The 72,089-nt window shown below is 37.0% G+C and overlaps 1 protein-coding gene and 1 pseudogene across 2 annotated transcripts; one reads left to right on the forward strand and one right to left on the reverse strand.

Moving 5' to 3' along the window:
* Window positions 1–1,423: 1,423 nt before the first annotated feature.
* On the forward strand, window positions 1,424–2,859 carry LOC149580331 (7-deoxyloganetin glucosyltransferase-like; the record flags this gene model as incomplete). The annotated part of the gene is given in 2 exon segments (XM_089790327.1): window positions 1,424–1,719; window positions 1,807–2,859. Coding segments are annotated over 2 exon segments (1,255 nt in total), but the record flags the coding sequence as incomplete, so codon positions are not given.
* Window positions 2,860–19,416: 16,557 nt separating this feature from the next.
* LOC149580332 (uncharacterized) lies at window positions 19,417–30,990 on the reverse strand (annotated as a pseudogene). Its single transcript, XR_016353491.1, has 4 exons — window positions 30,542–30,990; window positions 21,010–22,092; window positions 20,574–20,621; window positions 19,417–20,069 (listed from the first exon to the last, which is right to left on the reverse strand). The product of XR_016353491.1 is annotated as an uncharacterized LOC149580332 (transcript).
* Between the last annotated feature and the right edge of the window lie 41,099 nt (window positions 30,991–72,089).

Genomic DNA, 72,089 nt, shown 5'->3' on the forward strand with positions numbered 1-72,089 from the left:
AGTGAAATCCTATTTTTATTTTATTGTTATAAATTTAATTAGAAACTTTTGTTTATTATTCTCTCATCCAAATTACAAAGTATGATGCGAAACATTGATGAAAAGATAACAATCAGAACAACAACACTAAGAATTATAAACTTTTTATTTTATTTTTGAATGATTTAATTAAAATTATTTTAATCACTTTTAACTATAATATAATATAATTATATTTATTTTATATAATATTATTATCTACATATTTTTAAATTTCATAAATACAATATATAAAAATAGAAAATAAATTATACATATTCATAATTGAAGAACACCAATAAAAATATATATACGAAATTTATTCCAAAAAAAAAAGAAAAAAGCATAGAACTTTGTAAATTGGCTGGCGTCAACAAATCAAATTAAGTGGGTCCAGCTGTCACACACCTATTTTGTATGGGGTCATACATACCATCCAATCGTTTTTTTGTACGGGCATTTTTTTTTTTTTTTTTGGCGCCTTAGAAAAGAGCTTCATATGTACAATATAGCCTTATAAATTCTGAAGAGACAACTTAAAATATTTGGACTTTTGATTCTTCGAATTGCCTTTCCCCGAATCTAATCCAATTCATATTAGAGTACTAAGTCCGTTTGGTTCGTGGAATTAAAAAAACCCGGATTTCTACAAACCTTGATTTAGTCAAATCAAAGTTTTGCATATCTTCATTCCGATTTTTGGAATTTTACTGAAATTGTTTGTTTCACTCAGAAGATGCGTACGCTTGGAGTTGAAGGCAAATTTAAAAAAGTAATCCAATCTATTTTTTTTACACTCCTTAAAAAACAAAACCAGAGTTTGATTTTCAATTTCTGATTACTAGTAGAAATTTGGAAAACCTGATTTTGAGGTAAAATTGGAAGTTGCCTATGCTAATTCCATTTTACAAATTTCGAAACAAACGCACAAATTTTCAAATCCGAATTTCGAAAAAGCCAATTCCTGTCATCTTCCACGAACCAAAAGAATTGACCACAGTTTAGCAGCGTGTAGTTTGTCTGGAATCTTTAAAAGGGTCGGCAGATTATTTAATTAAATATGAAGCCGCCTACCTGATCACCCATTTTGAACGATCCAATAAGAGGAGATTTTCGTGATTGTTTTCGTGTTCTTGACGGTACCATTTCAACCCAACATTCTACATAATCATGGAGGCTGGAGTACTCCATTCAATATTCCAAGCAATTAGAAAGGCAGCATGAAGATGAATGGGCTGCACGCAGTGGTGGTACCTTACCCCGCGCAAGGCACCATCAATCCTCTTTGTAATTTCGCTCACCTCCTCTCTTCACGAGGGGTTTTCATCACTTTCGTCCACACCGAGCGGAGTCACAACCGCATCTTCAGAGGAGCTGCTATAGATAATGATGATCAAAATTTCAGGTTTCTCACCATTCCAGATGGGTTGCCGCCAGATCACGGCGGTCTCTCCAATCCTGCCGACATAATCGCAATAGAAAACCTTGGCCCAGCCTTGGAACATCATCTGCGGTGCGGCTTAGCTGAAGAAGCTCCACCCATCACTTGCATTATAGCGGAATCTTTCATGTCTTGCACTTATCAAGTCGCCATCAACATGGGATTGCCTCGAGTGATCTTCTGGCCAATGTGCGCCGCCTCCTCTATTGCTCAGTGCTACTCCAACCTCCTCCTCTCCCACGGCCACATTCCTGTCAAAGGTACGAAATCTATGGCAGTAAGTGTTCTTCAAGGTTTGCTTTGATTGCACGAATATGCTTGTAATAACAGAGGATTTATAATTGCAGTGGAGCATATAAGGAGGGAGGATAAAGTGATCACTTGCTTGCCCGCTAATCTACCGCCTCTGTTGCCGAGTGATCTCTGTTCCTTCTTTCGCACTACTCATACATCAGACTTTTACTTCCAGTGGTTTCTTCGCGAGTCCCAATTTCAAAGTAAGGCAGACTATGTGCTCATCAACACCTTCGATGAGCTCGAACCTCCCGACACAGTAAACGCTCTGTCGTGTAATGGCTGCCCTGCTTTGGCAGTGGGGCCTGTGTTTCTTCCCAATTTCTTGGAAGGAAAAGATTTGAGCAAGCAATCGAGTCTTTTGGAGCAGGACGAGAGCTGTCTCAAATGGCTTGACTCCCAATTGCCCAATACCGTCATTTATGTGTCCTTCGGAAGCATCGCAGTCCCATCAAACGAGCAGCTGGAAGAGTTGGCACTCGGGCTGGAGAAGAGCGAGCACCCTTTTTTGTGGGTGTTGCGGATGGATATGCCTTCAATTCTCACGGAGGGTTTTGAAAAGAGGACGAAAGATCGGGGGCTGATTGTGAAATGGGCGCCCCAATTGAAGGTTTTGTCCCACCCTTCCGTAGGAGGGTTTGTTACACACAGCGGGTGGAACTCGTGTTTGGAGAGCATCAGTATGGGAATTCCCATGCTCGGATGGCCCAATTTCTCTGACCAGTTTCTCAACTGCCGCTTTTGCAAGGATGTGTGGAAGATTGGCATGGATTTTGAGAGCGTGGATGTTGATGAAAATCCGGTGGTCACAAGGGAGGAGATTGAGAAAGGGGTGAGGGGACTAATGGAGGGTCCAAAAGCAGAGGAGCTAAGAAAAATAGGCATGGAATTGAAAGAGGCAGCTTTCAAAGCGGTTGGGGAAGGAGGTTCTTCGTTTCTCAATCTGAATAGGTTTGTTCGTGACATGGGGGAACTTTCCAAAGTGACATCTATTAAAGTGGTCGAGCTGTAATACCATGCTTTAAAGAGATTATATCAAGTGAAATGATAACTAGAGAGTTATACCTACCATGAATTTTATTTTTCATATTTTTTATTAGGTTTTATCTTTTGTGTGCACTACTTTGTGTGCTTTATCACAATTTTGTTGAAAAGCTGCAAAACTCTTGTCTTAATTATATAGCCATGAAACACTATACATAGTCCAAGTGCCCCACTCCAAAATTGCTTTGTTGATTCAATATCGTACGCGAGCATGCACAAAACTTCTACACTAAATGTGTGTCACTAGCTAAACAAAATGCAAAAATTAGAAAGAATCTATAACAAGACACCAGTGGTAACGACATGGTTCTCGTGGAAGGAATAAATGGGGGAATCACAGAAGCACCTGTAGGGTTTCAAATTGATGAGAAGATACTTGCACAAATCTCATTGATCGATCAACCAAAGGTAAGGGAGGCACAATCAGAACTAGATGGGATCATCGGGCACAACACAAGATCTGATAGTAACAATGTGGCAGGGAATTAGATGGTCAATGCACCCGTAACAACAAAACAACAAGCAAGTTTGGGGGAGGCTGCTGAACACAACGACATCTCTGGTAACAAAGGCATGATTCTGACACACAAGGATAGTTTAATACAAAACAACATCATCAAGTGGAATCAAGGGAGCTTCCTCATTCTTCAAGGACTCCCAACCGGACACACGAGTCCGTTCAGTTTTGGAGGAACAAATGGCAATCTAGCCACAAACATTTTGAGCTTTTCACAAGTCAGCGGACCACCTACAGGAGGAAACCACATTTACGTGAATGCTAAACAGTATAAAAGAATGATCAGATGAAGAAAGATACGAAATATTAAATATGCAAAAAGAGGGAAGCTCGCAGGTATACTTCTGAAATCGATACAACATGTCCCAGACAGTACAAAGGCGGGGGAATAGAGTTTGAGGTTGACTGAAATCTTTGAAACAGTTAAGCGGTTTAATGATATTAAAGGTAAAGGGAAGATAGATAATTCTTAGGCAATGGACATAGTGGAGGATGGGCTGTCAAATACTTACAGCCCCACGAGGACACCCATGACGTGGTACTTGGACATCTTTGTGAACGACTTGGTAGCTATGAAGGAGAGGGTGTGGGCACTTGAAGAGAGGAGCCAAATAGAAAGTATCACAATGAAAAGGGTCACCGAAGATAATTGGAAACTAGCAATGGAGGTCAAGTCACTTAGAGAACAATTTCAAAAATTGCAATTTAATATGGAAAAAAGAGAGTATGAATTGATATTGTTAAGGAAAGAAGTAGGGGAAAAGAGGACAGTAGCTAGTATCGCGGGAGGAGGGGCTAAAGAAGGAGACAAAAACTTGCGAATGAAAAATATACAAGATGCCATGGCCAATATGGCAATAAAAGAGAACCAACTCAGAGAGCAAATCGAAGAAGTTAGATCATGGGCTAACATAGTAAAGGGGCCAGCAAACACTTCTATTGACAGCATAGAAAAAAAGTTCGGAGGCAGATAAGAGAGGAAAAAGAAAGAAGTGAGAAAGTAGCAAATATCGTCATCAAAGGGCTACGAGATTATGGAGAATAGGAAAACACAACAGCTCCAGTTAAAGACTTCTTTAAAGACCAATTAGACTGGCATGGAACAACCATACAAGCACAAATAATCGCAAAATGGATAAGAGGAGGCAAGGACATGCATGTTAGAGTGACAGTGAGGAATACAGAGGACAAAAACAACATCTTAAGTAATAGGAAATTTCTTAGAGGCACACACATATATCTTGATGGTGACTTCACCTTAACTCTGCAGGAAGAAAGAATGAAGGAATGGGAAAAAGTAAAAACAGCAAGAGAAAATGGCAAATGGGCGTGGCTACAAAATGGCAGAGCCCAAATCAGCGACAAAATCACACACAATAAATAGGAACTTGGGCCTACCCAGGAACATATTACTATAGTCAGTTGGAACTGTAGAGGTTATCCTTGGAGAAGAGGACTTGGGTTAGGGCCGATAGCTAAAGATAATGACATCATTTTGCTTATTGAGACCCATGAACGTGATGGATGTAGGGTTCTAGATTTTGAGGGGTATAAGAAGATATCACTGTGGAATGAGAAGATAGAAAATGGTAAGGGGCATGGAGGCATCACTGTTCTAATTAAAGAAACTTGGAGCAGATTTATAAACTTGGAGAAAGATGTAAACAAGCAGTATATATGGATAAAAATAACAGAGAATCAAATTTTTACAATGGTGGCTGTTTGCTACTTCGTTCCAAAAGGCTCAAAAATGTATACAAAACATAGATTGGATCAGAAAGACCCGTTCGCTGCACTCAAAAAAGACATAGCAGCCTTTAGCTCTCTAGGGGAAATAATGATAATAGGTGGTTTTAATGCTAGAACAATAAACAACCAAATTCTCAATCTTAAGGAGAGTTACAAAGAAAGTAGAGACCTAGTTTGGCTAGAAGAAAGGATACAAAAATGGGAAAGATCATCGCAGGATAGCATGGGAAAGGTTAATCACTTTGGGGTTGAATTACTAGGCTTATGCTGCCTATATAACATGGTCATATGCAATGGTATGGAAAAGTGGCCTAAATTGGGTGGAATCACATGCAAAAAGGCACAATGGACAAAGTGTTGTAGATTATGTCATATACTCACAAGACTATTTCACAAAGATAATTAACTTTGAGATAGAGGATTGCCCCATGGAGCTAAAATCTGACCATAACCCCATCTTGATAAGGGTAGCCAGCCATTTTAAAGACCAACAAATTGTCTCAAAACTTTTATAGAAAAGGAAGATGATTCCGATCGGCAAAGTTTTAATGACACAAGAAAACTATAATATTTTTCAACTCTCTTTTGTGGTTGTCTAGGGTTCAAGGAAAGCATCTCAAGTCTGATAAACAACATTCCATGGACAAGAATAATCTTGTTCTTACTATCATTAAAGTCCTGGAGGAGTGTAAAAGATCTAAGGCCACAAGAGAAGCCAAGAACACTTTTCCAGCCAATCCGTGGTTTGATGAGGAGTGCAAAATGGCAAAAAGGAATTGGAAAAAGAACATGAATGGAGAAAGTAGAAAGGAATATGATCAGCTGATAAAAAAGAAGAAAGAGGAGTATGTGAACATGAGGAGAATTGAGTTGATTAATCTTGGTAAAAGCAGCCCTAGAAAGTTTTAGAAAGAGTTTCAGCAGAGAAAAACACAGATAGAGAACAACATTAGAGGAACCAAATGGCTGGAATATGCCAAGACCCTCTACGAGTGTGATTTAGGAGAATATAGAACCATGGCAACTGGGACTACATGTGAGTTATTCAGCTAGAAGGATATTATTCAAGGCACAAGGAGGTTAGCTACTGGTAAAGCGCAAGATATAAATGGGCTACAAGCTGAATACTTAAAATTGGGTGTTGAAACGATGGCACCACACATTGCTAAGATTTTCAACAGTGTCAATAGAGAAGGCTTCCCTATAAATTGGACAACAAGTGTGGTGATCCCACTCCACAAAAGTGGAGATATAAACAACCCTTCTAATTACCAAACCATCATGATCAATTCACTCTTCGGAAAGTTATTTGGCAGCATGGTAGAACAAAAAATTAGTAAATGGACTGAAATAGAAGGCAAAAGAGCAAAAGAGAAAAAGGGCAAGCGGGCCTTAGAACAAAACACTCTACTATAGATCACGACATCACTCTTAGGTATTTGATAGAGAAAGTTTGGGACACTCAGGGGGCTGAGGCTTGTTGATGTTAGTTTTGTACCACTACATAACATATAGCAATTGAATATCTGATATGGAGTATCAAACACACAATTCCTCTCTTGAAAAGTTAACACTTATGCGGATATAAGAAAAAACTCCAATGTTCCTTACACCTGTGGATACTAACTCAATATATCGATGTGATTTGTTGGTAATCACGTAGGCGGGCTTACGTTATTCATTCGAAGATAACTTGGTGGTATTTCGCTTGCTCAGACTTGTTCTTTTCTCCTTGATCACTTTCACTTTCAACTACTCCTACCACTAAATGCTTATTGCTCTACTACTACTCCTATGGATGGAGAAATTAGGAAATGGACGGGGATCTAACCAAATGAAAGCTTGCCAGCGGCGCTACCTCTATTGGTGCGATGATTCTAAGGGATACTCAAGATTTTCACACTGACACCTATCTTCCAACTCAACTCGAAGTACAAGCGGAAAGATGATATGCAAGTAGAACTTAGGAGCGATTGAACTAGATTACGACACAAGGCTTCCTAACAAGCCACTAGGATGCTAGTGGCCTAGTCTATAGGTCCCTATCAAACATTCACTAACATCACCATACAGTTAGCCATCTACTTCTACTCTAACAACATGAAATGAAATCCTACTTTAATTTGAGAGATGAGAAGAACCATGCAATACACCAAAATGATCATGTATATCCACCATGCAAGCCACAACAATGAATAGACAACAATTTTGATAGTATTTTGGCAACAATTCTCCAACATAACTCTCTCACAAATGAGAGCAAAATGGCCTTATATAGAGGCCTTAAATTACAATGAATGGCCAAGATTAAGAGGCAAAATCAAGGGCTAAGATTATATCTTACAAACCCTAATTAGGGTTACCATTATTCAACCAATTACATGAGGGCACCAACTTTGTGGGCCAATGAGAAAATTACAATAATTTGTCAACCAATGAGAACATAGGACACTTGGCATGATTTGATTGCATGCACATGAAAGTGCCACCTCATCAACCTTATCTTATAAATTTATTCAATCCTTGAGATAGGGTGAAGCCTTGGATGCTTGAGCTTGTCCTTAGAAACTTTCTCATTAGCACTTGGACTTGCTTGTACTTGATATCCTGACCTTGAAAGGATGAGGTCTTCATGCACTTGGGGTAATCTTGCCTTGGCCTTGATGGCTTCCCTAGATGTGAACTTCTTTGCAACTTGAGAGCCTTGTTCTTTGCCACTACCTTGAAATTGAACTTAACCTTCCCCATTATCCTTGCCTTCCTTAACCTTCCTAGTCTTCCAATCTTCCCATTCAAATCCAACCAAGCTAGCTTGCACGAATAGCCAAGCCTTGCCTAGCCTCAAACATTTTCAAATTTCTTCTACTAATCCGCTCTTTCTTGAAATTGTAGGGCTTCTTGAATCTCAATCTTCAATCAAATTTGCTCTTCACCCGATTTCATTCTTTACCAAAGCTTGCACTTCAACCTTTGTCAACTTGCAATCAAATAGAAGGGCTAGGAACCCATGTGGAATTGCTTCTAATTTTGCACTGCCCTAAGTTGCAATTTTAGATTTTCACTTATAATTCTAGCCCAATCAAATTTGCCCTTTCCATTTGCAATTTCATCAATAAAGTAATACATCCAATTCTCGAATTGCATACCTTGTGAGACGCCCATGACTCAGTTGAGTAGCACAATGAGGTCGCCATACCTTGATTTGAAGTCTGATCGGGTGAACCTTGATGCCTTCGTGACTCCCTTCTTGCCTTTATGTACCCAATTCTGTTTTAGGAGAGTGAAGTAGGCATCTTGATTATCCTGGTGGAACTTGGCAACTTGATCCATCGTTTGTCTCTCAACTGTATCATGTTTACTGCACCGATATTGGTATCAGTATTTTGCCTCATTTTTTAGAAGGTGGTGGTTTTGGGCATCATATCCTCTGTCTTTTTTAGTATTTGTTCCTGTAGGGTTTTTGCTTGCACTAATATCTACCATCCTAAACACTTATTTCTGTCCCTTCGTTCTAAGTGATATGGACTACTCTTATCAATCTCCAACCTTCTTTCTATCGATGGATTCTAACTTATTTCTGCCTCGCCAAGTCCTATCACTACACTTATCAATCTCCAATCTTCACTCTAGGGGGTGGGACTACCACTTGTTTTTGCCCCTTTATTACCTTAGGATGGACTACACTTATATCTCCCAACTTCATTTCTAGGGTGGTCTAGCTTATTTCTGCCTCGCCAAATGTCCTATCATAGATTCTACACTTATCTCTCCAATCTTCAACCTATAGATGGGATGATGAAGTGGTGGATGATGAATGCAAGAACCAAGAGAAACAAAACCAAACTAGAACAAGGAGCGAAATCCACTTAAGGACCACCTTTCAACTCTAGAGCGAAGTGAATCCACCTTTACCAATAGCCGGGTCTTCTTTGAAGTTCGGATCAGACCTAAGAATTTCAAGCCTTTTGCAAATAATGATGACCTAGCTGGAAAAAATTAGAATTCTATCCTCTTGAGATTGCCCATGCATGTGCCAAAAATCAGGTCCTTGATCATATACTTCATCAAAAAAAATCGTCCAACCTAGGAAAATCAGACCTCCACAACTTCGGCTCCACAAAGTTCGGCTCCACAAACTTTGGCTAGGGCAAAAATTGCAGCTCTCTATGGAAGAAAAAAATCAGACCTCAAATATGAAAATCTGCCCCTTGCAAAAATCGCTAAGTTTGATAATGTTCTCCCTTTGCAAAGAAAAATCACCAAAATGGAAGAAGGCTGCCTCAAAATCGCCAAGGAAAGGAAGATATTTGCTTGTGGAATGAGAAATGAAAGAAGGGGGAGGCCTTCTTATACCCAACTCTACACACTCCTCCTAGTTAGCCGACTTGCACCTATAGGAGAGAAAAATTTAATTAGTGCACAATTCTGGCCCAGATTTAAATGCCAAGCTAAAAATTAATTTTGGCATAGTGATTTTGCATTTTTTAATTGCCGGTTAAGACCAAAATTGCAAGAATAAAATTAATAAAGCCTTGGAGATGCTAAACATTTTCATTTAATAACGTTTTAGTAATTAAAATATCATTTAAAATCGGATTTGACAAAGCCAAAATTGATTGTTCAATTTTAATTTACTAATTTCTTTAAATATTTTAAAATCTTCAAGGCAAACTTAACCTATTTAATGCCAATTTTTGCAATTTAATCCAAAATCGATTTTGCAATACAATTTTAAATTTTTAACAAAAATAATTCATTTCTCTAGAATCTAAAATCGATTTTCCAATTTGTTTTCACCATCACAAAATTAATTTTTCACCACAAATTAAAATTTTCCGAAACAATTAAAACTAAAAAATTTGTTTTGAAAATGCTAAAGACTATATAATTACATCTAATTTTCAAAATAAAAACCGTCTAAATCCAAAATTTTGTAAATTTATCCTGCCAAGTATAGTCCAAATTATCGAGAAAATGTTGTCTTGAATTTGTTTGGCCTAAGGATAAAATTACTAGTTCCAAAAAAATCAAGTTAAGGCTGGGTGAAAAACAAATCTAACCTCCTCCCTCTTGGCTTAAAGGCGTCCAAGGTGTAAGATTTTCTAAAATCAAAATTTTTGGACAACTTCAAAAAATTATTGCCAAGGCGATAAAAAAAAATGGGGGTCCCCAAAATTTTGGGGCAATGATGTGAAAACTTCACAACAAGGCTTTCTGTTGTTTTGTGGATTTTAAAAAAGCATTTGAAACAAACTTTGGGACAGAGGGGAAGAGTTGGAAGTTCTTAAAGAAATTAGGTCTGCTGTTCACAAATTGTATGAGCAGGTCAAAGCTAAAATCAGAACGATGGAAGGGCTATCAGAAGATTTTACCAGCAACATCGGAAGTTAGCAAGGGTGTCCGCTATCTCCAACATTATTTGAGCTCTATATTGACAAGTTAGAAGAATGGATAAACAAGACCAATGGTGAGGGGGTACAGCTGGCCCACTTTGTGATAAGATTGCTCTTGTATACAGACGATCTCATAATTCTTGCTAGAACGGCTAAAGGTTTGAAAGAAACTTGAAAGCACTAGAAAGTTTTTGCCATGAGGTGGGAATGCAAGTGAACACTAGCAAAACCAAAGTTATGATCTTCTCGCTGAAGAAGAATAAGGGTATATAGGATGAGTTCCTATTTGAGGGTAACCCTCTTGAGATTGTGGAGGAGTACAAATACTTGAGCATAGATTTTCATAACAAACTCAATTGAGATACATGCAGATCAAAAAGGATCCAAGGGGGCTGAAAGGCGTTATATTCTTTACAAAACAGGTGTAGGAACGCAGAATTATGGGATTGGACAACCATAAAACTCTTTGTGGTTTGCTGGTCACTCTGGTTATTCTATACGGATGTGAAGTGTGGGGTGGTAGTATGTCCGAATAGAAATGGAGACAGGTAGAAAGAATTCAAAAACACTTCATCACATGCAATCTTAAAGTCGAGACCATAGTGCCGTAGAGGTGGGTTTCTTTCCGTTAGAAGTTGTCGCATTGGTCCGGATGCTAAGCTATTTAAAGAAAACCCAAGGTCTAGAAACACATTGCTGGCCCAAGCTAGTCGTAGAGGAAAAACTTGTTAGGCAGAAGAGCGCATGGATGAAGCAAAATGACAAATGGATGCGAAAATGGGATATCAACATCCATACTTGCTCGGATAACATTAAAGAAATAAAAAAGTTTGTCATAGAAAAATTTCGCAATATTTTATGGACAAGGCACATAGGGCGGAAAAAATCTTATTACATTAAAGAATTTAACCCCACTTCTAGTCATGATGAAAAGGCCCATATAAGAGCACTTATTAATTGGAAAAACAAAAATGTCGATGGCACAACTCAAAACTAGTTCACACCGGTTGTGATGTGAAATTGGTAGATGGCAAGTTTCAAAGGAAGAGTGGGTAGACAGAACATATTTACTTTGTAATATGGGAGCAGTAGAGACGAAGCAGCACTTTGTCAAGGATTGCCTGGCATATAGTGACATCAGATCTGGTTATACAGAGATATTGCAGAACAAGGACTTCAACTACTTATTCGAGGAAGATCAAGTGAAGAGAACAACGACTCCGATTATCAAACTTCAAAGAATGAGAGACAAGTTGACCAAAACTTTGCAGCTATATTAGTTCTACTCCTGCCTTGGGGGGGGGTGATTGTGTAGGTCCCATAGGCTACTTTAGCCTCGTGGACGTCATTAAAATCTTCCATATCATATCATATCATAGATTGTCTCACACTAATGTTCCATTGAGAGTATTTAAAGTTGTATAGGTGTCTAACCCATTTGCATCGTTTTAAATTGATAGTTCATTACGTGTGATCCACCATAGACTTCACTGGCAGAATAAACATGCAGCGGTCGTAGTTTCAATGCATGTTAATTTGCATAAAATAAGGAGAAGAATCTGATCTCCAAGTTCATCACTCCATAGACTCTTAGTGGATTACTGTGACTTGTCTAGAAATTAAGTGCATCAAATAAAAGCCACATAATTCCTCAGTTACGGAATGAGTAGAAATTTATAGTAAAAGATTCCTGTTTGCATGTAATAATCTCCCATCACTCATTGTGAGAAGACTGTTATAAATAAATGCAATATAATTCATTTGGCTGTGAGCTGATCAATAAAATTCAGAGGTTTGTGTTGTGTATTCTGTTGTAGCAGCTCTATCGTGTATTGTTTCTCATTCTACAGATCCAAACAAGGATTGCTCACCAAGGACAATCAACTCGACAAAAATAAAGGGCCTCAAAGTCCTTATTCCTCTTAACCTTATCATAAGTCAGGTGGAAGATGTTAAGATGTTTGTTGCAGAGGCTTGATTGGTATATTTTGGAATCTTTCTTCATCAAAAGATTCATTTAGAAGATGGATTCACAAACATTAGGCGAAAGTAGTTGAAGCTTTCATTATAAATTAGGGAGGGGGCTTTTTAACTTCAATATATTTGAGCATAGAGGCTAGAGGAATGGTCGGGAAACAAAGATATTGGCTAATGGATGTGCACAAGCTTTTCATTGAGCTAATCGCTCCACCCGCTTTGATGAGCTCAGTTCCTTTCTATTTTGGATCTCTCTTCCACCTTTGCCTCTGGAACTCAGAGATCTAGATGTGTTAGAAATAACAGGGAACGAGATTGGAATCTTCATGAAACATGATCTTGTCTCCTTTGATAACTGTAAAAACATGGTTACAAATTTCTATTTATTAGATTCTTATAAGCCATGGGAAGGGCCTATTCTGATATAGACTTCATTTGGATCTTGCAACCAGAGAATTTTCAGGGACGACACTCTAATGGTGGAGTCATGCCAAGATCTCTTAAGCCACTTCAGATCTAAGTGCCTAAGTTGGGAAGATGAGCTTGACCATGTTTGTGAAGACCAATGTTTGAAAAAAGATCTATGTTCCTTGAAGATTAAAAGGACACCAGTAGATCTAGTTATCAATATGCAGGGGGGTTTGAAAATAGAGCTAGGTTAGACACACGAAACCAGAGAATATTTTTGAGCTTTGCAGATCTCACCGGGTCAAATGGGAAAACTCAAATATCACCTGTTATCCCAAATGTCTTCACGCCAATGAGTGCAGGTTTGACAGTTTGCCCAAAATTTGAGGAAGAAGGGTATGTTCACCTTTCTTAAACATGGAGAAAAAAATAAGTTAGTTTTCATTATTTTATACTTTTAGTTTAAAAATCAAGTTTTGGAGTCCGATGTTAAAGCAATCTACAAGACTAGAAAGATGGAGGTCTGAATTTCAGAAAAAACAACATAATGGGGAGATGCCCTCTCATGATGAATTGAAAAACTTAGTTCATGACATACTTTTAGTATTTACAAGTAGCCGAAGAGAGCAAAAATAAAATTGTAGAGGAAATGGCACAAGAGGGTTCGGTTCCCTAAGGTTGGGAGCTGGCAGATGGGGTGTTCATGCCAGCAAAACCTCATAATCCTTCTGCACTTTTTTAAATTGGACATTTTTTGGTTCACCGCTGCATTCTAGTAAGAAAAAGGGTAGAAGTCAACCCGTTAGAATCAAGAACACAAAATTGGGGATTAGAAGGAATCCAAAATGCATGCACAGAGTTCAACTTTTCTTCAAGGAAATAAAAGGAATCCACCTCAGCTATAATCCTCCAGAAAATATGAAGTTGTAGGAGAGCTGGTAGCTCTTTAAGGCCCAACTGAAAATAATTTCTTGTCATGTTAGAAGCATTAATGCCTTCAACAAATCTTGTCCCATAAAGTGTCAAATTGACTCTTCTGAGACATGATTATTATGCCAAGAAACCACAATTATTAGAAGATCACTTGGTGTGATACGTTCAAAAAAATGAATGGCGTGGTATGCATTTCAATCACCTACAATCGGTGCCTTTAGTGGACTAGCAATTATTTAAGAAACTCACAAAAGCCTATTTTCTTTTTATTGGTATGGCTGCTAAGTAGATAGTGGTTGAGATTCCAAGGTTTGATCTAACCTTTATTTTTTTAAATGTTTATGCACCTACATCTACTACTGGGGAAAAACTTGTTTGGGATTCCATAAAATTGATTTTTAGTTGATGCTGAATTGTGAATACTCGTGCATCAAAGACATATTTAGTAGCTAAGATATCTTAAACACAATTTTTTTTTAATCATCTAGAAATTTCAACTTTAAGATGGCTATCTTATTTTTCTCACCATGATTAAATATTAATGTTATTGTGTATTTAATGTAGATGCAAATGCCATTTGAAATTAGTTTCTTATTGATTTAATGTGGTCATTTCCTTTAGTGTGCAAATATGGTTAAAACCCCACATTTTAGGGAGGGGGAAACACATTTTTGGAAGGGGACAAGGAGCCATTTTGCAGGGATAGCATTATTAGGCAATCATCGCATACATCATAAAAACTTGCAAATAAAACGATTTTTCATCTCATAGAAATAATGAGAGCAATTTGGCATATAAATTTCAGTGGTCTTGTTGGTTGACTTTAACAAAGACTGTGCATCTATTTTTTGGAAAAAGGGGTAAAAATTTATTAAAACAAAAGGATTACAACAAGGAGCTCTATCTTGAGCAACAAGTTCATCAAATTCTTGTAACAGGTCAAAGGGAAGCTGCCCCTTATCCATAATATTCTAGCCTGGAGCATGACCAGAAGCCCATTTGGCCAAACAATTAGCAGCTCCGTTCCATTCATGAGGAATGTAAGTAAACCTAATGAACTCAAGAGAGGTACAAAAGAGAAGAGTTTGATTAACAATAGTGGTTAGTTGCCAACTAACATCCTCAAGCTCTTGCGAGGAAAGCAAGTTCACCACCACTTGGGAGACAGACTCACTAATAATCTTGCGTCATTCCAGCAAACAACACTGTTCCACAGCATATAAAATGTCTTGAGCCTCCATGAGATTGTTAGTATGGTCACCCTTATGCACTGAAAAAAAGAATTTAACTTCACTAGAACTGCAATGAGCCACTCCCCTAATACTAGCAGGGCTTGGATTTCCTCAGGAAGAACCATTAGTGTTAATTTTTAGAACTCCATAAGGAGAAGTCCAATGCCCCTCCCAATTTACCTGTCCTTTCCCTTGTTGCCGAGGATGTGTGGGCACTCTTTGATACCATTGAGCTACAACCCCATCTTGAAGATGAAAATTGAGGCGATTGCATATAGCAAGATCAATCAGATCCATAACCCCATCTAGCCCACACTTGAATAGTTTACCAATCCGAACATCTTAGAAGGTTTGACGATTCCTCTCCAATCAAATATGCCAAAGAATGAAAGATGAGCCAGCAATCCAAGCAGCATGTAGAGAAGACTTAGAGGGAGCACTACCCAAGCGGGCCCAAAACTTAGGCAAAGAGGAAGCATGCCTACAAGAGCAACCCCAAACACTCCACCAAAAGTGCCATAACTGAATAGAAAAGGAGCAATGGAAGAACAGATGGGAGACAGACTCCTCCCCATTACCACACAATACACAATAAAAGGGGCCTTGAAATCCACGTTTACAAAGATTATCACATGTAAGACAACGGTTGTGAGCCACTAGCCACATAAAAAAATTGCACTTGGACCAAGAAAATTTACTCCAAACTTGCTTCTACCAAGGGACCTCAGCATCCCTGAATAATTGTCTAGTTATCTCTTGATACCCAACAGAGACATGATATTTACCAAACAAGGTACCTCCCCAAGCCAAAATAATTGGTCCTAGCAGAGAGGAACACTCCTTAGAGGCCAAAATCTGAGAAAGCTCCTGATGATTCACCTCTGTGCCTCTAGGAGGCCAATCAGAAGAGTGCTTCCATCTATAACCAACAATAGGTCCCAATTGATAAGGAGTCTTGTAATGAGCCACTTTATCCCATCCAGCAGCATGAAAAGAATCACAGAGTTTGAAGATGAGGGTACATGGATAATATGGATGGGAATTTATCCCAAGCATTAGACCAAAACAAAGCCACAGAGCCTCTCCTACAAATCCAGAAAAGACCTCTCTTGACTAACAGAGCACTAGCCTTCAGAGTATGCCAGACCATAGAGCCACGACCTTCAAGAGGAAGTGCAGAAATAGAGCAAGGATCAGCACCTCTAAAATATTTATGGGTAATAATACGAGCCCAAAGTTGATGTTGTCCAGAGCACCATCGCCAATAAAGATTAGCAGCCAATGCTTGACTACTCAAGAGAGCTGATCGAAGACCAAGATCACCCTCCTTTTTAGGCTTGCAAACAGTCTCCTAGCGAATCAAACTCCATTTAGTGCTACGCAAATTACCACTCCAAGGAATTGCCGAGAAAGAGCATCAAACTCCTTGAGAAAGTAAACAGGAGCAGCCTGAACCATGCTTCTATAAGTAGGAAGAGCTTGAATAACAGATTGAAGAAGAGTAACCCGAGCAGCAGTAGAAAGCCATCTATGAGTCCAATGATTTACCTTTTCCTGAAGCTTGATAATCAAATTTTGCCAGAAAATCGTGGCTGCCTAGAAACAACAATAGGGATGCCAAGATAAGTCAAAGGAAGTGACCCAATCTAAAACCGTAGGATATTAACAATCCTTTGCTGAATAGAATTGGGAGTGTTAAAAAAGTAAATGGAAGATTTATGCTCACTAACTTTTTAGCCTGAAGCTGCCAAATAAATATCCAAAGTATGTTGAAAGGCTTCAGCTTCTTTGATCCTAGCAACAACCGCAAGAGCAGAATCATGGATAAATTGAAGGTGAGAAAGAGTAGGCAAACCATTACCCCATCGCCACCCTTGAATAGAATTTTGGGTCACTTGATACTTAGTGAATTTGCCCAAGCCCTCAGCCATGATGATGAAAAGATAGGGGGAGAGTGGATCACCCTAGCAGAGACCTCTAGAGACATCAAATAGTTGGGAAGATTGACCATTAAGAAGAACTGAAAAAGAGGCAAAGTAACACAACTCATAGTCCAACTCACCCAATCAGAGCTAAAGCCAAAGCTAAGAGGAATATTCCCTAGGAAACTCCATTTAACTCTGTCGTAGGCCTTAGCCATATCCAGCTTAACAAACATAGATGGCTCCCTTGAATTAGCCATAGAGTGAATAGCCTCAGTAGCAATAACCACCCCATGCAAAAGTTTTCTTCTAGTAGCAAAACCACCTTGTTCCTCTGAGATAATAATGGGGAGCTGCTTTTTAATTCTCTCAGCAATCAACTTAGTAATGACTTTGTAAACCATATTACATAAGGTAATTGGTCTAAAAAACTCCAGTTGATTATCCCGCTCTTTTTGGAATAAGAGTCAAGAAAGTAGAATTCAATGCTTGAAGCATTTTCTTGCTAGAATAGGATTCCTTAACCACCTCCAACAAATCATGATTAATGATGTCCCAGAATTCCTAAAAGAATTCGACTGGATAGCCATAAGGACTAGGAGCCTTTCCCTTAGGCATGCCAAAGACCATCTCCTCCAGCTCTGCCAAAGAGATCGGTTGCATGAGATAATCATTCATTTCTTGGGTAATAAAGGAAGGAATACAATACAAAATAATATTTTCTTCATTATCAGCTAGAGAAGAGTCCTCATAGAAGAGGGTAGAAAAGTACCGAGTAGCCTCTTGGAACAAAGCTGGCAAGGAAGTCAGCTTAATACCTTGAGAATTAACCAATGAAGAGATATTGCTTTGATTCTGACGAGATTGCACAATTTTATGAAAAAAAGTAGTGTTTCTATCACCTTCCTGGAGCCAATCAACTCTAGCCTTTTGCTTTCAAAAAATTTCCTCTCGAAGTTCCCATTCTTCTAGAACTCTAGAAGCTAGGGATTTAGCCCTTCCAAGATCCTCCAAGAAACCTCGATCTCTAATCTACCTAGTTATGACATCAAGATCTTCCAGAGCAAGCCTCTTCATACAGTGAAGGTTTCCAAAACATTGCCTATTCCATATCCTGAGCTGCCTTTTAACATACTGAAGCCTTTTAGAAAATGAAAACATAGCAGTACCATATGCAGGAGCACCATCTCTCCACCAACATAATACATGATCATGAAGAGAGGAGTCATGAAGCCACATCAATTGGAACTTAAAAGGTGGACGCTTCGGAATAAAAGCCCTAGTAGTAGAAAATTTGATTGGCCAATGATCATAACCCCTCCAATCCAGAATTTTCGAAGAGAGAGAAAGGGTGCCACTAACCCAAAAACAAGAAACAAGAAATCTGTCCAGACATTCTGAGACAGCATCAGCCCTAGTCCTTCGATTATTCCAAGTATAGAGACCATTAGAAGGCTTAACATCAAAGTTTCTCCTTTCCCACAAAATCAAGAAGCGCATACACATTAGTAATCATGATTACCTCTCCTGAGTCCAAAGTGGAAACCGCCATAGAGAGAGCTGAGCGAGAAGATATCCAGCCAAGGGGAGAAATTTTCCACGGATCCCAAAAGATAGCCAAACCACCAGCACTTCCCATAGCCCCAGCACACTAGCATTGCCCATGATTTGATGTTTCGTTATGTTCAATTATTTATTTGAATCCCTTTGATTTAATTTTCTCTACAGTTTTGGCGAAATAAGAAACACCCTTTTCAAAATCTATACAATAAACATTACAAAATCAGGTATAATTATTGTGGAGTCGAACAGAGAAGCATGCTGTGTTGTTCAAAAATTCTAGACAAGAGTAACTGAAATTAATAGAGCAAAGATCAATTTCAGAAACATCACCTAATCATGGAATTGCAGCATTAATAATGGATCCTTTATTTTTGGAATTGTTATAAAGAATAGCCTTTAAGTAAACAATAAACTTTAGTAATTTGTTACTTAGGTGAGCTGAAAATAGGGTAATTAAACAGTAATATTCAATTATGAAGGAAAATGACTTAATTAATTGGGTGGGGGACATAAATGAAGTGGATTATCTAACCGATGTAATAATTTGATTAATTTTTGAGAAAAGTACAATGACAAACTCAGGTGTTTGCATGTGCAATGTAAACAATGATGGAAGCAACCCATCATTACTTCATAGAATGTTCCTTTTTTGAGAGATTGTACCTTGAACACTTGGTTTCACAAGGAGCCAACCTTCTTGTTGGTCGAAATATAAGAACATCTATCTATAAGTGTAATCATCTTCTATCCTTTTACTTAATTTATTTTGTCAGTAGTTCTCCCACTGATGAAAAGGCTCATGAATAAAGATTTAGTTATAAGATTTCAGTTGTTCACATTAGTTCTATTGACTGTTTCTTCTCATAGATATTATTAAAAATATTTGTTCATTTATTCATTCATTTGTTCCATTCATTCATCCATATTACCAAAATGTAAACTACTATTATAAATTTTTTAATTTTACATTGCCATCTTTATTGTATCCATCTTTATTTGATTAGAATTGTTTGGTTTTCTTGTTCACATTACATTGTAGCCATCTTTATTTGATTGGAATTGTTTGGTATTCTTGTTCAAAACTGCTTCATTGGTCAGCTGGTTCCCTCTTGGTTTGCACCTAATGGTGCCACTGTTGCCCTCTTCTTTCAGTTGGATAGGTATTCCTCAAATGTTTTCTTTCCATGGCAACAATATTATTTTATCTCCACTGCCTTTTGAGACTGAATTCTCTGCGTTCTGTATATCTTTGCCTCTTGTCATTCTATTTCCAGTTTTATGCTGGTGCTTAGTCAATACTTGTTGAACAGTCCTTGCTCGATCAACATGGCTGTTACTCTTCTGTGAAGAGACACCATTTAACCATGGATGCTGAAGCCATTGAGCTGCAGTTGGCCGATCCTCTGGTGTGAAGTTCAATAGTGGTACAAGAAAATCAGCAAATTCATTAGCTTCTTGTTCGGTAAAATTATATTGCCACCTAAGAACACTCCTCAGGGGCCGAAAGCAAGGCCTAACATTTCTCAATTCGCCATTTCTGTTAAACAACTCGCGAGAACGAGATCCACCCAAGGCAACCTGAAACAGAGGACAATTATATACCAATCCAAATTCTTCCCCTCACATTTTAAATATATGACATATCAAAGAAATGGAAAACTTTGGACTGGAATAGAGAATTTCTAATATGATTAATAATTGTAATATTTCTATCAGGATTCAACTAATTGGTCCTTTTTTCGCACGAATCCATCTTTTATGAGAATGAATAGAACACTTAAAACTCATTGAATATAGGAGATGGTCACAATGGTGAATCACAGGAAATTCCCAGGAGGTCACCCATCCCAGTACTACAGCTCGAGTGTGCTTAACTATGGAGTTTCCTCCATGATTAAACCCACTCTGCTTGCAAACCCATTTGCAAAACCTTCACCAAGTGTTGTGCCTTATGAACCATCCATTAGAAAGCCAAATTCAAGTGAAATAGTTAAGGCCTTTTGAATCAAAAATAGATTCATGCCAAATACAGAACATTGAAAAAAAATGAAATTGAGAGGTAAAATCTCATATCACTATTACCCGCTTTGGAATCGGACCAAGATACAGCTTCATTAGGGCAAGATGGTCCTGAAAAGGAATGATAAGATTACAATTAAAGTCTTGAACAGTTTTTATAATCTCTTTGAAAAGTACAGAAATTTTGTTTCTGGATTCGATTGTGTATGTTCTTTTAGCATCAACATTTGGAATCACACCTGTGATCCATCATCATGCATATTCTACTTTTCTATTCTTGTATGCTCTCATCTTGATGATGGATCACAAGTGCGATTCAAAATGTTGATGCTAAAAGGACATACACAATTGAATTTAAAAGCAATTTTTTTGTAAAGAAATGACATTCAGAACTGATCTGAAGTAAATGATGGAGTGACAAGCCTGCAACAATGAAATTAAGGAATACAAATGATATAAGAAAGAAAGAGCCGCAAAACAATAAAACATATTTTCTTACCTCTTTCTTATTATGGTTATGTCCAGCATATGGATGAAAGAGCACCTCACCAGTAGCAAGCTCAAAAGCAATACATGCAAATGACCACATATCTACAGAAGTGCAGTAGTCATCTCCAATGATAACCTCTGGAGCTCTATACTGTCTTGTTTGTATATCACCACTAAAATGCCTATAAGCCCAGCAAGCACATCCAAAATCTGCTATTTTACATCTGACATCTATGTTGGCCAATATCTTCGTCCTCATAGAGAGCTTCATTTTTTTAAGAGGTGTAACATTTGCTACATTTTCTTTGACAAAATCATCTTTTTCATTGACACCTTCACACATATCTTCCTTGGTACTACAATTGGCTTTTTCCCCCTCCATTCCTCGGCTAGCAAGCTCTGAATATTTAGAGCTACTAGCACTACTAGCAGGATCCAGAGCCAACTTCTTGGCCTTCTTTTCCAATTTCTTTTTCTGGTTCTTGCTTAAACCTTCAGTGTTAACATTTGGGGATGCAAAAACTGATGGCTTGTTATGGCCCATGAAATTGAAGGGATCCATTGGACATTCAGAATTTGATGATTCCTCTTTAGAATCTAACGTCTCATTAGGAGCTTCAGAAGAATGATTTACCCTCTCAGTATCCTTTATAAAATTTGATTTTTGATTGAATTTTTTACTACTTTTATTGGGAGGGTATTGGCCATTTTTGTAAGGGTCTTTTGCTGGGTCGATGGGTGATACAAGAACAATGTTTTCTGGTTTCAAATCAGTATGAATAATAGAAAGCTCACAATGGATGTAGTCCAGTCCTTTCAATATATAATAACAAATTTCCTTCACCATATTCAAAGGTAAGCCTTTACAGCCATTATACTTAATAAGAGCGAGCAAATTGTCACCCAAAAACTCAAAAACAAGACAGAAATGCTCTCCATTGGGACCATTGACCCAGAAATGATCAAGCAACTTGACAACACATTTCTTGTCCTCCGGATCACCTTGTCGAATTTCTTTGAGAAATTTGAATTCGTCTTGTGCTGCATCTGTGTAATTTTCTGCACTCTTTTGCACCTTAACTGCAACATATCTCTGCATTTTTTAGAACCAACCAAATGAAAGTTGTTAGAGAATATGTAACATCGAGAAGATTACTGAAGCTGCAAAGGCATGAAACTCTTTAGAGCATAGCATTCACATTATGAAAAAAAGAGCCAATTTGAAAATATTTACTTCATATCATTCCAAGCGTACTACCTTATTTCATTGAAGGAATGGAGTGACAAACAGAGACTTCAAAATACATTCCAAAGCTAATTTTATCGAGAAGAAACTGATTGGAGCAGTTACAGCACAAACAAAATTCAAATTGAATTAAACAAGCAAATATTTCGTTACAATCCGCCTTTTTTCAAAGTTATTAGTTTTCATGAATTTGAAAATTAAGATGCTGCACAACTTTCCCACTTCACCATTTACCTTCTTTGGAAAGAATTTTCCATTGAACTAGATTTTCAGCTATTGTTGCTTTTAGTTCTCTCTAAATTTATAGTTGGCTAAAAAATTATGATCAACTCCTCTTCATCATCCGATGGAAGTAGTTCTAATGAAGGAATGACTTAAACATTTTAAAAAATTGAGTGTGCATTTTCCAATGACATTGATGGGTGGAGAATAGTTGTTGACTGTGAGTGAGTTTGTTGCAGATAGTTGAGAATGAATTTCTTTAAAAGAGGATGATTTCTGTCCTGAAGAGGCCAATTGAGTGAGCAATTATGGAGCGATATATGAAAGAAAGAAAACCCTTGAGATGATGATGCACATATGAGACTGGTTTGGTTGGAATCTGTGATATGCTTTTATCTATTTTTGTGTTGAGTATAATGAAGTAGACTAGTCAGTTTTGAGTTGGAAACTAAGGCTGACACCTTACAAACTAATCGATGTTGGTTAGTAGTTAAACTTTTGATAATGTGAAGTCTTAATTTGGAGTTGATGATAGATGGCTTGTATGAGGGAAGAGCTGCTAGGATTAGTTTCCCTTCAGTGGGTACCAAGTCCATGACTGCTTCTCTACTTGACACTTCTTTACACTTGAAAAATTTCTATCAGGTTTTAGCTTTAAGTTTTCCTTGGGAGATTCTAGAATTTCAGGGCTTTGCTTAACCAGATCTTCTGCCTCTTATACTCTATCGTCTATAATAACCAAATCCACAAATGATATTGTACCTTACAATACATATCTAAATTGTGCTATTTTGTCTAGATTATTTGATATCTAGTTACATAATCTCACAAATAGCTTTCAATCTATTTGTTAACTTCTTTTGTTTGCCCATCAATCTACTGGACTAAGGTAAATTATGTCTTTATATTTAATAAAGTCATCTACTACCTAATCATTTCTTTTTTTATGGATATTTCCTTCCAAAATTTCCGTATCAAATGCATCTTTCCAATGTTCTATTATGATATTAGCTTTCCAATTAAGTTAAATTTGTGCTGATGAACAGAAGTAAGACCACATTATTGTTACCTCTGACATTACTGTTAACTTTTTACATTGTCAATCGTTTAGGTCTCTTTGGTTAATGAAAAATTCTAAACTAATGTTGTTTTGATGACAAACCTGCCACAACTAGATATTGCCTAAATTTGCCCAGGGCATGCATACATTGAATAAAGGTCCTTTATTTTCGACTTTCAAATGTTATTGGATGTTTCATTTCATTTGGAATCCCTCTGGACCATCACAGAGTGCTCTGATACCAAAACTGATGCAGTTTGCTATGTGCAAATCAATCTCAAGAAAATAAATGGTTTACTCTTGACATCAATGTCAACAAAAGGTACTATTCCTACTACCCACGATTCAGACTGAGGACTATAATCTATAAAACGACCAAAGGAAGAAATCAGAATTGGGAGAAAACATGCTTAGGCCAAAAAAGTTGAAGACACTTTTTCCTATATTCATGAACAAAAGGCAAATACTGGTGAAATGTCCCTTTTCTGATTTTTCATGATATTTCCAACCTCTAATCAGATCTTTAAAATCAAACAACTGCTATCACAAAGATCCACCAAATTCCTTAAGAAACCCCAAATCGGGTATGTTGAAAATAGTGCTAAAAGCTTCACAACTTCACAAATTATTAATGAATCTGAAAATGGAAATTTTTACAGAACTTTCAGCAGCATAACAGCCTACAAATTGATATTTCCAGATCCGTATAGCCTTTACACAACAGCTCGAAAATGTAGGACCAAAACTATGCTCATCGGGCTCCCGAAATAGCACAAAATATGCTCGGAAACACCACAAGAACACTAATAATCTATCTCAGAAGTTTAATCACATCCCAATATATATATTCAGCTCTATTTTAACAGCTTAAAGTATAAAATACAGCAGCAACCAAAACTGATATGAAATACTCAACCGGAAACACCAAACTCTTACAAAAATACACCCGGAAACTCACAAATCTGCACTGTTCAGCACAAAGGCAAACTCTGTATGAGCATGCACATGGAATGGCTTCAAACTCCCGTCCTTAGCCTTCCTGGAAACCTGCAAACTCCCGTTCTTGGGTCTCCCTGGAAACCTGCAAACTCCCGTTCTTGGGTCTCCTTCTCCACAGGTTTGGCAGCCTCTGAAGAATAACAAAGAATGAGTGAAAATCAAGTCTGGAATGAGCCCCAAAATGCCTCCAAACCCTTTAAAAGAGGGCATAACTGTAACTCACGTCCAAGAGAGGTTAATGAAACTTATTTTAATAATAATTTTCATTTATTAGTCCAACAGTTTCCAAAGATTAACCCCCTTTTTCTGAAACTTCACTTTCTTGGGCCCGCCTGCCTTAGCAAAGATTTTCTTTTTTAATTATTTGAAAAGGGGACATTACAAGTCCTCCCCTCCCAATCATTGCTTGTCCTCAAGCAATGGCTGAACAATAAACCAATCAATCCACCTGGATCCCAAATGTAGTCATGAACTATACTACTACCAATTAACACAGGCTCCTGTAATATCCTCTGCAATATGACCAAGAGGTATCCATAATCAAATTGACAATTATAGCTCAACCAAACTCCGAAATCACCACTACCACAATCAAAAACCCGTGAGGCACAAACTCTTAGAACATCAGAACCCAAGTAAAGTGGACAAATCAAACTACCAACACAGTAAATACCATCAACGCATCCCACTGGCCTATATGGAATGTACAATCCAACTCTGCAACAATGGTGAACCCTCTCGAATGAAACTGTACCAAGTATGGAGAATCCACACACTGTACAACTCCTGCAGTCAACACAACTCTGCAAATCATCGGCCACTATCTCATAACCATAACTCCCATACAGTGCTAATGGTGAAAAGACATTACAAGATAAAGAGTAAGAAATGGAATCCAAACCAAATTTGTCTGCCATCAACTCCTCAGCACAAGGATCAAATACTAAATGATGTACATACCCTGCAATATAATGTTGATAAAAAAAACCAACCTCAGTCAACGGCTCACCATGAAGAAGTGATACAACCCACTGTGACTGATCACCAGCTAAGTCAAGAGATGTCATAGCCAAAGGAGTAGAATCAATAACAACACCTGCTAAAGCATCACTCCAAAACTCCTGCTCTAAGTCATGTATTATCAACCTGTCAATTGCAGGACCTATCACCATGTCATGCCCATCACAACTCTCATCCCGAGGCATCAAACTATCCCATAACTGATGATAAGCACTAGGAACCAAAGTACATCTCTGTATCATCATCTCATCAACATGGTCATCAAAGGTAGATAGATGAGCATACCTCACAGTGTAATGCCGATAGAATGCACCAATCTCAGTCAGTGGCTCAGACTGCAATCCAGATGTAACTAACTGCAATCGATCATTAACCAAGTTGGAACTGACTACTACTTCTGAAGACATTGCGAAGGGAGTAGTATTACTAGTAGGAACCATGCCAACTATCAGCTCACCAACGTCACACATGGTCTTTGATACAACATCTCTAGTCTTCGTGCCATTAGTACTAGAGGTCACCACCATGTCAAGCACACCACAAAAATCTGCTGCAGCACCCAACTCAATTGAACCTGACTCTAGTGGGAATGAACCTGATATGCCAATGTTAGTATCAAGGATGGATGCATCCCCATCTCCACTGTCTCTAACAATCTCGGCCATGGACATCCTCGGATCACCAAACACCACAGCTTGTGACTGTATAGAATTAGGTAAAGACTGTAGTCGCTCTAACTCCATGGTCACCTTAGCCAAATGAAACTGTGACTCCTTGAGAGCCAACTGTGTACTCTCAAGAATCTCAGAAGTCACCTCAAGCTGCTCAGTAAGCTCACTCACCTCATCTTCCTTGGCCAACAATGCATCATATGCTGTACTGCCCCACTCCATAAGATAATCTCTGTCGGCTACCAACTGCATATAATTTTGTCTCAAAATCCGAATAGCCTCCCATAAAGAGTGGATCTCTGTCAAGGAAAGATAACTTCCTCCCTGCTCATCACTAGTAGGAGAACCCCATCCATAAACTGCTAACAACTGACGAGCAGCATCGAAATGTTGGCAAGTGATAGAAATGTCTTGGTCACTAACTCTCAACTGATTAGACACATGATGGCACTGGCTTGACTGTCTCCTACAAACCTCCTCTGATGCACTGTCTGAAGGAGTGTCCTCAAAGTTACTAGTCTCTAGAGTATTACCATCCATATCCTGTGAATCAAATCTAAAGCTCATATCAACATACGGAGTATCAAAAACATTAGCATTGCTGTCCAACTCCTCTGTACCCAAGGAAACTAAGTCTTCAAAACTGCCCACTGCATCCTCCTGGATGTCATCAATGCCAATATGATCCTGGGACTCATCTATACACACTGCCAAATATGAAATATCATCAACACATTCCAGCAAGTATGGTCGACTGGATATATGAACGAAGCCCAACATTGGTGTATAAAAACTAATACCAACATCAAACAAGATACTGGCACAAGAAAAGACAACACCGTGTAATCTGCTAATCAAATCCATGATAGCACCCAAACAAACACTGCTACCAAAAAGTGTTAAAGATCTCCAGTCAACTGAATCCCAAATGCCAATATAACAATCTCGAGTCCATATCCATAAATTAGAATCAACTGGTAACTCAAGCAAACTCCTCACCTGAGTAATATGACCAATACCAACTAACTCCACATACCTGTCATGATGAGATAATGAAGTCACAATACTATCTTGGTTCACCTTCAGTTGGCTGGACAAATCATGTGAAGTACTACCAGCCTCAACCTCATGTGATGAAGCATCTAACTGTGCCTGGTACTCTTTCTCAGCAAAGTTATGAATGCTCAATGTCTGCTCATCTCTACCAGGTATCTCACCATCTTGCACAACAACATCCTCATAATCATCATCTGAACCCACTACACTGTAGTCACTGCCTGTTGTAACTATACCATCTTGAATACCTATGGCATCACCCTTTGACGACCTGTAAACAATTGTCTCAATTTGAGTATCAAGTTGACTGTTACTATCAATCTGTGTGATATCCTTTCCCACCACCTCCTGTGGCAGAGTAGAATCTGAGACCTCTACCTGGCTATCAGCTAGTTTCTCAAACTCCTCATGCAAGTTCTTGGGAATTGTGTCATCTGTCCTGTGAGAAAATCTGCCAAATAGAAATCCAGTCAACTTATCCACCTTAGCTGGGTCAGATAACATGTCATTTATACGGTGGTGCTCAACCAACTGTTTAGACATGTCATGGCTTATTTTCATAAGTTTATCTCGAATGTCTAAATAACCATCCTTTCTACTATTTTGACTCTGGCTATCAATTGTCCAAGATCGTTCCCTCTGAGACTCTGTACTATACCTGTCCATTCTGGATAAAGTAGAGTGTAACCCCAATAGGATATAACTTCTTCAAGCACCAAGAACTAACATGCAAATGATTAGAAGTAGCATGCAACCATAGATTTGGACATGCAACTGATTAGAAGCAACATGCAACCACCAAATTATGACATGCAAGATCTGGGTAGTTGTCAAAACTGACATGCAAACTTTTACAACCGCCAAATTCACCAAGAACTAATAGGCAAATGATTAGAAGTAGCATGAAACCATAGATTTGGACATGCAACTGATTAGAAGCAACATGCAACCACCAAATTATGACATGCAAGATCTGGGTAGTTGTCAAAACTGACATGGAAGATCTGGGTACTTGTCAAAACTGAAATGCAAACTTCTACAACCACCAAATTCACCAAGAACTAACATGAAAATGATTAGAAGTAGCATGCAACCATAAATTTTTACATGCAGCTGATTAGAAGCAACATGCAATCATAAATTATGACATGCAAGATTTGGGTAGTTCTCAAAACTGAAATGCAATATCTGGGTAGTTGTCAAAACTGACCTGCAACTTCTACAAACCCTCAGGCTGGCAAGATCATGGCTCTGATACCACTGAAATGTCCCTTTTCTGATTTTTCATGATATTTCCAACCTCTAATCAGATCTTTAAAATCAAACAACTGCTATCACAAAGATCCACCAAATTCCTTAAGAAACCCCAAATCGGGTATGTTGAAAATAGTGCTAAAAGCTTCACAACTTCACAAATTATTAATGAATCTGAAAATGGAAATTTTTACAGAACTTTCAGCAGCATAACAGCCTACAAATTGATATTTCCAGATCCGTATAGCCTTTACACAACAGCTCGAAAATGTAGGACCAAAACTATGCTCATCGGGCTCCCGAAATAGCACAAAATATGCTCGGAAACACCACAAGAACACTAATAATCTATCTCAGAAGTTTAATCACATCCCAATATATATATTCAGCTCTATTTTAACAGCTTAAAGTATAAAATACAGCAGCAACCAAAACTGATATGAAATACTCAACCGGAAACACCAAACTCTTACAAAAATACACCCGGAAACTCACAAATCTGCACTGTTCAGCACAAAGGCAAACTCTGTATGAGCATGCACATGGAATGGCTTCAAACTCCCGTCCTTAGCCTTCCTGGAAACCTGCAAACTCCCGTTCTTGGGTCTCCCTGGAAACCTGCAAACTCCCGTTCTTGGGTCTCCTTCTCCACAGGTTTGGCAGCCTCTGAAGAATAACAAAGAATGAGTGAAAATCAAGTCTGGAATGAGCCCCAAAATGCCTCCAAACCCTTTAAAAGAGGGCATAACTGTAACTCACGTCCAAGAGAGGTTAATGAAACTTATTTTAATAATAATTTTCATTTATTAGTCCAACAGTTTCCAAAGATTAACCCCCTTTTTCTGAAACTTCACTTTCTTGGGCCCGCCTGCCTTAGCAAAGATTTTCTTTTTTAATTATTTGAAAAGGGGACATTACAACTGGACTGAAAACACAGTATAAGAGGCATTTGAGAAGCCAGAGGAGAACAATGGCACCGTTCAGCACCATCACCTAATGCAAAACTTTTGACCATCTACTATTCCTAGATATATTCCCTTTCTCCAAAATAAAAACTACCAAGAAACAACAGAGTTCCACCGAACCAAAACTATAATCTGCGAAGGGAAAACCTCTCAGGAGACCGCAACAGTCGCCAAACAGCCATAGAGAGGGCAGTTACAAACCCAAAAAATTAACACAAACAAAAAAGGAAACTCACAGATAAGGTGGAGATCTCGTGATAGAGAGATCAGTTACATTGCCGTTTTTAAAAGGTCAACCTGTCAATGTCCAATTTAACCACTAAACTTATAGAACCCACAGAAAATGATCAGTCCCTTGTCACAAACCCCCTCATAAACATTGACCATTTTCCCAACAACATTAAAGACGAGTTATTCTACATAGATAATTCATTTAATTATCCAATTATATCAGAAAATACAAAAAGTCTCAGTGCAGTAAAACAGAAAAACAACACAATGCTCTGAAATTCCTCAAGTGGGCATTGATATGGCTGAGATCTCAAACGCAATATAAAGAGGGAAATAATTGTTTAGAGAACTTCTAAATAAAAGAATTAATTGAAGAAATCAATTGCCGTTGTCTGTTTAGATTCAGAGAGCAATGTAAAAGGCGAAACACATTGAAAAAGCATACCTACTCCTAATGCAATTACATAGAAGAAGGAAATTCAATCATCTAGAAAAATCAACTGGGTGCTGCTAGGTACGACCCATTATGAAGTAGAAGAACTAATTATTCAAAGAACCCTGTAGATCCAATTGAGATAACAAACAGTTAAACATTCTTTAGGCTGAACTGATCTATAATTCAATCAATGTTTATGGTCATCCGGTTCTCAAACTAATTATCTATGTTTTACTTCATTATCATGGTTTGAAAGATCTTGTATATAATTATTGCACTTTCTTCAAAGAGCACCGAATATATATATATATATAATTACAAAATTAAAAGCTTAATACTACATGCAGAAGGAATAGATCCCCATAGGTAAGTAAATACATACATCTTCAAGGTTGTCCCAACAGAGCCAAACAGTAGAAAAATGACCCCATCCAAGCTTGGACTGAACTATATAACGATTGTTCTTGAAGCCATCTCCAATAGAACACGATGGTATCCACCCTCTTTGTAGTCTTCCTGTCCCTCGTCATTAGAAAGGTACTCTGCTCCATCATCCTCCCCTTTCTCGGCCATCTTGTTATCTTATACCAAACAAATTGCAATTATTGCAGTTTCACTGCAAAAAAGAATGGGTAACGTAAAAGAGGAGGACTGGAACTGAAGGATTTGGTTGGTCCTCCTTTTCCTTACCCCCCTCCTTCGTCCTTTGATCTTTCGTTTGTTTCCATTTCTCTGTTGTGAAGATATATAAATTAGTTTGGAATACAGTTAATTTGTTGGCTTTCTTGCCTTGAACAAAAGCTTACTGCTGTTGTATGCTTATCAAGAACGTTATTGTTTCTGATTATACGTGGCATTTGTTGGAAGATTTGAATTCAAAACTTGGGCTGTTCTTTTTCAGTTTCTTTTTCTTAATGGAATGGTTGTGTGTTATGTTTGTAAGGTAGGGAAGCATGTGAGAACGCTAATTTATCATTACGTGTTCAATTTATTTCTAAAAGTAATTAGGTGTAAATATTTTTGTTTTGTTATTATTTTTCTTCAATTTAAGTGAACAATATTTAGGAGTAAAAAGTTGTTGTAATGTTGTTCCCTTGGAGGAAATTGTCTATAGAGAGGGCCCTCATCTTTTAATGAGATTAGGGAAGGTAGGAGGAAGGCTCATATAAGGCGTTCAAAGGAGGGAAGAAGGAAGATTTTGAGTGGAGAAACCATGAGGGCCTATCTAGGGCATCGAAAGTGATAATAGGGACAACTCTTTGAGCAGAAGGAAATGCAAATTGAATAGCAAATTCGGAGGAGTTATTTGGGGCCAAAATAGGGAGATGTGAGTAGAAGGCATGGCTTTTTTTAAGAGGAGAGATTGGTATGGAAATATCGTAAGATGAGAGTTTGGTGATGAGATGGTTTTAATCAAGAGATTTAATGGATTTTAGTGGCGCCTCAATGAACTATTGATATTAGATTATTGTAGCCCCATTTTGGATGGGATGTCCGAATTTATCATGGAGCTAGGGGGTTCTTTGTGGTGGCTTTTGAGAGCGAATAGGACTTTAAAAATATTCTAGTGTGACTACCCATCGAGCTAGGAGGACAAGCACATGCTACTATTGAAACCACAATACCTAGCATTCAATCATGCTACATAATCTTTTGACTAAATTCCAATTTGGGTAAGGCTTCCTAATCTTTGATTACAGTATTGGTATACATCTTGCCTTGAAACTCTCGGTAACTTTCCCAGTAGCTGTTTTAGAATATATAAGGGTTCCCTAGATATTGTTTCAGACTACATATAAATGAAATGATTTGATGAAATACGTTAGTAGATATTTACTATCGAAATTGCTAGAGGTAGTTGATTACAATTTGGTATTGTGGGTTGGTTGGAGTCGGAGAGCTAGGGTTATTTGAATCATCATAGTTTAAAATTTTAAAAATATTATGGACTACATCTTAAATAACTTAATTAATAGTCAACAAAAAATAAAGAAACAATTGCAAAGATACATAAGATTACTAAATTTATGTGGAAAATCCAAGATAGAGAAAATTATGGTGAGAAATGTAGTCACTATAATCAAATACCTAATTACAATGTTTAAGACCAAAAACCAAGAAACTTAGTAGCCATACCAATTTAGGCACAAAGCAAAGGATTAATATAACCCTTTGTATTGTCCTAAATTGTAAGCACCTATGTGCTCTATAATTTTATAGTTGTTTAGTGCCTAGCTTACTGATTTCAATTATAGATTGCAATCCAAGACTCGATCATTTCACTTAATGCATACCTAATTCAAATGTGGATCCTTTATTTTCTCCAAGCTTGTGCAAAATTGAGGTAAGACCTTATTTCTAGGTAGCATTGTACATTTACCCCTCCAATCAAAAAATTCATTTCATCTCCTAGACCCTATTTAATCTTTTATGGCCTTGAAATTCAATCTTGATATTGTTATTTGTGTGGGCCTCACACTATCTACTAACTAGGATCCAATAAATGTTGCCCATTTCCAAAAGTGACCTAGAGTTTTGAGCCAAAATTTGGGGTTAGGTCCCGTCTTTAGGTATTTGCAAGATTTCCAGATTTATAATGGGTCTTCATAATTTTATTTCCCAATTTCTCTATAAAAGAAACCTTCACACCTCATTTTGGTAAGATAAAAATAATTGCAAGGTGAAAGCCCCAATTTGATGACAAAAAGAAATCGCAAGGTTGGAGCCCCAATTTGAAGACATCTCATGAAGTGAGGATTTACTATTGAATGATACATCTACCTATATTAAGCATCTAAATTGTTTCTCAAACATTCAAGGCATCTAAGACATAATTTTTTGTTGATCCCTAAGTCATGTTGTTTATTAGTATCAAACACTTATTTAGAAGGTAGGGTTCTTCAGTCATCATCACGATCGAGCTATCCTATATAGGCCGAGCTAAGTATTGAAGACTTGTATGGATTTCAAATTATGTGTCAAGCAGTAGTTACTACCGAGCAAGCCAAAGGTTGTTGAGTACTCCAATGATTGTCGAGTTTATTAAGGGTAGTAGTTGACGTCGAGTGATATAGAGGCCGAGTAATTTAGTTCATGTTGAGCACAATTAAGGCCATGAGACAATATGATGAAATAGTTTATGCTAAGCATCGATACGATGTTAGTGCTAAGTAGCGCAATTTTACATATTTGTTTGGAATGGCACAAAATTTGATGTAAACCTTTTTTATCAAGTTGGAAGCATATTTTAAAGGTTGAGGAGGTAATCAAGGAAGTGATTACGTGTCAAATAGAAGAACATTAATCCCTATGTGAGGCAATCCACCAAATGAGAAAATTGCAAGGAATAAGTAGAAAAAGAAATGAATCTAGATCATTGATTAGGATCTAGAAGTTTCACCCAAACAACTATTTAAGGAGGGTCAATGACCTAGTTCGTGTGTGTGAGTGTATGGATGAAGAGCTTATTTGCATGCGAAGTTTTGTAGTTGAGTCGGAGTGTTAAAGATACAAGAGATCAAGCAGTGCAATGAATAGTTTTGTGTAGAGATAAAGAAGATCAATTGCAGTAAGGTGATAATACATTGCATAGAGGAGATCTGATATTAGCATTACAGGTGCATATCGAAGGATCAACTACTAAACATTCTAAAGGTGTTTCAGGGTTGAAATCTCTTAACAGAGTAGCTTTAACAAGCTTTTGTAAATCTCAAATCTCTTAACAGAGTAGCTTTAACAAGCTTTTGTAAATCTCCTAACAAAGTACTCACTCAGTTGTGATGTAAAAATCCTTTGATCAAGGTAGAACCTAGGAGTTCTTTTAGCCTTTAACAGGGAAGACCCCTCATAGGGTAGTTCATCAGAAGTGATCAAACATTATAGCCTTAATAGGCACACTTTATTGCTGCAATAGTGAAGATTGCATGGGTGTCATCCCTAGTTTTACCTTCACCTTGAAGGGTTTTTGTATTACCAAAGCTATGTGTTTGTGTTATGCATTTATGAGTTTTCATTCATGCAATGAGAAGCTAGATCTGATATTATGTTGATGTTAATGTTTACATTAATATAAGGTTAAAGTTCAAATGAGGGTTTATGTGAAGATATCAATTATGTTTCATGTTTGGAGTTGAAGAATTTTTTATAGAACCTGATTCATCCCCCTCCTCTCAGTATCACACTTTCCCTACTAGATTTCCAATAATTGGTATTAGAGCCTAGTTCTCTTGGCAAAAGTCTAATCACGATGGAAGCCTATAAATTGGGAAAGATCATTGAAAATGAGAAGATTGATGTTCAACTTGCATATGAACAAGTCAAGGCTGCAAAAGAGATATTAAGACAATCCTTGAAGAGAGAAAAAGAGATTGCAATTCAACAAAATGAAACGTAATACAAAGAAGAGAGTGTTTTGAAGAAACTATTTGATGAAAGAAGTTCTAGTAAATTTGATGCAGCAACAATAGATCTGTTGGAAAGGAACAACATTTTGGATGAAGAAGTAAGAGCATTGAAAATAGAACATGAGATACAAACAATAAGACTATGTGAAGTGATTGAACAAAAGAAAAACAATGTGGAAAATAAAGAAAAGGATGAAGAAGACAAAAGAATGTTGGTTACAAGACTTAATGAAAGGATCAATGAGGTATAGAAGTTGACCCATAATTATTTTGACATGATCAATCAATTGCTAAGTACAAATCATGAAATTGCAAGAAAGGAGCTAGAGATTGCAAAACTGAAATTTGAGAATGACAGATTGGTGAATGAGTTGAAAGCTGAAAAGGAATTCATTAGGAGGTTGAACAAACATTAAGAGGCCATGAGATTTCTTAATGAACAAATGAATGCAAAAAGGAGACCTCATGACACCGTTGGACTAGGCTATGTTGAGTTCCTATCAAGTGTCGATCAAGAAGAAACATCAAAGCAATGAGAGAAAAGGAATGGGAATGCAAAACCAAAGATAAAAAATCCTACATGCTATCACTATGGAAAACTAGGCCATATGGAAAATATTTGCAAGAGTAAGACTATATGAACCAAGCACTAGCACCAAATGTTGAGGAGAAAAATGGAAAGGAAAAGGTCGAAGTTGAAGAAGTAAGGAATGAAATGAATCAAACATGGAGGAAGAAGTCCGATGGAAGCAACGTTTCCAATGGTGAAGTTGTGATCACCAAACCCAATGGATTAGGTGATTTCCCCACCTCAAACTAAATGATAAGGTATGTATGGAACTATGTTTCAAATTGATAAAGTATACATTAGTTCCTAATACTATATGCATGCAAGTCCAAATTTGCATGATAAAACATGCATAAGGACAAATCTAAGGTTTGGAAAAAAGTGATTTTTGATGCCATGTTGAAATCTAGTAAAGATTGAGAGCCACTATTAGAGTTTAGCTACTAGAGATTGGAGTGATGAGTGGAAATCTAAGATGAACCAAGTCAAGGTAATGACCGAGAAAAATGAGTGGTAATGTGACTATCAAATTTTACAGAATTGACCAAGACATTTGTTGGGCACTTAAACTATATACGAAGCATTAATTGAAGGCCCAATTTGATTGTTTGAACCTATATAGCATATTTTATTGATCATTTCTTTCACCTAACGATTGAGAATTTATAGAGCAAGGATCTTGGAGATTGAAAAACAATTTTGAACAAATTTGATAAAGAATTCACTATGTGCCATTAGTGATTCAAGGTTAGTTGTGTAAAGTTTATTGTGAACTGAGTTGCAAAGTTTGTAATTTCAAACCCTAGTTACGAAATGACATCCACAAGTGAGAAGAAAGCAACGTTGGAGTAAATAAATGCTCAATTTTTTTGTAACAAAGCTTTCCCTCCGCAGAAATTGAAAGCATACCCAAATATTGCACTGAATGGAGATACTCCAGGGGCATTATTAGCGATTCCACCAGGGGTGATCATGATTCATGATGTTAGGTCATGCTACATGTGTAAAATTAGAGAGATTGGTGATTTTGAGTTAAGGAGTGCATATGATAAGCTTTGTGAAAATGGCAAAATGAAAGACGAGCAAAAGGTAGTGGCTAAGAAAGGGTTAATTCTTACCCTTGAATTTTGAAAGATTTTCAAGGTAGAGTGGATAAATATCGTGTTAAGCCATATACATGACATGAAACTATGGTTGGAAAATGGATCAGTAAGGATCACAAATTTTATTATTCATCATTTCATTGGATACCCTATTATGAATAGGGTAAAGAAAATTGATGTCAAGGAAGTGATGTGATTGAAAATAACATGAAGGCAAAATGATATGCTAGAGGCATGTCAATCGACACCATTGAATACCTAGAGATCAAATTTTTTGTTTGAGTCATTGCACACAAGCTTTCCCAGTCAAGCTAAATGAATAGTGTGCTGTGTGTAGCTATAGACATGGGTAAAAATTTGGTTAAGAATGACCATAGCTATGATTTGGATCGAGCTACAACTAACCCAATTGGAAGAGAACCGAGGAGAAATAAGGAAAGAAAATAATAGCTCATGTAAGTTCGTTTGTCTTATTATTTGTATTTTCTTTATGTGCAAAATTTGTTTCCCACAACATGAGATGTAGTATGGGATAAAAGGAAGCCAATTACCAAGCAAATTAATGAGTTTATTGGTTAGTTTGGTAACAATTTTGAAATAGTTATGGATTAGTATTTTGAGAACTTTGTGAAAAAGATGAAGAATGGGTTCAAGATCCCTAAGTTGGTATTTGATCAATACTACAATGACATATGCTTCTTAGTGGATACTTATTTTACATATGCTCAAGTTATAATTCCAAGAGCTGCATGGTTAAGACCTCTTCACTTTGAGGTAAACATTGATGAAGTTTTAGCAGCCATCACAACATTGTTGGCCAAAGAGATTGAAAAGAATGCAAAACCTTTTGGTACTTATGGGACATCTAAAATCAATATGATGATGCAAACCAATGTTCGTAAGATGGATATAAAAAGAAATAAGATGATAGAAATCTTACAAGGTACTTTTTGTGAAACACAACTACAGATAACGAAAGGAAAAGGTGGAGACCTTAACAGTGGAGATGAAGATGAAGATGATGATGAAGAAGGGCATGAAGGTAAAGGTAAAGAATTGGTAGTTGTTGAGCCCAAGGAAATCAAAGAATTTTTTGTTGTTGTGGATGAACAAAAGGTGAAGAAAATTATGAAGAAGGTGGCTACTAAGTCCACAACCACACCACAAAGGGTCACTAGGTAGAGATCCAAGGTAGCTAGTCCTATAGCTGCCAATCCATTGAAGAAAGGAGTTTTGAAAATCATCAAGCATGCACTAGTGTCGAATGCATCAAAGAGAAAGGAAACATCTTAAGAGGCCAAGTCGAGTAAACGAAGAAAGAAGTTGAGGAGAAGGCTAGTAGTGAAGCTTGAAGCTTGATGATGATGAAGATGAGGCAGAGAGAACAAAATATGATGATTTGAGCCATTTCAAAGTGGCTACACACAAGAAGCCTCAAGATATTGATGAAGTATGCAAAAATTTGAGGAGTAAAGAAGGGTTAGAAGGATTCAATTTTATAAAATATGATACCTTGAACAAGACTGATAAAGAAAAGGTAGAATAGGCTGTTATTGACATGATTTTGATTTTTAAATACACACCAATTGAATTAGGCCCATGGATTATTTGAAGAATTGTAAATTCAGGATGATGCTAATTGGATATGGACATTAACAAAAGAAAGAGATTAAGGAGGCTACATCATCCCATGTAATGCCTAATTTAGGAAAGAAACATATGTCAATAACATTAAAGGCCTATTCTGAAAAGTTTGTACCTAAAAGGAGAACCTATAAGATTTTGAAGAATAATATTGAAGAAGTTGTACAGGAGAGTAGGATGGCATGGAATAAAATGTTTGGTCTAATACCTGTTGAGGAGGAGAAAATTAATGAAGAGAAAGGGATTGGAGAAATTGAACTTGACAATAAAGAAGATATCTATGATGATGTTGAGTAGTTGGTAGAGACTATACATTAAATGGCAAGGGAAATTGAGAAACAAATTGATGTAGTCAGAATAGAGGATGACACCATTGAAAATAATTGATAGATGTGGCTAAGGCTGAAGTAGAACCAGAAGAGATTGGGAAAACGGAGCAAGAAATGAAGGCGCAAGCTCTTAATCCAAATCCAATAAGAGACACGTTATTGGACCCTAATCCTATCATTGTGCAAATCAAAGAATATTGAAAGATTGGAGGTCAAGAGACATCTCAATACGTAATTGTTAATATCATTGACACATCAACAATTCCTCTTGATACAAATGTTCAAGTACAAATAGAGACAAAGGATGATGCTACTGTTGTCGAGCAGTAGGACATCTCAACAAATTAAGAAATTGATGCACAAGAATGATGTACTAATATAAACATTGAGGAAGGAAAGGTAGAATAGGATCATAATGATCAAGTAGAGAAATCTACTACTGGTGATATAGGACCAATAGCCTCAGGACCTCTCATTGAGGGAACAAAGGAGGCAAGACAACCAAGTTCCATAGGTGAACTCAAACCTATAGTGGTCGATCCTAAGAAGGCTAAATAAACAAAAGTTGAAACTTAGAGATTGAGTGTGGAGCTCCAAATGCAAATTTTACAAGTCTCTAGACCCCAATCTCATTCCAGGATAAGCTTGTTAGAGTTGATGAGGACATAATAATACCAAATTGGGATAAATCTAACTTGACTGAAGAGCAGATGAAGATTCTGAGTGAACTATTTTCTAGGAAAGTAAAGTAGGTCAAGCTAAGAAGGAAACATTAGTAGAAGAAAGCACAAAAATAGGTGTTTTATGACATAAAGGCTATATTTCTTGATTCTTTTATTATTGATAATTTAGATGAGAATGCTCTCATTGTTGAGCAATTGATTAAGTTTTAGATAGAATAAATGATCCAAATAATGATGTAAATGAAAAGTTGATGTAATGGTCAGAAAAAATAATTGAGAATAGAGTAATGGAAAAGGTAGCAACAAAGATTGTTGTCTGACAGGTTTAGCTATCAAAACTTGTGACTAATTTGGAACAAGTTTCAAATAATGTGCATATAATGTTTAGGAAGTTGTGTGATAGCTCAACATACACAAAGGACACTAGAGAAAAGATGGATACTTGTTAGAAGTTGATTTGCAGTATAGTGCCAATGCACTAACTATGGATGCAAGTTCCAATGTTGTGCACTTATCCAAGGTTAATTTTCAATAGGCAAGGCTTACAGAGTTGACTGCAGAGTATAGCATAATTAGAGAAAAAAATGATCTCAACTCAATCCATGATGACACCTCATCTTAAGGTTATGCAGATGCATTTGAAGAATGCAAAAGAGTTATCCCAAGTAGATCCAAATTTGTCATTTGTTTGTAGTATGGTGGATCTAGCAGTAGAATTTGAGATAGAGATTCATGCCGTGAATCCATAAGGACTAAATAAGATAGCACATTAGGTAGCATTTTGCAAATTCAAAAGCCATTTTTGGATAAGTTTGGTTTGACTCCTTCACCCTAGTAACCATGAGTGACAAAAACAAGGGGGATAGATAGTGATCATGATTCAAGATGACACTGATAATGAATACGGATGATCAAGGTGAGTTTTGAAAATTTTGAAGTTTTGAACATGAATATATACCAAGTACAAAGTAACAACATGTATAGAGTTGACTTATGGATTATATTCTAAGGGGGAGTACTTATGTTTTAATTTTTTTAATGGAATGTTTTAATCATGACAAAGTGTTTTTGCCACTAATGTCAAAAGGGGTGATTGTTGATCCCTAAGTCAAGTTGTCTATAACTATCAAACACTTAGTCATTCACAAAGTAGGGTCATTTGGTCATCATTGTGATCGAGACATCCTATCTAGGTCAAGCCCAAGATTGAAGACTTGTATACATTTCAAGTTATGTGTCGTGTAGTAGTTGTTGTCAAGAAAGCTAGAGGTTGCCAAGTACTCCAGTGATTGTTGAGTTTATCAAGCACAATAGTTGACACCGAGTGATATAGAGGCCAAGTAATTTAGTTCATAAAGTACTAAGTTTTTTGGATTTGATTGTGTGTGTTTATTTCATGAAATAAACACACACAATCGAATCTAGAAAACTTAGTACTTTACAAATGGATTGTGGAAATTTGTTACTGTTAATTTAGTTCATGTCAAGCATAATTAGGGTCGACGGATAGTAGGATGAAACAATTTATGTTGAGCATTAGTATGGTGTTAGTGTCAAGTAACAAAGTTTTACATATTTGTTTGGAATGACACAAAATCTAATGTAAACCATTTTTATCAAGATTGAAGCGTGTTTTGAAGATCAAGGAGGTAACCAAAGAGGTGATTACATGTCAAGTGGAAGATCATTAATCCGTATGTAAGACAATCCACCAATGATAAAATTGCAAGGACTAAATGGAAAAAGAAATCAATCTAGATTGTTGATTGGGATCTAAAAGGTTCACCCAAACAACTATTTAAGGAAGGTCTATGACCTAGTTCATGTGAGTGAGTGTATGGATGAAGAGCTTATTTGCATGCAAAGTTTTGGAGGTGAATCAGAGTGTTAAAGAACAAAGAGACCAAGTAGTGATGTGAACAGTTTTGTGCAGAGATAAAGAAGATTAATCACAGTAAGGTGATAATACATTTCATAGAGGATATCTTATATCAACATTATAAGCGTATACCGAAGGATTGGGTACTGAACATTCTAACAGGTGTTTCAGGGTTTAAATTTCTTAACAAAGTAGCTTTAACAAGCTTCTGTAAATCTCCTAACATAATACTCACTTAGTTGTGATGTAAAGATCCTTTAATCAAGGTAGAACCTAACTATTATTTTAGCCTTTAATAGGGTAGACCCCTCATAGGGTAGATCATCAGAAGTGATCAAACATTGTAGCCTTAACAAGCACACTTTATCGCTGCAGTAGTGAAGGTTTTTATGGTTGTCATGCCCATTGCAGTTTCACCTTCACTTAGGAGGGTTTCTACGTTACAAAATCTATGTGTTAATGTGGTATGAATTTAAGAGTTTTCATTCATGTAGTTAGAAGCTAGCTTTGATATTATGTTGATGTGAATGTTAATATTTATATAAGGTTAATGTTCAAATGAGGATTTATGTGAAGATATCAAATATGTTTCATGTTTGAAGTTGAAGAAGTTCAATAGATCCTAATTCCCCCCACCTCAATATCACACTTGGTTATGGATTTTAATTTTGAATCTATACATTGGTGCTTCATATATACTTTATTTTATTTTAGATCTATGATTATTTGTATGCATTTACTCGTACATTGATTATACTATCATATCTTGGGTTTCACTCTATCACATGTAGAGTTATATCTAGGCATTTTTTATACATTTTATTTCATAGAAATTTAGAAAGATTCTAGATTCCCAACAACTGCATATTATGTCTATCATACTAGCTACCCATGGAGATGGGGATCACCAAAAAGAGGGGGTTGACCACTTGGGAAACCCCCTACATAGTCACACACATTAATTTTTAGGTTTGCAAGTGCAAATAGTCCCAAATCTAGCTATGAATCTAGAGAGCCCTTGTAGACATGGAGACAAAGAAACAATGAAATTTTTAGTGGAAAATTCCAAGGACAAGTTGTCTTTCCAAGAGCAAGTTAACTTTTTGGGAACATTTCATCTTTCCTAAATTGTTCCTTCCAAATTTTAGTGATATTTGAAGTGCATGCAAATTTAGGTCCCAATTTTGTAGATTGGGAGTTATAATAGGTTTTGAGACTTGGACAGTTAGGAAATTCAAAAACAAAGTACACTTTCTCGTTTTTATTTCTAGGTGTGCTTGTTCTTGCTTCTTCTCTTGTGTACTTTATTAGATTAGATCTGCCATCGCATTAAGGAATCATAAGTCTACAAAGCATAAATCTTGCATTGGCGCCCTTCCCTTTTTTATTGTGCTAATTAGATTTTTTTATAGTGGTTTTGTATTCTAATGTGTGTAGGATTTTGCATCTAGTTTTTTCCTCATTTCCTCCTATTTCTTATTATAAATTTTTTTTAACTCAGCTTATAATATTTTATCTTTTGATTTTGGTGGTTAGATACCCTTTGTATGTGTGTTGGACTTCTGGATGTACTTTGCATGCATTGTGTTAATTATTATTTTCATGTACTATTTTCTCAAAATCATATGTATTTAGGTATACCTATTATAGATCCATCGTATCCTTGCATTTTATTTTCATTCTTTCATTTGCATGATAAAAATAGTTAAAAACCCAAATATATTTTATTGTCGTGGATTGTTAGTTCATCTTCACTTTTGCTTTAGAACATTAGCTTGTTTCATTAGGGAATGTTTGATTTTTCCAAAATTTTACTACTTTTGATGGTCCATTTAGAAGTGAAGATTTTGATTGTTAGATGAAGCTGATGTAGTGCAACAGTGTAAGGTAGGAGAATCTCCAAAGGAGATGTCCTAGCACCCAACACATAACCACACAATGGAAGAATAACAATAACAAAGAGATTTAGATCCAAGATAATGCCAACTCTCATAATAGAATCATAAAATTTATATCCAATATGCTTGGCTGTAAGACCTTCTGGGTTACGACCAAATACAAAGCAATTAAAATAGTAATCTTGAAAGACCTTGCGAGATCCAACCACTAGCTAGCTCAGAACCACAATCTGGTAGAAGCCCCAAGAAGAATCTAAACTTGTGCTCGCGAGCCACCAACTTACCTTCTTGTTTCCCAAGCTGTAGTTACTAGCTCTGCGCACAAAATTTTATCTACTCAGCTATTCCTTGCTTCCTTCACATTGGATCAATAATGACTTTAGATTCCACAAGACCCTCTATTTATACTTAACCAAGCCACAAGTTGACCTAGTATAATACACATTAAATAAATACTCACATGAAATACACCCTTAAGCCACAAGTCGGCTTCACTACAAATATTAAATACATAACATAAATTAAATACTCAGGACAAGCCCCAAGTTTACAATGTATAACTGACTCAAAAGACCACATAAGATTTTTCACACTTAGACATAGGTCCACATTCCATCCAATGATCCAAATCAAAGAGCACACGCACCAACTCCCTCAGATCGAAGCTCATGAATACAATCTCCAAAATCTACCAGTAAATTAGGAACACATGACCTACAATCACAAAAATGGCTCTAACTCCAAGACAATAACTCCAAACTCTATGTGCGCATATGAAAAGGTTTCCCAATATGTCCCAAACATAACCCAAAACACACAAACCATAACTCCATAAATTTGAGCCTGAAGCCCCTACATACAAGATCATTAGCTATCCTAGGATGCTCCTACAGTAGCCACCCTAGGTGCAAAGAAAGATGTTCTTAGTAGCTGGAAGAACATCTTTTAGGGTTCAATACATAAATCCTAAACTGGTTCTTCACATACATGTCCTCCACCACATCAACTTCTACACTCTTTCCTTTGTTCCACTTTTGCAACTTTTTTTGTGCAATTGTCTTCAGGGTGCAATTGATCTTATCTCCATGCTAATCTCTAACCCTTTCATAATCCCTCAATTCAAATTGGCTACCAAAACTCAGGCTCCTCCTACCAATTTCTACATTCTGCAAAGGAATCAGGGAATGCTTCTTGCCACCCTTATCAATAGTGAACACATTCTTGACATTGCAATCAGGCTACCAAGATCTACCAAGTAATATGTAACAACTACTCATATCCATAATATTACACAACACTTGATCAACATACCATCCAATTTGAAAATTAACAAGAAATTGGTCAGTCACTTCGAAAGCATGCTTATCTTGTAACCAATTGATCCTATAAGGACAAGGATGTTTCATTCTCTTCAAACCAAGTTTCTAAACCATCTCCTCAACAACTATGTTGTTAGTACTATCACCATCCACAATCACATTTTAGATCTTACCTCTAGACTTACAACGAGTCTTGAACAAATTCCTCCTTTGACAAGGTTCCACCGTCCTTCTTCCAAGAAACATTCTTCGAATCAGAAAATTCTCCCCATCTTGCTCGAGTTCATTCACTAAATTTTCAACCTCTTGCTCCACAATAGTTCTTTTATTGCCAATATTAGGACATTCAAAAGATCTACGTCCTTCACCACATCTATAACAAGTACCCTTAAATGCACTTTTGTCTGTTCTTTTCTTCTGTTCGATAGGTTTCAGTTCATCTTTAACAATCTATTTATTCTTCTCACAATATTCCTTCTTCTCTTTCCCTCGGGAATTATCTTGATCTCTTCTCTTCAACTTGTCTTCTACCCTTAGAGCATACTGATAAACATCCTCAATCGAAGCAATATTCAGCATACCAATCTCATCTAGAATATTGAATCTCAAACCATTAATGTATCTAGCCATCTTTTCTTTAGATAACTCTCTGTGCCTAGACCAAATAGTCAACTTGCAAAACTTTTATGTATCATCTTTCATAGACACACCCTTCTATTTCAAATTCTGCAACCTCTTAAACAACTCAAGTTTATAATTAGTAGGAATGAACTTAGCCTTCAACTTTGTCACCATCAATCTCCATCTAGTGATCTTCATTTCACCTTCTTCTTCTCTATCTCTTTTCAATTATTTCCACCATAAAGCAACATTTCCCTTCAACTTAGTATGTTCCAACCTCACTTTGAGAAGATCACCAATATTCTCTAACTCAAAGTAGTCTTCTAATTCACCAATCCAATCAATCAGGTCTTTAGGATTCAAAGTACCTGATAAATTAGAGACATCCATTTTGTGCTTCAACTTCAACTAAGATCCAAATCTACCTAATTGACCAACCCTATCTTCCATAAGTCTCTCCATGTGATTAGTTCTATCATCACCACTAGATTCAATAACTTTAAAGTCTTCAGGAGCTTCCTCATAACCATCTTTAGTGCTCACATTCCTAGGTACACTAGCAATAGCTCTCATGATCTCATTCTTCATCATCTCTAGCTCAGATCTAAAATATGATCTAACCTTCTCTAAAATCCTTGCTTCCATAGCATCACAAAGATCTTCAATTTCCCTAGGGTCCAATCTTCTCAAAGGAATCTTCCAAGATTTTTTCAAACCTTATCCAAAAAATCTCCAACCAGATCAAACCTTTGCTTTGATAATCTTCACCCTAGGTCCTGGTGCAAACTACCTCAACTTTGATGATCTGTCTATAGTGCTAGGAAAAATTAAGCTCTGATACCACTTGATGTAGTACAAGGTAGGAGAATATCCAAAGGAGATGTCCTATCCCCTAGAAAATAACCACACAATGGAAGAATAACAATTACACAAAGATTTAGATTCAAAATAATGTTGACTCCCATAATAGAATCATAAAATTTACATATAATATGCCTGAGTATAAGGCCTTCCAAGTTATGATTAATTAAAATAGTAAATCTACAAGACCTCACAAGATCCAACCACTAGCTAGCCCAAAAACATAAGATGGTAAAAACCCTAAGAAGAATATAAACTTGTGCTTGCGAGTCACCAAGCAACCTTCTTGTTTCCCAAGCCGCAACTACTAGCTGTGCTCACAAACTTTTCTCTTCTTAGCTACTCCTGGCTTCCTCCATGATGGATCAATAATGACTCTAGAATCCACAAGACCCTCTACTTATACTAAACCAAGCCACAAGTCAACCTAGCATAATAGACATTAAATAAACACTCACATTATACACCCTTCAGCCATAAGTCATCTTGACTACAAATATTAAATACATAACATAAATTGAATACTTAGGACAGGCCCCAAGTTTACAATGCATAATTGACTCAAAAGACCACATAAGAGTTTGTGCATTTAGACATAGGTCCAGATGCCATCTAATGATCCAAATCTAAGAGTGCACATTCCAACTCCATCGAATCGAAGCTCACAAATACAATCTCCAAAGTTTGTCAATAAATTAGGAAAATGCAACAAGCAGTCACCAAAATGGCTCTAACTTTAAGATGATAACTCCAAACTCTATGCATGCTTAGGACAAGGTTTCCCAATATTTCCTAAACACAACCCCAACCACACAAACCATAACTCCACAAATAGAAGCCCCTGCATACAAGATTGTTGGCTACCCTAGGACGCTCCTACATTAGAAGCCCTTGATGAATTAATCTCTACTAAATCTTTCTCTACACCTCTTAAAATATCCTTTTGCCAAATCTTAATTAATGTGCTACAAGGATTTAGGGCTTACAATGTTTCCTTTTACAAACCAATCAAGGATTCATCTCCCATATATTTTCTCCCTCACGAGGACATAATGGTACAAGAACCTATTTTATGCCTTCTCTTAATGATATTACTCTTTGGGATGAGCAATTGGAGAATAATATGTACCTCCCCCATAAGATTAACTTTGTGCAAGAGGATGATTTTGTGATGAAAAAGGGTAATATGATCGATACTTTCTTGACTTCTCTTTCTATCCACTTCAATCATCTTTCCTTTAGAGATGAAGCTCTAATGGGTCATGACTATCCTTTTTCTAAAAGTATATTAGAATTAGAGGATGATATCTTTCATTCTCTCCCTTTTCCTAAAAAGTCTTCTACGAGAAAAGAAAAAATCTTCTAAGGAAAAAGAATTTGATCATGTCAATGCCATTCAATATAGTCCTCAAAACAAGCTATCTATTTTTATAAAATGACACCTTATGATATATTAGAACTAGTTAAAACCCTAAAGTGTGTCATTACAATTAACTCTCTCTCTCTCTCTCTCTCTCTCTCTCTCTCTCTCTCTCTCTCTCTCTCTCTCTCTCTAAAATGGTTGAAAGATACGATAATAGAAGAGGGTAGATATTTAGATATGATAATTGGGATGAGATATGTTAGAGATATAATGAAGGAAGGGGGATATAGTGAGATACATGAGGTAGAGATAGATTCTAATTAGGGGCAATGATTAAACTAATATGAGAGAGAGAGAGAGAGAGAGAGAGAGAGAGAGAGAGAGAGAGAGAGAGAGAGAGAGAGAGAGAGAATATCAGCGACATGTATAAAAGAGAGGCAAAGTGTAATAGAAGAGGGTGAAATGTATGAGGTAGAGATAGTAGTTTAATTAAGGTATGATATAATTAGAAGAGGTAGGGGAGAGTGAACAATTTAAGACAATCCTTGGGTCATTGGAAATATTGAATCACCCAAAAATATTTTCCTTTACACTTTTTGTTTCTTGTACACTTGGACAATTTTTCTATAATTTTGGTAGGTGATCAATCGAATTGGCTTGTTAGCATATGTGATCCTTATGGAATGGTCTAGGCATCATGGAGACCTTGTGTAATGCCTTGCCTAGAGATCCTTGGAAAGAAGGATAAATATAAGCCAAGATAATTTTGTTTTAAACAAGTATGAATGCACATGACATACAAAATATGAGGATAAAAAAGATCACAACAGAAGACTAAACAAACATCCAAACACTAGCGTATCTCCAAATGTCACTACTAACCAAAACAACTAACCATAGAAGGACACAAATGATTTCAACTATGAAAATATTCTAAATTCACAATGTAATTCCAAGGTATTCGAGAACATTACAAAGGGTATCCAAAATACCTCCAAAAAACTTCTAGTCAAACCAAAAAGTGCCCACTGTCCATTTGGACAGGTTTTTTCAAAACCCAAGTGATACATTAATACATTAGTGTGTGATACTTTCCAGTATTGTACGACCTTTCTAAAGAAGGCGTGTGATACAATCAGGGTTTGGGTGACACTTCTCAAGAAGGCATGCAATACTTTGCAAGTATCTATTACCTTTCTATAATGTGTGTGCAATACTTTTCAATATTGTATGACATTACTCTAAGAGGCGTGCGATACAATCAGGGGTTGCACGATATTTCTCCTTTGGGCGTACGATACTTTAAAGTATCCTCCAATGCTTATGCATGGTTTCCCAAGAACAACACGAAATGCTCCAAGGACAAATCAAGGGAAAAAATAAGAAGTTAAAACCTCCACACTGGGGAGTACCGGATCCATAGTCGAGGCAAAGACACTCAAAACAATTGCTACAAGATGGAAACTGCATCTAACCATCTAACATAGTAGTGAAGGGAAATAATTGAAATCAATATCACAATGTACTGAAACAACATTGCAATAAACTGGACAACTAAACTAAGTACGTGGTTCCTCCTAACCATAATAACATCATGAGACCTCAAGGGTCCTGGGCTGGCTATCCCTTGTGCGTAACATTCCAAACTATCGACCAAATCATCAGAGCTATCTTATGAGGATGTCACTATTAAAATGTACTACAACATAAGAATAAGGAAATCTAACATGCTAAATGGTAAAGCATTAGATAATCCCGCAAATCAACTCATCATCTAACATATGCTAAATATCATAATACAGGAATGCGTCAATAAAACTAACATCATCTAACATGATATCCAAGCATTCAAATGAAAGCATAAAACACAAGATAACATACACCAAAAATGAAGTATCAAGTGTAACAGCAAGAAATGGTCATACTAGAATAAAGAACCATCTCTATACACCGATCCCCAGTAGTGGTGAAGGTAGCTATGCCTCCTAACTACGTGGAACCTGTAGGTCCACTCCTGCCGTGCTGATGGAGATAATGATCCAACAAAAAACACACATAAAGCAAACATCCATGGCTAACACTCTCGTTGGACAATATGATGACTAAAACCAAGAACATAGACAATGCATAAACTACAGGTCCTGGTTAGACACTCAATGGGATACTATGTAGGGGCTGACATCATGGAGAGTCGCTTGGCATCAACAAGCCCAAGCCAGTTTGGTAGCTATACTACCCAACGAAAGGAGCACAAATCTGGGCAACAACACTCCCCAATGTAAGGTGCACAATTCCCACTTTTTAATTATCTTAAATTTTATTACTATACATTACTTATCACTTATATTAAACTTCCTCTTCTAACAAATGGGAAATAGACACCAGGTTGCAAGATAGAAGCCCCTCCATGTGCTACCCTACCCTACCCATGCTCATCCAACGATGAGTCCCCATAAGCATGCATATTCCCAACCCAACCCCAAATGATCATAACTCCATCGAGGTACAAATGATAGATTGGGCCTCATAAGTCACTGACAATATACATACACATACTCATGTGTGGCGCACCACCATCACAAAGATCATAATAGAAGGACTGGATGAGATCACCATGCAAAACACCACTCAATTGTAAACAAGATCGAGAGGATGGATTTTGCACACATCCCAATGCAACATAAAAATGTAACAATGGTTCAACTGACATCCAAATGGATGATCCAGGTCCACGACCAACATCATGCCAAGAAAACCCAAGAAAATAAGGCAACATGCAAAATTAGGTAAAACCCCCCAAAATGGAAAACTTCAAAATTAAAATCAATTTGGTCTTAGGGCACAAAAGCCTCAAAAATAAAATAAAATTTGGGTTCGAACACTGTATGCAAAAATGAACAACATAACAGTGTGAAACCCCAAACCCCCATCTCGAAAACAAGGAAAATGTTCATACCCAACCAACTGGGCAGAACCAACAAACAAAAACAGAGGGGAACACTAGTTCTCGGCCTCCCAACATACAATTACCAAAAATAGATACAAAATCTAAGCTGAAACAAGAAAATGGGAGAGCTCTACCTAACAACAAAAGGGGTTGAAACTGAAAACAACACAATAAAATAAATCACCCACTGAAACTGCTTGAAATCACGACAAAGTAAGGTCTACATGAGCTGGACTCAACGAGAATGACCTCGCGAAGATCCCATGCCCATAGCTCTCACAATGAACAAAAATGTGATCCTCCAGAAGAGGATTCTTAAAAAAACTCTCAAATTTGTGTTTTGCAAAAGTGAGAAGCGAGAAAACAATTACCTTTTTCAATATTTATTCACTTTTTGAGTGAATAATTGATTAGGGAAAATAGCCTGTTAGACTAGCTAAGCTCCAAATTGACCCAAATGAAAATAGAATATTCTTGGAAATAGGAATTTATCTACGGAAAAGCTTCCAACAATTAAATTCAATAAAATTAAAGCCCAAAAATCCAAAATCACAAAAATTTCCTTAAGAACTTTCGCGATAATGCGAACCTCTAAATGCACAAACACGGTCACTGCTCTAATCACATAATGCAAATGAGTTTAGATTTAATAATCACCGAAATGTTTAATTAAACTATTAAATAATGATACGTTAACCATATAGGGATGACATTGGTAAAATATGAATAGCTAAATCACTAACTCCATGCTTGGCCAAACAATAGTATCAGAAACCCAAAGAAATGAACTGCTTAATTCAGGAGTGGACACCCCAAATTATTCTTAATGCACTATTTAGTCTCATTTAATTATCAACTAGGGAAATAAACTTGGAATGGCATCTATAAAGTATATGCTTCAAACCTCCTCTTCTAAGCCTATTTTAGGAATTCAAATGCTTATGCTTCAGGAAAACTAAACTATAACTGGTAAGCAAATGTATTCTAATCAAAGTAAGAAATTATAGTTAGGAACTACTTCAATTGATTGTGCTATAGGAACATGCTGCTAATTTTGGTATCAGTGGCTGTAGGAACAATAGAGTTCTAAAACATATAAATGAACATGAAATGAACTCTACATTAACAAAGCAATTCACTCATCAAGTGGGCCCCCTTGAATGAGTGAATGGAAAGTATAATCAAGACGAAAGTTGCAAATTTGAACTGAATATTCTATTCATCCATAAAAATGATTACTTTTTTTGAAACGATATGCAAGAGTTCTATATTAAAAACCAGTTTGTTCGACTAACTCCAAAAGAGTCACAACAGTCGATTATTTAAAAGGAAACTACCACTAACTCCTAAACCTACGATCACTTCATAATGAGGATCGATTACAACTCATAAAATTTTATAACATAAACATTATTGACCATGAACAATCCCAGAATATAGCACACACTAAATCTGCACGTTACATGTAATATGAAGCATTGACTTGCTTTACAAAGATTTTGCAATCACGGTTGGCTTTGATGACTCTCAAGCTAGTATGCTGGCCCTTGAATATCCACATTCAAATCCTACAAGATAATTAATACACACACATCCAACCATATACAAATATATCCACATCATCAATATTAGGAAAAGGTGTTAGTCTTAATTTTCACTCTTGCAAGCCTACAACTACAAAAGGTAACTACCCAAAACATAGCTTAGGAGAGAAAACATCTATTAACATGTATAACTATCATATTCACCATTCTTGTCCATGAAATTATGTAGATATTATGTCTTTAGAGGTATCCACATTCCATCTTATTTTCACACACGCGCGCGTGCACGTGCACGCACACACACACACACACACGCGCGTGCACACACACACAATCATATACATAGAAACTATAAGTTCATATGCTTAAAACCATAAATGTATGTCTATGTGCAATAAAATGTCGTAGAAAGAGGATAAAAAGTGGTGAGAAAGATGGCTAATTTAGGAGCTCATCACTCCACGTGCCACTGCGAGGGATATAGATCATACACACTAAAACACACGATCAAGTGCAATTGCATATAATAACATAATCGAAGCAATAAATGCATTAAATAACTAATTTAACCATTTATTAAATTATACCTAAATAATCCATTTACATCACTCACTTTTTCACATAGCATAACGAAACAAGAATGAAGTAAATCACCATAGCATAAAATCCATCAAATAATAGAATCAGAGATATGTCCGAATACTAGATAACCAGATATCATGATAGACCTACTTCCATCTCCAAATGACATCAACATGCAAATATGATAAACTAAACAACATAGTAGTAAAGCATCTATGATATTGAAATCAAGTATAACTAAAACATCTATGATACTGAAATCAAAGTATAACATCTGACCCTCAAGTCATCTCAATGTACAAATAGTAAGAGTAACAAGTATCTGTTGAATCAAAATATAACAAGGTATAGACTGTAAACACGAGAGGTGCTATATCGTCCCCCACTCGCATAGGTTTACTCCCGAAAGTCGACAAATAGATAGGGGTAGAATCCTCTCAATTGTGTAGCATCCTCCCAACTCACAGAAGTCTCATCACTTAGGTAACATGAGAGACATTATATCCTCCCCCACTAGCATAGGTTTACTCTTGGAAGCTGACAAATAAATAGGGGTACAATCCTCCCAATCATGTAGCATCCTCCCAAGTCATAGAAGTCTCAACACTCACGTCCAATTGGACCCTTACCTGCTCAATGTCTCAACCTCACAAGGTTAGCCTCCAATGTTATAGGATACGAATGGGCTCCAAAGTAAGCTACACATCCACTACCTACAAAGCATCTGAATCAAGAACATGGGTCACATTAGGAATATATTGTCTCAAAAAAAAAATATGAAAGACATCATGGATGCACGATAGGCTAGGTGGCAACACTAGCCATTAAGAAATAGGACCAATCCTCTCGAGGATCTCAAATGGTCCAAAAAAATATGGTGCCAACTTAGAGCGTTTCCCATAATGGATGGGGCTCTTCCTCAGACACACTCATAGAAACACCTTGTCACCAATAGAAAAGTGATGATCCAACCCATGGGAATGATCATACTTCTTCTGCCTGTCTTGAGCAGTAACCAAATATTCCTTAATATGAACAACCTGCTGCTCCATATCTTGAAGCATCTCTGGACCTAAAAGAACTTGGTCCTCCAAATGATCCCAACTCAAAGGGGTACAACACAATTTATCATACAAGGCCTAAAAAGGTGACATGCCAAGAGAACTATGATACTCATTGTATGCAAACTCAACAAGGTATAAATAATCCTCCCACTTCACCTACCTATCCATCACATACATGCGAAGCATATCCTCTAGAACCTGATTCACTCTCTTAGTTTGACCATTGGTCTCTGGGTGATAAGACAAACTAAAATTGTGTTGTGCAGCACCCAAAGCATGCTAGAGAGACGTTCATAGTGCATAAATAAACACTGGATCTCTATCTAAAATAATTTGATGAGAGATCCCATTCAAACAAAAAAATCCTCCAAGAAAACATGTGTTATAGATGAAGCTATATAGGATGCTCTTATGGGTGAAAAATGTGCTACCTTGGACAACTTGTCCATTGTCACCATGATACAATCATGCCTCCATGATGAATTAGGCAAACCTATGATAAAATCAATGGATATTGTATCCCATTTCCACTTTGGAATGGTATGTGGCTACAAAAGACCCACCAAATACTGATGCTCTGCTTTCATTCTCTAGTACTCAAGACATCTAGCAACAAAATTAGAAACATCACGCCTCATCCCTACACAAAAGTATAGCTTCTTAAGATTAGAATGCATCTTCTTGACACTAAGATGTGCCAAATATGGTGCATGATGTGCTTCCAAAAAAACCAAGGTACAAAGATCACCAGACACAGGTATATAGATAGATCCCAAGGGACGTAGTAGTCTATCAAACTCAAGCAAGTAACCTAAAAATCTCCCCTCAAGGGTACATCCTGACTCAATCTTTTCTCTCACCTCCTGATACCAAGTGTTACTAGGCAAAACCTCCAAGATATGGCCTCACAAATCCATTCCCAATGACAACACTGATACCTCATTTCGCGTCCTACTCAAGGCATCCATGAAAACATTCTCCTTCCCTTTAATATAATAAATATCAAAGTCATATTTGCACAAGAACTCCATCTAGTGACACTATCATGCATTTAGGTTTGGCTGAGTAAAGATATACTTCAAACTTCTATGAAAGCTATGCAACTCAAACTTGTGTCCCAAAATAAAATGCCTCCAATGGACAAGGGCATGCACCATGGCCGCAAGTTAAAAATCACGAGTGGGGTAGTTAAGCTCATGGTCCTTGAGTTTTTAGACTCATAAGCAATCACTCAACCATCTTACATCAAAACTGCACCCACGCCTTCTAATGAAGCATCTGCGTAAACCATGAAATCACCTACAAGATTAGGCACTGCAAGGATTAATGCACTGGTCAAAAACTCCTTAAGAGTACTAAATGTTGCCTCATGCTGGTCTAACCAAACATACTTCTTCCCTTTTCGCTGAAGAGAAGTGATGGGATGAGCTACTCGTGAGAAATCCTTTACGAAGTGACGGTAATAACTTGCCAATCCCATGAAACTATGAACTTATGAGACATTATTGGGTACCGACCAATCCATGATAGCACAAATTTTCTCTAGATCTACTGCAGTTCCATCATCAGTGATGATGTGCCCCAAATACTTCACCTCAGACTGGAAGAGTCCACATTTACTCAAGTTTCCATATAACTGATGGTCTCTCAAGGACTGCAATACTTGACATAAATGGACCTCATGTTCCTCAAAAGTCTTTGAATAGATCAATATGTCATCCAAAAATACAATGACACACTAATTGAGGCATTTGCAAAATACTCCATTCATCGAACTCATAAAAACTGATGGCAAATTGGTTAACCCAAAGGGTATAACAATGAACTCATAATGCCCATACCATATACAAAAAGTTGTTCGATGAATGTCAGCCTCCTAGATATGAAGCTGATGGTATCCTGACTTCAAATTAATCTCCGAGAACACTTTTTCTCATTTCATCTGATTGAACAAGTCACCAATCCTCGACAAAGGATATCAGTTCTTCACCGTCACCTTATTCAATTGTCAGAAGTCAATGCACAAACACAAAAATCTATCCTACTGGTTCACAAAGATGACTGGTGCACCCCATAGGGATACACTAGGACAAGAATGGCCCTTGGCCAATAATTCCTCCAATTGTAATCTGAGCTCATTCAACTCCTAAGTATTCATGTGATATGAAGCTCATGAAATGGATCCACTCTTGGTACAAGATCAATCCAAAAATCAATGTCATGCTATGGTAGCATACCTGGAATCTCATTTGCATACTCATGAAGGAGTGGGTGATCATCAAGTGTCACCATATGACTCTTGGCTTTCTCAAGATCACTGACAGAAATAAGAAACAATTGACAACCCTTTGACACACTCTGCTTCAGCTGATTAGCTAAGATCATTCTAAGTGAGACTAGTCTTGAAACTCCCAAAAGTTTCACCTGCCCACATGTGTCATCTACAGACTATACCATCTTACGATGGTAATCTATATTCGCCTAGTGGGTAGCTAACCAATCCATGCCCAAAACTGTGTCATATGAGCCTAGAGGTAGGATACAAAGATCCATTGTGGTGGTGAAGGTTTCCAAATTTAAAATACAACTGGTGACCAAAGAATCTACAACCACTTTGGAACCTGTGGCTAACTCAACCTGCAACCTATCGACTTGATGTACTGCCACTAGCCCACATTGCTAAACAAGAGATGGTGAAATAAAAGAGTCTAAAAAACTAGAATCAAATAAAAATGAAGATGAAATTCCATGCAAGGTACCTATAGCCTTGACTACTATACCTTGGTGCTCAGCTTGATGATTATCAACCACCACAAAGACTTGATGATTCCTACCAGGATCTCCCATTGTAGGCTCAAACCTAGCTACACTATTACCAGGTCATGTAGATGGTTTAATAGAACACTCAAAGGATTTATGGTCAAGCTGACCACAAGAATAATAGTTTCCCCTAAAGTTGGAACCTATTCTACGATGACCCTGAGTAGCACTAGGATAAGGTGTACTACCCCTGCGACAATTCTGCTGAACACTCTGAGGAGGATGACCCGACTGAGATTTTTTCCCATGGTTCTAGTCTCATCCCTTTCCTCCTATGGAAACTGATCTCTTCCCACCCTTGGTCTAGGACCCATTACAATTCTTTCAACGCTATCCACCCTAATGAGGTGCTGATTAGGTTTGGCCCTTCCCTGAGGATTGAGAATACTGTGCATCCTATCTCGAAGGTCATGCACTTTGGTTTTGAGAACCATATTTATTGCTGAACCCTCTAGTCACATTTCTTTCTATGATCCTTTCCTTTTCCATGGCAAGTGCAAGTGTCCTCGGTTGGTGAGCACGGACAACCCCAATGATAGAGTACTTAAGGCCCCTAACAAAATGCTAAGCAGTGAGTGCCTCATCATGCATATGGCTCAAGTATTATCTCAACCCAAGGAACTTCTTCTCATACTGATCCACTATCATAAAGCCTTGCTTAAGCTCATGAAATTCATCAATGTGAGCCTCACGATACTATGGTGGTAGGAATTTCTGCCTGAACCTTTCCTTGAAGATCTCCCAAGTGAAATCTGCTACATTGATATGAGGCCTATTGCTCTCTAAATCCCACCAAATAGAAACATGTTCCCTTAACTGCGTGATCATGCAATGGGCCTTTACATTTCTCCCATAAGGTATTAAGGATAAACAATGCCCCATATCAAGTAACTAGGTCTTAGCCTTGAGTCTTGTCCCGTGGACATCAAACTACGGTGGTTTGGACCTCTAAAGTCTCCACATCATTTCAATTTGAGTGAAATCATCATTGTCATTATGAAAACAACCTCTCCATTGGTGTGTTCTACCATCAAGTGGCATATGAGAATGTTCCCATTCATGCTCCTTTCTATGCTTTAACTAATGAGAATCTCCATGATGAGATCCCTCGTCCTGATTATGATCTTGTTGATGTTCCTCTACAAAAGGGCCCAACTGATCAATAATCTCCTCAAGCACTGAGATTAAAGCCCTCATGCTATTCTGATCATTTTTACCCTATTCCCTCACACCATCCTATCATTCCTCCTCATGGTGTTCTTCCTCTTGAACAACCCATTAGTTACCACCCTGACCGCCAGACCTACATGTAGGAGGCATCACTATGGAAGCAACAAGATAAATTCAAAAAATCCATCGCAAACATAAGAAATGCAAACATGAACCAACAACATATCACAATATCAAACATATAATAGCAGTACACAACAGAAAACACAAACATAGTGAAAGCATAACACAAAGATCCCAATGTTTGCAATATGGGCTTTGATACAAGATGTAATGCCCCACTTGGAGATCCTTGGAAACAAGGATAAATCCAAGATAATTTTTTTTAAAAACAAGTATGGATGCACATGACATACAACATATGATGATCACAAAGATTGCAATAGAAGACTAAACAAACATCTAAACACCAACGGATCTCCAAATGCCACTACTGACCAAAATTACTAACCATGGAAGGATGCAAACGATTTCAAATCCAAAAACATTTCAAATTGAAAATGTAATTCCAAGGTATTTGTGAACACCACAAGGGGTATCCAAATCACCTTCAAAAAACTTCCAGTCAAACTGAAAGGTGCCTACTATCTGCCTAGACACATTTTTCCAAAATCTAGGTGATACATTAATACAACACTATGTGATACTTTCCACTATCATATGACCTTTCTAAAGAAGGTGTGTGATACAATTAGGGTTGGGGTGACACTTCTCAAGAAGGTGTGTGATACTTTGTAAGTATCGTATGACCTTTCTCCAATGTGCGTGTGATACTTTCCAGTATCGCATGCCATTACTCTAAAAAGCATGCGATACAATCAAGGGTCACACGATATTTCTCCTTTGGGCATGCAATACTTTAAAGTATCACACAATGTTGATGTATGGTCACCAAGGAACACCAAGAAATGCTCTAAGGAAAAATCAAGGGATAAAACAAGAAGTTAAAACCTCCACACTAGGGAGTACGAGATCTACAGTTGAGGCAAAGACACTTGAAATAATTGCTACAAGATGGAAGCTGCATCTAACCATCTAATATAGCAGTGAAGGGAAAGAACTAAAAGCAACATTGAAATGTACTAAAACAACATCGCAATAAACTAGAGAACTAGACTAAGTACACTATTCATCCCAACCATAATAGCATCATGAGACCTTGAGGGTCCTGGCCATTCCTTACATGTATAATCCCAAACTACCGACCAAATTGTCAAAGTTGTCTTATGAGGATGTCACTACTAAAATGTACTACAACATAAGAATAATGAAATCTAAAATGCTAAATAGTAAAGCATAAGATAATCCTGCAATTCAACTCATCATCTAACATGATAGCCCACATTTTCACAAGGCTTAAATTTCAAATTTTTATGGTGAAAATGTTAAAAAAAGAGTGTTGTGATGTTAGGGTTTATATGATATTGGTTTTTCATCTACAGAGGAAGACCCTAGTATTATTTTTTCCCCTAATCCAGTTAATTTTCTTATTGCCCTAGTACAAAAATTGGTGCCATAAGGTTTTGTTTCCATCTAATATTACTCAAGATCTTCATAATTGTTTGAATCTAGCCCTAACCTTAGGTTTTATAGGTGAGCAAGATTTTATTTTTCTTTTACATCATCCTTTACAGTGTTGTGATGAAGGGTTGCAGTGGAATATTTTCAGCTTCCCAATCTCAAGATGAGTGGTGCATTGTAATGTTGCATGGTAATTAAGTAAGCTTCCCAATTTTACGATTCCTTTTGAATCGTATGGTCGTATATTGTTTTGAAGAATGTTTAAACCTGGTGTGTGATGCTATGACAAGGAAGGCAATCGAGACATTAGAGACTGAGGTAGATGTTGTTACGATCTTACAAAGCAATGGGCGATGTAAGGTTGTAAAGGTAATGTTTTGATGTTACGATGCTACGGGACATTTATGATCATAGGATCGTAAGGTGATAGTGACAAGGAAAAGTGACAGTACGTTGATAGGTGTCCAGTTTTAATTAACCAACTATAAAATGTACACCAGGTGGGTGCTTAGTTGGATTGGTGGGGCCAAAATAGATTTCTATATTAGTTTTTTATGTGGCATAATGCGATCTCTGATTTTATGATAAATAGTTTATTGTAAGATCTTAGGTTAATGAATAAAGGGCTCCGATGCTTCGAAGAGGGTCATATTGTAAGATCGTAAGGAAAGATAGTTTGAAATAAGATGATATGCTATTCAATGTGAACCACTTGTCGAGAGATTGTAAATGATCCAATAATCAACGTCGATGCCACAATAACTAGTGTGTTGTAAGATCGTAAGGGGTTTTTCCATGCTTTTCGATTGATGGATGAAGGTTTTTTCAAGGGTTTTGTAACATTATGGAATTTTTTATCTAGCTATAAGATAATATGAGGCGTCATTTTCTTCAATGGTGATTGTAAGATTGTAGACTCATAATTCAACATAAAACGTGCTAGTCAATTTTTTGAGCTAGAAACAACAACAAACTTCTTGACCAATGATATTTGAATATGGTACCAACAGTTTATTACTGGATATTAATGGCAATGCTTCCTTGAGGTGATAGAATAAGTTGATCTTATGTTTCAAGTATGCTAAAAATCAATAGAAAGATAAACATGGATGGTATACATTGATTTATAAAGGCTTTCCTATTTGTCAATTACAGTTCACCATTTATAGAGAAAGAGATTTTGAGTAGTTGCAGAGCTTTTAGTGTACACAAATAAATTATTTTCAGAGCCTAAGAGTAGAGTCCATACCCTATTTGCTAGTATATTATCAAGATATTTGATAAAGAGGTTGAAGAAATTCAAGCATTAGATATGGGAGTTGCAGAGGCTTCAACTCATAAAGGAGGGAAAACAAGACAAAGGAAACATAATAGGTTTGTAAAAGAATGGATTAAGATTTTCCTAGGTTCCTCCATTGCCAATGTTGCGGATGACCATGCTTTTGTTGACTCATATGCTCTTTGCAGAGATGCTAGATGCCTTGGTGTCATAGGTTCTGAACTTTTCAAATATTTCTACTATAACAGAGAAAAGAAGATCCTTGTATGTAATCCATGGAAGAAGAACCTGGCTAAATTGATATTTCAAGAAGTTTTTTTGGACGTGGACTTGATGAAGGCCCTATTTCATTGCTACAATCTAGCCACCAAATCTTTCCATAGGAAAGACAAAACTATTCTTTGTACACTTGACCATGTTCCGTTCATTGAAGCTTTTGGATTGGATGGAGCCATGGGCCAGCTTGTAAATTTGAAGGAGTTATAGAGGAAGTTTGAGAAAAACACCAAGGCCCACATTGGGAAGTCTATTCTACAACATATTCCCATGGCTTTAAAGAATGTGGGTGATTACCCTAAGAAGGTAGAAAAAATGGTGCCTCTAGACAAATTTAAAAATTAATTTGTAAATACAATATATGGTTTCCATAAGGTGAGTGGCAATGATGGAATTGACATGGTATATAATGCTGAATTCATTATCTCTAGAGATGTGCAAGACTACTACCATGGGGGGAGTATGACTATGTTGAATACATTTTGGAGGTGATGAAAGAAAATATTGCTTGGGCTCAGAGGATAAGAATTAAAAGATTTCAAGTTCCATCACTATTCATTGTTGATGCACCTGATCGTCTACATGAATGTGGGGTATGTGAGTTCTAATTTTATTAATCATACCTCTGATGCAAATGGAGATCTACCAGTTCAGTTGTGAACATGGGTATGGGACATAAACTATCATTTTTATGATTCTATTTCATTCTTTAATAATTTTAGTACTGTAATAATGAGAATGTTAGATCCAGGTTACTTTAGGGCACCTGAGATTTTAAAAGGCCTTTTGAGACCAGCCCTGCTTCCTGAGGGTAAAATATTAGACAATAACTGGGGGGACATTTTCTTATTTCCAACTTTTTTTTGATGAGAGTCTATGGTTTTCCTCAACCACCCCATATATTACCAAAGTTTATTCCTCCTAGGTTGGATATAAATGAATTCATATGGTAGTTATTTATGGTCAATAGGGAGTATCTAGGGCCCAAAGTGCATAAGGGCACTTGCTTATGTAGATGCTTTAAGGTGGGGGATTTTACAATTGGAAAAAAGGCCCTTGACTAGTTCCATGCTTTCCTCCACCACTACAATTTGTATAGAATGTATGATCCTGACAATTGGATGAAGATCACCCTTAAAGAGATAAGGAACTATGTACTACCTAGCACCAATGAATTACCACATGAAGATGTTATTCCAAACATAGTTGAAGAGGGTGAGCTAGCTGATAGGTTAGCAAATCTAGATGATGTTTTGAGGGTAGAAAGATAATTAAAGAGAGTAGATCCCCAATTTATGGGATTCTATATGGATATCCCTTACCCTCAGAGGATTAGGAAGATGGTCACTGCCCATGCTGAGATTATGGCCAAGATGCCAAAAGGACCTATGGGGGAGGAAGAGAGGGTGTGCCCAGACACCCTTGAATTTGATGCGACCTTAGAAATAGAAGAGGATGATGCCTCTAAAGCATCATGGGTCACAAAGGAAAATAAAAGAAAGAAAGTTGTCCATATCCCGATAGAGGTGAAATAGAGGACTTTGCACATTTTACTTGGCAATAGTCAGTATTTTGCTGACTTAAGGAAAAATTACCTCTAGGATAGGATTAATACAGTTGAGAATACACTCACTAACATGGAACTAGCAGTGGCAACAAGGCTGGATGATAGGATCATCCAGGCTCAACAGTTCATAGGAGATGATGAATTCATCAAAAAAACTAAGTTCAAGAGTTTTTTTACAAGATAAAATAGAGTGAGTTAGTGTTGAAGTTGAATCTAGGAGAATCTGATGAGCAGAAGCTAGAACTGGTGGAGAAGCTATAGGCTTATGATCTTTAGAGTGAAAACATGACTCTAGAGGAGGTAAGAGACCTTGTACAAAGGAGTGGTATGCTATTAGTGCCTGAATGGGGTTTGGAGCAAGCTTTTATGCTTGACTAGATAAGGAGATAGGAGAATGCCATTTCATATGAGGCATTTGGTGTTGATAGACTACAGAGAGGAACATGTTTTAATATAGATATGGAATCTCTAGCAATTTGGAGCATGGCTCCATCATCAAATAAACCAAAGTTGATGGATGTGCAGAGCACTAAATAGGGTAATATGATTGTATGGATTCTATAGGGTACCTCTAGCACATAAATTTCTAAGGCCATGAAACATTTTTCATTTATGAATGAGGCCAAGGTAGTGAAGATTAAGACTAGACTTTCTTAGTCCTTTCATGATTACATTGATGTAAGAAAGCTCTATGAAGATGACCCTAGAAAGAGCCATGTATACGAGGAGAATATTTTAGAGCTTGAGGCAAAGGTCCAAGAACTTGAGGATGAGGTTGCATCTCTCAGCAACTTATATAGGTAGAACAGGTAGTTGCTATAGGATAGGGACCTAAATAGGAAGATCAACAACAACCAACTAGGAGCACAACTGAAGCCCCAACACATATAGATTATTTTGGGGAAGAGGATACAATAGAACCAAGGAGAATGAGCATTGATGCTCCATCTACTCAACAAGGAGATGAGATAAGGATAGTTGTCCTTAAGAGCTTGATGAGCCATAGGGTTGAAACTTTGAAGAACATGTCACAACAGACTCACAATTTTTATATTGCTTTACAAAGTGCTAAGAAATTTTGTAATGAGGAACTTTCATGGCTATCACCCACATTTAATCTATGGTGGCCATACAGAAAATTCTTAGAGAGGCTCATTATATTGATGGCTAAAAATCTAGTTTTACCTGATAAAATAATAATAGTGAAGGAGGGTTCAAAGATAGTTAAGGAATTGATTAGTTTCTTCACTGGTAAATTGCAGATTATACAAGGAAAATTAAAGGTTTTATCTCAGGGAATACAACCCTGTATACCATCAATCTTGGGTGCCAATAATACAGTGATAGATAAGTAGGAATCGTTTGATTCTGTTGGTGCCATTCTAACTCAAGAGGCCACAATGGCAATTTTTGAAGATACTTATGATGTCCCCTATAATAAATTAATTGATTCCCTTTTAAAGTAGAAATAGATTCAAACAAGTTCTCTGTTGAATCTAAAGCTATTATTTATGCCAAGTGGACCAAAGCCACTTAGGACTTATAGAGTGGCCCAAAAAAAGGGAGATTTAGCTTTGGGAGGTGGTAGGAGAAATTAATGCCCCACCGACAGGAAGTAGTTGAGATATTTCTCATTGAGGACAATGAAGGACAATGAAGAGTAAAGTCAAAAAGCATAACATAAATTTTCACTTACTATGTCAACTACTTTAATTTTTCTGATCAAACTTTTGAAGAATGTTCTATATATCTTTTTGTTCCCATCTTTCTACTTAGGGGGATCCATTCTTGTTTTGACATGTGTCCTCCTCTCATCTATAGCTTGTTGCAATCCTATATATGGATTTCTAAGATGAGGAGTAGAGGTCAGTTATCTTTAGAATTTTCTCATTATCATGTTTTCTTTTTATAGTCCATCCATTTCTTGTGTAATTATGTGAATGACTTTAGTTCTTATATACTTGAATATAAAAAGTGAACATTTGGTACCAATGGCTTAATTCCAAGTTATATTTCTGTGTCTATGTTAGTATTAGAAACATTTTTCAAGAGAAGGATTTTTCCTTATATATCATTTTCTTTGAGTTTTGTCTCCTTTCTTATATATCTATAATCTTGAGACTATAATGAACAAGTTTCATTCAGTTTAATGCAATTCACACAATTTGTATATCTCTTACTAATTGCTGCCGATTTAAAGAATCAAGTAATCAATTTTTGTAATTGATAAGGTTTAAGATTTAGAAAAGGATATGGTAAGAATTAAATTTAGAGCTCAATGTTGAAAATTTTAATCACAAGTTGATTAGAAAGGTCCAAATCACTGATTTTGACTCTGCTCCCCAATGGATAAGACACTAGTCTATTAAAGTTCAAGAAAAAGTTGATGATTCACCCGATTGTAGGAAATACATAACAAACAAATCAATTTACCTTTTTATGTACTAAGAACTAAAAATGCTGGTCATTACTTATTTGCATCTAGTTTTTGGTTATAGTTAGCTACTCCACACAGGAAGTTTATCAACAAATCATAGAAGAATATTGACCATTTCTATTGTAGGGAATAATCTTTGAAGAAGAAGAATATCAAATTAGCAAGATCAATCCCTAAAGTTTTCCTTCCTTGGTCTTGCAGAGCCTAAAGTGAAGTGAGTCCTTGTGACTTTGTTGATGTTGGCCCAGAACTAAGATTTAGCCTTACTGAATATAGGATTTAGTTGATCCTTAGGTTTTTCCCTGTCTTATTATTTCCTAGTATTAATTAGTTTTAAACCCACTTGCTATGTTTCTTACTAGTAAGAAATCCAACATAGCATATGGTAAATATTTTAATATAGGAATGTGTCAATAAAACTAACATCATCTCATATGATATCCAAGCATTCTAACAAAAACATAAAACACAAGAAAACATACTTCAAAACCCTAAGTACCAAGTGTAACAATAGGTAACACTTGTATTGGAATAAATAACCATCTCTATACACTAGTACCCCATAGTGGTGAAGGTAACTACACCTCCCAACCATGTGAAACTCATAGGTCCACTCCCACCGTGCTGATGCAAATAATGATCCAACCACAAAAAGACATAAAGCAAACATCCATGGCTAATACTCATGCCAGATAGTATGATGACTAAAACCAAGAACATGGACAATGTATAAACTATAGGTCCTAGTTAGACACTCAATGGGCTACTATGTAGGGGTTGACATTGTGGAGAATTTCTTGGCATTGATAAGCCCAAGCTAGCTTGGCAACTACACTCCCCAACGAAAGGAGCACAAATTCGGGTAGCAACACTCCCCAACGGAAGGTGCACAATTTCCACTTTTTAATTATCTTAAATTTTTTTACCACCTAGCATATTTATTTAGTTATCACTTATATTAAACTTCCTCTGCCAACCAATGAGAAATAGTCACCAGGTTGTGAGATAGAAGCCCCTCCATATGCTACCCTACCCTACACATGCTCATCCAACGATGAGTGCCTGTAGCCATGCATATTCTCAACCCAACCCCAAATGATCATAACTCCACCAAAGTACAAACTAGAGATTGAGCCTCATAAGTCACTCAATAATTTACATGCACATACTCATGTCTAGCTTACCACCATCATGAAGATCATAACACGAGGACTAGATGAGAGCATAATGCAAAATATCACTCAACCAAAAATAAGCTCAGGAGGATAGATGTAGCACACATCCCAATGCAACATAAATGTGCAATAATGGTCTCACTGACATCCAAATGGATGATCTAGGTCCACAACCAATGTCATGCAAAGAAAACTTGAGAAAATAGGGTGGCATGCAAAATGAGGTAAAAACCCCAAAAACTAGTGTAGACGCTCAAAAATGGTTCGCATCTACGGTTTCATCACTTCTTCATACTAATTTCTCCCATTTTCTCATTCTACTAACTTTGATCTTTTGGCTAGATTGACCATATTTCGTCATTTGTATCCCCTTTCACATCAATTTCATATCAACTCGAAATCATATCAAATCAACTCGGAATCACCCCAAATCAACTCGAAATCACTCAAAATCGGTCCTAATCAACCCAAAACATATCAAAAATCCCAAATAAATTCTCATTTATCCACTCCTAGTTATTGTTGTGGCTTTCAGTGCCTTGGAAACCTATTAACTTATCAATCTTGTCAATCTGACATTAGTACTGTCATGGCTCTCAGTGCTAGTTCAAAATATCATTCATGTCATTCAATCTTTGACGTTTTTGAGGCTTTCAATGTTAGATCATGGCATCATCAACCATTTTAATAATATTGACAATGTTTGTCAGTGTTATTATGATCGAACCTTATTAATCAATTTCAATCCTGTAGCATTTACAATTTCGGTTAAATGTTACATATCAATTTATTCATGTCATGTGTCCTTGGCATGTTATTAATTTTGATCTATCAATTAATTTGACCATGGCTTTGGTCTACCTTCCATCATCTTATTCAATATCCATCATTGTCACATTTTTGTCAAAGGATACTGTCGCATTCATTTAATCAATTTGGCCAATCATCTGCTAATTTTCTCTATAGGATTAAATAACCCATAATTTAATCCTATTCTTTCTAATTATTCTTCCCAATTATCATCCTCAATTAATTAATTTTATTAATTAAATGATTCATTATCTACAAACCATGGAAATTCTTAATTTCCTAAGTTCCATTTTTCATCATTAATTCCATTTTCTACTAATTCTTATTTTGTGGAATAAGAGGATTTTTAATTCAAATATTCCATAAAATATTCCATCATCATGACACTTAGATATGACACCTCGTGGATCCTCCTTTGACACTTGGCTGAGATTTGTCATAATCAAATATTATTACCTCTTACGCATGTCCCTATTTGGCTTATTCGTCATAGATTCTTGGCTTTAAGTGGGTTGAGGAATCTTATGACGCGTCATAGATTCTCTTCCAAATTTGACTTGCATGTGTCATAGAATCTCACAATTGGCATATTTTGTCATATGCGTCATAGGAATATCTTGCCACATCGCATGTCTGTGGGTGACAAATCTAATGCTCTCACCCTACATGAGAATTATAAAATGGACACCCTTCCTCTCATTTCAGATCTGAATGCTGAAACCTTGGATCAAAATGCTTAAGTTTTGAAAATCCAAATCTTTGAGTCTTTGAGTCTCTACTTCTTTGCATGTTGCATTTTGTCTCTCTCATAAAATCACACTTCAAGTATTCTCATGGCATTATCCACATCATATACTTTTGCTTCAATTTTGTGTGCACTATAGGCAACTTTGGAGCTACAATCATTTGGAGAAGAAAGAAGAACATGGGAGCTACAAATGAAAAAGGGGGTTTCTATTGCTTTCTCTATTAGTTTGGCTTTCATGGTAGACTAGTGGGTGCTAATACATGTTGATTGAGTTTGTGATTTTCTCATAGTGTGTTATGCATATTACCCATTTTTTTGGTCCTACATTTGGTGAACCCGACGTGAACATGCATATCTAACTTGGGTTTTCTTTTTTTGTGCTTGTAGGTGCAAGGAAGGAGCTCACTTGGAAGGGTATAACAACTATCTGCTCTTCCTTTTCACACCTAGATTAATTAGGGGGTCTAGTAAAATGTTTATATGCTGTGGTTTCATGCATTCTGTTAGCTTGCTATCCTAGTGCGCACTCTGCTCTGTTAGGGCACACTTGGGACCCCTAGGGGCAATTTTAGGAGCCCAAAAACCACCAAAATCTCTGTCTGCTATTTCTAACTTACCAAATATGCCCAACTAGGCCCCAACTATTTCATTGATGTAGTCTACACTGTTTGGGCACACTTGGGAGTGTAGCTTTGAAAATTTCAATTTCTGGGTCTTGACTAGGCACCCATTTCCCCACACCCTGCACCTGACTTCCCAACTGTGCCCTAAAACTACCAACTACACCCAACTAGGCCCCAACTACATCATTGATGCAATCTGCACTGTCTGGGTGCACTTGGGGATGTACAGAGCCATTTTGGCCTTCTAGAGAGCAATTTGCACTGTCAGAGCACACCTAGGTTCACAGTAAGCACATGCATCAATCAAAATCCGTATTTTAAGTTCCTATTACTCTCTAGGACATAGATTAGGTGATTTTGTGTTACTAATGGTCTATTTGTAGTGTGTGGTGATCTTTGGATGAAGATATGATCATAACAAACTACTGATGTGTGCTTTGCAGGATGTTGTCGAAGACTTTGTGTGTATTTCAAAACTATGTGTGTGGATTTTCTAGATTAGATAACATTTTGTTTGGTGCTTAAGAATAACCTTTTTCTTTTCTACCTGGCATGTCTATGGTGTTAGATCCCTAGGAGTTACATTGGACGTATCCTCTCCCCTCGCCATTCGTGGATCTTGGGTGTAAGAGAAATCCGTGTAACTTCCATAGGAGGCCTGCCTTGGACCAAGATACTCGATATTGGGTATGCCACGGGATGACCTCAGAGCAGTAATGGGCCAAAGCCAGGTCAACGTTCCAGCTGCTATATAAAACTCGATTACAATGAAAGCTGTGTCGGCGGTATTGCTGCGTGATAACTCTCCTCCAATACCCTTGTAGTGCGTCAAACCTCGATTCTTGGGGTTGGGAGACCTTCTGCAGAAGTTTATCATTAACTTGCCGAACGGAATGCCCTTACTAAAAACCATGTTTTAGTGGCCAAAATCCTTTCTATCCACTAGCTTAAGGGATCACCCATGCTCGTGAAGACATCCTACATTCTCGTGGTCCTTAGTAGAGGCAACAATCCCTTGGGAAGTCATGCCCCTTTGGAAGCGGATCTTGGTAGCCCCGAGAAGTGAGTGTGCTGTAAGGGGGAGCCTGTGGTGCCAAGATCCTAGGTTGTCCACTTTGGATAAGCATGACTGAACTTCGGTTGAAGTAGAAATTTAGTGGATATAGTCCTAAAAGCCTAGGTTGTGATGTGTTTGTTAAATTTTTACAACAACTATTCTTGTCTTAATGTGTCTTGCGTGTGTGTAAAACATAATCAAGATAAAAGAAAAACTGTTAAATTTACACCTTGGATATCGTTTGAACTTGTCAAAACCTCACACATTGCCAAAACATTTCAACCTTTATCAAACTTTGCAAACTTTGGTTCAACACACTTAAACCTTGGAAAACATGTTGACTTGTGCTCCTAAATGTGCTTGGCAAAACACAGATCTCACAATTGCATAGACTTCACTTGCATTCACCCTAGTATAGGCCTCATTCATGCATCATATAGACTTCATATTTCTCCTTTTAGCTCTCATTTAGTATCTATTACCTTTCATATTGCATCCATTTAGGTTCAGTTTACTTTCCTTAGTTTTTGCATTCCCATCCAGAATCAACACTTTGCATTCACCACCTTGCATCTTTGCATAACTATTCATCATCTTGATCACTTTATCTATCATTCCGAGTGTCCTAATCATCATTTTGAGCATCTAAACTAGCCCTAACACTGTCCTCTACCATTTACCTCTCTATGACATCAATCCTGAAACCATAGCTTCCAAAATTGCCTCAGTTTTAGCCCAGCTTACCAACTGCACCCAAAAACTACAAACTACACCCAAATAGGGCCCAACTACATCATTGATGTAGTTTTTACTATCTAGGTGCACTTGGTGGTCTTGAGATCTAGTTTTGGGTTCCAAATAACATTTTGGGTCTTCAATAGTGTCCTTAGGTACCTGGTTAGCTCCCCTTGCAATAGCTTGCCCAGATCTGCATTCTACAGCACCTAATCATCATCAAATTCACTTAAGACATCATTATATATGTCATAACCTTCATTTTGAATCTCCCAACCCATCCTAACATCAACCCCAACATCCTAGCTTCCTGGCGTGTCAGTTTGGTAACCATACCCCTCAAAATCAACAAACATTCTTCCTAGCTTACCAATTGCACCCAGAAACTACCAACTGCGCCCAAATTGGCTCCAAGTACATCAATGATGTAGTTGGTACTATTAGGGCACACTTGGAACTATTAGGGTGCACTTGGCTACCTGCATGACCATTTTGGGCCTCCGAACTGCACTTTAGGACCCCTAAACTACATCTAGGAGCCTCTAGACCTCCCTGTTTTGCACTTGACCCAAAACCATATTTTGCACCCAAAATCCACTTTTGCATCATATTCATTGTCCGTATCACATATATTCTTAGCATCACCATCATTTTGAGTCCTCAAAACATCATTTTGAACCCCCAAAACCTTTGAATTTAGTCAAAAATCTAGACAAAGTATAAGTCTTAGAGTATCTCCTAGTGTTGATGGATAATGGATCTTGACTAGTCTTTTTACCTCTTTTCTTATCATTTTCTTTGGTCAAAATTTATCTATGTCTTGATATATTTGACCTTTTCATCTCTTATCAATTTGATCTTTTCATCTTTTATCAGTTTTTGGTCAAGATCCAAAGTCCTTTATAACAAGGTTAAACTCTTAGGAAAAATACTTTCAAAAGGTTTTATCTAAGTTCAAAACTTTCCATATACCCTTGTCATAGCATAATCATATCCCTAGTATCCCAAAATGTCATTTTTACCTACCCTAGTGGTATATCCCCTTCATATTGCATTGATCAAAATCCTTAGCATCATTTTCACTACCAAACCCTATCAAATTGTCCATCAACCAAATTACCTTCTTGAGCATTTACCCTCATTTTGCATGTCCCAAACATCATTAGGAACCCTAGAACATCATCCTTTTCATGATATACCTTTCATACATCAACCTTTAGTACCCTTGACAAGTCCAAAACATAACCCTAATTGTCATTTTGCATACTTTAGAGTCATTTTCATTCCCTCTAGTCAAACCTCAAAACATCACCTTGCATTTGCATTTGCATAACATCCCAGGACATTTTCACTTTGCACATCAAAACCATAATTCATCCAGTATTTCTTCACATTGCATAACATTCCTAAACAATCAAAAAGTCCCAAAAAACACTCATATCTTGCATACCCACCACTCTTTGCACTCTTAGGTATCATGCCAACACTTACTAGGAGACAAGCAGCTCAGAGACCAGAGGAACTCTATCAACCTTTATTTTCTGAGGCACAAGCACAACCAAAACCTCATCCAAGACAAATAAAGAGTAAGAAAATCCAACAAACCTTTGACAAAGACCAAATCAAGGCATCACAACCATTACTATCAAACCCTTTGAATATGTATCCGCAAGATCCTCATAATCAAGCTATGGCACAACAAACCTTGAAAAATGCACCTACCATGAGATTTCCTCCAAAAACTTCCCCCACATATGGGATGGTTCAATGGAGTCCTGACTTTGAACCTATATTCGTGCCAATGCCACTAGGAGAAGGAAGTGTACCAACCTCACCTGAAGATGAACAATCACATTCATTTGAATTCAACCAACCTAACACATCAAACATACAACAAGGTATTGTACACCTAAGTGATGACTCTAACACTGATTATGGCATCACTAATGAAGAAATGGCTAGGGCATGTCAAGACAAAAGTTTTCGCAAGAACTTCAAACGTTTGGCAGCACAAGAAATTGTCAAATTTAACCCAAACTTGGAAGGTCCTAGGTCCAAAAATCAAACCAACACAACAATTGAAAACATCCAACCCATGATAAATTTGGACTTAGATAAGGGAAAACAACCTTTGGAGTTTTCAAACACAATAATGGCACCTATAAGGTCCCATCAAGAACCAACAATTGAAATCCTCCAAAGTACATTTAAACACATCAATGTTAACCCCTTGTTTGATGAAATACCACAAATCCCTAAACACCCCAAAAGGACATTAAGACTTGATTTTAGTCACATGATGCAACAAAAAGATGCACCTAAAGGGACTTGTGCTCTAGGGATGCCAAACATACCTCCTTTGGAGGAAAATCAACAAAGTACACGTTTGCTCCTAACTTTACCCAGTGCTACGACATCAAACACTATGGAGCCTCTCATAAATACAACATGTGAAATATCAAGTGCAACCATCCCTATAGATGCACAAAGGAAAAGTCTTATTGACATTACACCCATTCCTAACAGGGACACAACTCATAGTCAAGTCAATATGATGTCGCAAGTAGGAACATCTAAAACACAAAGGTACCAAAGTAACAACACAAACATGACGTTCAATTCTCAAGGACTTAGTCAACCCCCATGATAACAACAACCTACAATGGTACAAGGACTCAACACTTCCAAGGCACAACCAAGTCTACATCCACTTGAAACACATCCCACATATCAACAACAACATCAAACACAATGACAACAACAACAAGTGGGGCAAACATCCAACATTCCTAACATGCAATCCCATATGGACCCACTTGACTTACACACAATTTATCAACAACA

The sequence above is a fragment of the Cupressus sempervirens genome, chromosome 1 (genome assembly GCF_028749045.1).
Source record: "Cupressus sempervirens isolate cs-2001-9-10 chromosome 1, ASM2874904v1, whole genome shotgun sequence".
Lineage (NCBI taxonomy): Eukaryota > Viridiplantae > Streptophyta > Pinopsida > Cupressales > Cupressaceae > Cupressus > Cupressus sempervirens.